Source organism: Coregonus lavaretus (genome assembly GCF_964263955.1).
Source record: "Coregonus lavaretus genome assembly, chromosome: 1".
NCBI classification, from domain to species: domain Eukaryota; kingdom Metazoa; phylum Chordata; class Actinopteri; order Salmoniformes; family Salmonidae; genus Coregonus; species Coregonus lavaretus.
The window spans coordinates 83657456-83729544 of record NC_139988.1 but is presented as its reverse complement, the minus strand read 5'-3'; the positions used below and the strand labels follow the sequence as shown (position 1 = coordinate 83729544).

At 42.5% G+C, this 72089-nt stretch overlaps 3 protein-coding genes across 3 annotated transcripts; 2 read left to right on the top strand and 1 right to left on the bottom strand.

The window, feature by feature from the left end:
• Positions 1-35516: 35516 nt before the first annotated feature.
• drd6b (dopamine receptor D6b) lies at positions 35517-36851 on the bottom strand (the record flags this gene model as incomplete). Its single annotated transcript, XM_084160814.1, has 1 exon — positions 35517-36851. The coding sequence occupies one exon, from the start codon at positions 36849-36851 to the stop codon at positions 35517-35519; it is 1335 nt and encodes a 444-aa protein (XP_084016940.1).
• Positions 36852-38191: 1340 nt separating this feature from the next.
• On the top strand, positions 38192-57277 carry LOC311127522 (TBC1 domain family member 12-like). The gene is made up of 14 exons (XM_084159344.1): positions 38192-39786; positions 41575-41698; positions 46364-46420; positions 47820-47962; positions 48458-48540; positions 48825-48942; positions 49540-49646; positions 53020-53100; positions 53347-53438; positions 53515-53586; positions 53683-53811; positions 54202-54311; positions 54540-54798; positions 55308-57277. The coding sequence occupies exons 1-14, from the start codon at positions 38450-38452 to the stop codon at positions 55377-55379; spliced, it is 2784 nt and encodes a 927-aa protein (XP_084015470.1). The 5' UTR covers positions 38192-38449; the 3' UTR covers positions 55380-57277.
• A 134-nt stretch (positions 57278-57411) lies between these two features.
• LOC311127024 (nucleolar complex protein 3 homolog) lies at positions 57412-68406 on the top strand. Its single transcript, XM_084158764.1, has 20 exons — positions 57412-57559; positions 57904-58108; positions 58323-58446; positions 59704-59867; positions 60012-60074; positions 60413-60543; positions 60740-60995; positions 61941-62116; positions 64691-64819; positions 64932-65063; positions 65599-65679; positions 65823-65923; positions 66014-66086; positions 66173-66236; positions 66342-66413; positions 66551-66732; positions 66831-66959; positions 67048-67145; positions 67699-67783; positions 68054-68406. Exons 1-20 carry the CDS (start codon positions 57551-57553, stop codon positions 68180-68182), a joined length of 2403 nt encoding a protein of 800 aa, XP_084014890.1. The 5' UTR covers positions 57412-57550; the 3' UTR covers positions 68183-68406.
• The last annotated feature ends 3683 nt before the right edge of the window (positions 68407-72089 follow it).

The window sequence follows — 72089 nt, the reverse complement described above, 5'->3', positions numbered from 1 at the left end:
TCCCTGTTCACCCATGACTGCGCGGCCACGCACGCCTCCAACTCAATCATCAAGTTTGCTGACGACACAACAGTGGTAGGCCTGATTACCAACAATGACGAGACAGCCTACAGGGAGGAGTTGAGGGCCCTGGCTGAGTGGTGCCAGGAAAATAACCTCTCCCTCAACGTAAAAGGGGTGGTGCGGTCAACCCAATGCATCACCGGGGGCACACTGCCTGCCTTCCAGGACATCTACAGCACCCGGTATCACAGGAAGGCCAAGAAGATCATCAAGGACCTCAGCCACCCACCCGAGCCATGGCCTGTTTACCCCACTACCATCTATATAGAAGGCTGAGACAGTACAGGTGCCTCAAAGCTGGGACCGAGAGACTGAAAAACAGCTTCTATCTCCAGGCCATCAGACTGTAAAATAGTCTGTCCATACTGTCTATACACTGTACACACCATCATATACAAACAGTAAGCTCCAACAGTATTGGGACAGTGACACATTTTGTTGTTGTTTTGGCTCTGTACTCCAGTACTTTGGATTTGAAATGATACAATGACTATGGGATTAAAGTGCAGACTGTCAGCTTTAATTAGAGGGTATTTTCATCCATATGGGGTGAACTGTTTAGAAATTACAGCACTTTGTGTACATAGTTCCCCCATTTTAGGGGACCAAAAGTATTGGGGCAAATTCACTTATATGTGTATTAAAGTAGTAGAAAGTTAAGTTTTTGGTCCTATATTCATAGCATGCAATGACTACATCAAGCTTGTGACTCTACAAATGTGTTGGATGCATTTGCTGTTTGTTTTGGTTGTGTTTCAGATTATTTTGCCCAATAGAAATTAATGGTAAATAATGTGGTGTCATTTTGGAGTCACTTTTATTGTAAATAAGAATAGAATATGTTTCTAAACACTTCTACATTCATGTGGATGCTACCATGATTATGAATAATATAATAATTACGCACAAATATCAAACCTCCCCCAAAATGCCAACCTTCCCTGTTATTGTAATGGTGAGAGGTTAGCATGTCTTGCGGGTATGATATCTGTGCATCTGTAACGTTCTCACTCATCATTATTCACAATTCATTCAGGATTATCCATAATCATGGTAGCATCCACATGAATGTAGAAGTGTTTAGAAACATATTTTATTCTTATTTACAATAAAAGTGACTCCAAATTAACTCCAAACTCTGTCCTTGGAAAACCCTGTCCTATAGGACCTATAAGCTGTTAGGAGAGTACTTTGATGTGGGAAGATCTGAACGTGGGAAGGACTCCATGTTCTATCATGTAATTTCAGATGGTAGTGTGAAGCAGCAGCTTATTGATTATTACTGTATATCAACCAACCAAGCCACATTCAAAAACAAACCCACATATAGCTCAGTATACTATACTTTTCAAAAGCTTGATGATGAGTTGGTTATTTGAATCAGTTGTGTAGTGCTAGGGGCAAAAACCTAAACGTGCACCCAGGGGAGGCCCCAGGACCGAGTTTGGGAAACCCTACTATAGGAGGTGCTGAAAAAGTATCCTCCTCAGTCAGTAATATGAATGGAGGGCAAAGACAGGGGCCCGGCTGCTACTGAGAGAAGTATTTTTAACACACCAAGTTCAGATGCCTTTGCCATGTCCTCACCACATAGGTCATTGGCAATTTCATTCGATTTTTTTGTGTGGAAAATGTAACCCTTCAACCGAAGGTATATTTATATTTGGTATATTTCCGTTTTGGAAAATGTTGGGGATATGGTATATTTCTAGTTGGTATATTTCGGTTTTGGAAAATGTTGGTGGTATGGTATATTTCTAGTTGTATAGTCAATATGAATAATCCAGAGTCTTGATATTGCATACATACTATAAATAGACAACATGTACAATACATTTCCATGTCTGTGAATTTGTAATAAGATACAAAATCTGTAATCATCTGAAAATGAAAAACGCGCATATCTATATGGTTATTTGGTTGAAGAGTTATCCTCCTTAAATATTTATCAGAGAGAACACTACAGATGAGACATTGAATAGCCATTCACAATTCATTTAATGTGCAAGTTTTGGGATGCACAACTGGCTACCAATGACCTGTGATAGACCTGACACTGCTCAGTTGTCCAGACCACTTGAAATGGAGCCAATGTCAATGATACACGGCATTTACAAAGCAAATTCAAGGTAAAGTTCACTTTTAAAAATAGACTTGGGAAAACTGGAGGTAAGCCATTTGACAGATGTATAGTTAACAGGCCCCGTGTAGCTCAGTTGGTAGAGCATGGCGCTTGCAATGCCAGGGTTGTGGGTTTGTTTCCAACGGGGGGCCAGTATGAAAAATGTATGCACTCACTAACTGTAAGTCGCTCTGGATAAGAGCGTCTGCTAATTGACTAAAATGTAAATGTACAAATCTACGAGTAGGCTCAGTCTACATGAAAAAATAAAATTATAAAATTATAATAAAAAAAATAATATAAATAAAAAATTATAAAAATAATAATAATAATACATGACACTAGCACAGACTTATCTTACATTAATTAGAGAGGACGGGTTATTAACGTGATAATATTGAATCAAAATATTTCCCATATTTTTTTCCCGCCTGAAACAGAAACAATTTTGAACCATTTTCTGTAGCTTTGTATATGTCGTATCAATGTAACAGGCATGGTCCTGCTGCTGCTAAAATGTGAGCAATAGCACCACCTAGTGATAACTGAGGAAGAAGACTGCAGTGAACAATTTACATTTTACATTTTAATCATTTAGCAGACGCTCTTATCGAGCGATTTACAGTTAGTGAGTGGATATATTCAACAATACCCACAATACATTGCCTGATAATATCAAGTTAGAGCTGAATAAATTGGACCTCTTGATCAAATCAAATCAAATCAAATTTTATTGGCCACATGCGCCGAATACAACAGGTGCAGACATTACAGTGAAATGCTTACTTACAGCCCTTAACCAACAGTGCATTTATTTTTAACAAAAAAGTAAAAATAAAACAACAACAAAAAAAAGTGTTGAGAAAAAAAGAGCAGAAGTAAAATAAAATAACAGTAGGGAGGCTATATATACAGGGGGGTACCGGTGCAGAGTCAATGTGCGGGGGCACCGGCTAGTTGAGGTAGTTGAAGTAATATGTACATGTGGGTATAGTTAAAGTGACTATGCATAAATAATTAACAGAGTAGCAGCAGCGTAAAAGGATGGGGTTGGGGGGGCAGTGCAAATAGTCCGGGTAGCCATGATTAGCTGTTCAGGAGTCTTATGGCTTGGGGGTAGAAGCTGTTGAGAAGTCTGTTGGACCTAGACTTGGCACTCCGGTACCGCTTGCCGTGCGGTAGCAGAGAGAACAGTCTATGACTAGGGTGGCTGGAGTCTTTGACAATTTTGAGGGCCTTCCTCTGACACCGCCTGGTATAGAGGTCCTGGATGGCAGGAAGCTTGGCCCCAGTGATGTACTGGGCCATACGCACTACCCTCTGTAGTGCCTTGCGGTCGGAGGCCAAGCAGTTGCCATACCAGGCGGTGATGCAACCAGTCAGGATGCTCTCGATGGTGCAGCTGTAGAATTTTTTGAGGATCTGAGGACCCATGCCAAATCTTTTCAGTCTCCTGAGGGGGAATAGGCTTTGTCGTGCCCTCTTCACGACTGTCTTCGTGTGTTTGGACCATGATATTTCGTTGGTGATGTGGACACCAAGGAACTTGAAGCTCTCAACCTGTTCCACTACAGCCCCGTCACCCATGACTGCATGACCAGGCCCGGCCAGGCCCGGCTCAGTCCTCTTTTTTTTCCTGTAGTCCACAATCATCTCCTTTGTCTTGGTCACATTGAGGGAGAGGTTGTTATCCTGGCACCACACGGCCAGGTCTCTGACCTCCTCCCTATAGGCTGTCTCATCGTTGTCGGTGATCAGGCCTACCACTGTTGTGTCGTCGGCAAACTTAATGATGGTGTTGGAGTCGTGCCTGGCCATGCAGTCATGGGTGAACAGGGAGTACAGGAGGGGACTGAGCACGCACCCCTGAGGGGCCCCCGTGTTGAGGATCAGTGTGGCAGATGTGTTGTTACCTACCCTTACCACCTGGGGGCGGCCCGTCAGGAAGTCCAGGATCCAGTTGCAGAGGGAGGTGTTTAGTCCCAGGATCCTTAGCTTAGTGATGAGCTTTGAGGGCACTATGGTGTTGAATGCTGAGCTGTAGTCAATGAATAGTATTCTCACGTAGGTGTTCCTCTTGTCCAGGTGGGAAAGGGCAGTGTGGAGTGCAATAGAGATTGCATCATCTGTGGATCTGTAGGGGCGGTATGCAAATTGGAGTGGGTCTAGGGTTTCTGGGATAATGCTGTTGATGTGAGCCATGACCAGCCTTTCAAATCACTTCATGGCTACAGACGTCAGTGCTACGGGTCGGTAGTCATTTAGGCAGGTTATCTTAGAGTCCTTGGGCACGGGGACTATGGTGGTCTGCTTGAAACATGTTGGTATTACAGACTCAGTCAGGGACATGTTGAAAATGTCAGTGAAGACACTTGCCAGTTGGTCAGCACATGCTCGGAGTACACGTCCTGGTAATCCGTCTGGCCCTGCGACCTGCTTAAAAGTCTTACTCACATCGGCTACGGAGAGCGTGATCACATAGTCATCCGGAACAGCTGGTGCTCTCATGCATGCTTCAGTGTTGCTTGCCTCGAGGCGAGCATAGAAGTGGTTTAGCTCGTCTGGAAGTCTTGTGTCACTGGGCAGCTCGCGGCTGTGCTTCCCTTTGTAGTCTGTAATAGTTTCCAAGCCCTGCCACATAAAGGATGTATAAAGGATGTATTGTTATTATTTTAATATCTTATATTACACCTGTTATTTTATTTATATATTTATTCATAAGCAGCAACACTAATTTTCCAATTTCAAATATGAATCCAAGCATAATCCTTGAATGGATCTACTTATGCCTCTCTGTGGGCCAAGTGTACCTATAAATCCATATCATCTCTCATCCTCAGGATTTGGCCGCAGGGATATGGTGGACTACCTACTACGGAATGGAGCCAACGTGCACTTCCGGGACGGCGGAGGCCTAGTATTCCTCCACAACGCCTGCTCCTTCGGCCACGCTGAGGTGGTCAACCGGCTCCTGCACCACAGGATTGATTCCAACCCCAGGGACAACTGGAACTACACCCTCAGGCTGCCATCAAGGGGAAGATCGATGTCTGCATAGGTACTGTTGGAGGCTGTCCCCTTGGAAAATATGTATTGTTTAAGCACAGTGACTGTCCTCTTGTGGCTTCAAGTATAATGGTCACATCTCCAGAAGACTTAGATTGATACACCCATCTGTAACATGCTTTAAGGCCCACTTTTGTAAGAGCCAAGTATGTCAACTTTGGTGTGCCCTATCCATATTGTTTCTGTATAACATAGGCTATTTGTTGATGTCTTGTAAATGGGTGAATTTGGTGTTGTATTGCTGCTGCAACATGGAGCAGAGACAAAGATTCATAACGCAGATGGGAGGACAGCGCTGGACCAGGCTGAAGCGTCCACTAAAGCAGTGCTGACCGGTGAGGGGGAGGACCATGTTCATGACAAGCATTTTATACGCACTAATTACATGATTGAGTTAGTTTACACTCATTGCATCTATTTTGGGCATGGGAACAGAATAGCACTGTTCCTCTGGGATCCAAGAGTTGCAGAACATGTAGTTGAATGAATCAAAACAATGAAACACAAAAGTTATCTTGGAATACATGGGCTAATATGTTTTCACACTTTCTTCAACACAGGTGAATATAGAAAAGATGACTTGCTTGAAAGTGCAAGGTGGAGTATATCTCAGATTCTTTAATGACCTCCATTCCTTGTTATCAACTGTGATCGTTCTTGTGCTCTTCATTCTAATACATGTGTTGCTTTCATAGGAGTGGGAATGAAGACAAGCTGATGGCCCTGCTAACACCATGTAATTAATGTAAACTGTCATGCCAGTGACGGTCGGAAGGTAATTAACTTGCTCTTGTAAACTGTTCATGAACAGACTATACATTTTTCATCACAGCTCTAAAATTCCAAATGCACTAAAATGAGGTAAAATACATTCCGGGCCGACTGGATGATAAAATATATTTTTGCCCAAAACATTTGACCTACAAAGAGTGTGTCAGTCTGGACAAACAAACAAACAAATCCATGTTTAAATGTTTATTTGTTGTGTTTCTTTCTTTCAGTCCTTCAGCATCTGGCTGTTGGCTACAACCGCATCACGACAGTGCAGCTTCTGGTACAGCATGGGGCGGACAAGCCTGACGACTTAGAACTAAATGATTCCACTGCTCTGTCGTTCCCTACATACTTTAGTCTGAGACTGCCATCGTTGAAGTTATTTGTGGTGACGAGGGGCGTTGTACAAAAAGTAATCAGCGATTGGATCGTCTCTAACCAATTAGATTATCAAATTCAAAGATGAATTTTCAAACCGCCGCTTTACCCACGTTTGTTCTGGCTCTGGCCCAACCCATTGTTTCTGGACCAACCCCCACCTCGCAGCTCAAATAACACCTGGCCTGTAAGCCATGTTTATTTTGTATTGTTCCTATATTTTTTTAAACCTTATTTTCCTTGTTTGGAGGTCACCTACAATACTTGAAACTAATTGAGTCCAAATTATTTTAGGCAGGGGGTAACTGCTAGATGAGCAGCCATGTTCTCCCTACTTAATAGTTGAAACTCTCTTAGCTGACCTCTTGTGTCTGTTACAGATGAGTTCAGACATCATGCATTGCTTCAGGTAGCACGTGAAGCTGACCTGGCCCGCCTGAAGAAGCACCTGTCACTGGAGACCATTACCTTCAAGAATCACCTTAACCATGAACCTGCTCTGGTAAGAAACTTCACTACTGTTACCAACATACCACAGATACTGTTGCTGCTGGTTAAATAGTCCTCTGTAGCTCAGCTGGTAGTAGAGCATGGCGCTTGTAAAGCCAGGGTAGTGGGTTCGATCCCTGGGACCACCCATACGTAAAAATGTATTCACACACGACTGTAAGTCGCTTTGGATAAAAGCATCTGCTAAATGGCATATTATTATTATTATAAGTGCTAGTATCAGATAGATTTCGCTGGGTTACGCTATGTTACTCTGTTCTTTCATCTAAGCAGAGCTTTTAACACCATCCCAAGAGAAAACAAGTACAGTGGGGAGAACAAGTATTTTATACACTGCCGATTTAGCAGGTTTTCCTACTTACAAAGCATGTAGAGGTCTTTCATTTTTATCATATGTACACTTCAACTTTGAGAGACAGAATCTAAAACAAAAATCCAGAAAATCACATTGTATGATTTTTAAGTAATTCATTTGCATTTTATTGCATGACATAAGTGTTTGAGCACCTACCAACCAGTATGAATTCCGGCTCTCACAGACCTGTTAGTTTTTCTTTAAGAAGCCCTCCTGTTCTCCACTCATTACCTGTATTAACTGCACCTGTTTGAACTCGTTACCTGTATAAAAGACACCTGTCCACACACTCAATCAAACAGACTCCAACCTCTCCACAATGGCCAAGACCAGAGAGCTGTGTAAGGACATCAGGTATAAAATTGTAGACCTGCACAAGGCTGGGATGGGCTACAGGACAATAGGCAAGGAGCTTGGTGAGAAGGCAACAACTGTTGCCGCAATTATTAGAAAATGGAAGAAGTTCAAGATGACGGTCAATCACCCTCGGTCTGGGGCTCCATGCAAGATCTCACCTCGTGGGGCATCAATGATCATGAGGAAGGTGAGGGATCAGCCCAGAACTACACGGCAGGACCTGGTCAATGACCTGAAGAGAACTGGGACCACAGTCTCAAAGAAAACCATTAGTAACACACTACGCCATCATTAATTAAAATCCTGCAGCGCACGCTGTCGTAGAAATATTTGACTCAAAAAGTAATCAACTTAAAAATATTTCTCGAGACTGGAACTTGTGAATTCAGAAATTAGACTTTTATTATTTGCATAACAAAGCCGAGCTTGCTCCATGGAGCAACAACTGCTTGCCCTGAACCGGAGCGCTCCTTTTATACAGTCACACTGATACAACTGATAGTTACTCCTCCCTATGTGAATTAATAACATCTTTCAGTATCACATGTTGGCTACTCACGAGGGCTACTTGCGCTTCTCTAAGTGGGGCCTCTGTATCTTATTAGTGGCATGACTCAAAAAATTATGTACATACGTACGTTAAAGAACAATCACACTCTGTATTGACTATATTCACTATCCAGGCATGCATCTGGAGTACAAAGTATCAATCATGTTCATTCTGTTTTACCTTTATAATTTCAAAACACATTATAAAACATATCAATTAATACTTAAACATGGTTTAAACATGTCATCCATAACCCATTCTCAACCACATACATTTAAGCATTTATCATTTACCATCCTCCCTGGCCCTTGAGATTATGTGCATGTGGCCATGTGTCAGGTCATAAGGTCATAAGCACAAACAAATGGTAACACTAGTTCCATTGTTACTCCAATCTCCACACAGCCATCACGAGGAGTTGTATCTCCATCACATGTCATTGACATACCCAGACCAGCTGCAGGGAGTTTATGAAAAACACATAAATGTCTCTGCTCTGTATTAACCCTTCAACTGGTTCTCAATCCATAAACATTTTAAGGCATATAGGTGTTTAATTCTACAACATATGTACTTGAAAATCATCCATAACGCAAGGTCCCCCTGCTCAAGCCAGCGCATGTCCAGGCCCATCTGAAGTTTGCCAATGACCATCTGGATGATCCAGATGAGGAATGGGAGAAGGTCATGTGGTTTGATGAGACAAAAAAAATAGCTTTTTGGTCTAAACTCCACTCGCCGTGTTTGGAGGAAGAAGAAGGATAAGTACAACCCCAAGAACACCATCCCAACCGTGAAGCATGGAGGTGGAAACATCATTCTTTGGGGATGCTTTTCTGCAAAGGGGACAGGACGACTGCACCGTATTGAGGGGAGGATGGATGGGGCCATGTATCGCGAGATCTTGGCCAACAACCTCCTTCCCTCAGTAAGAGCATTGAAGATGGGTCGTGGCTGGGTCTTCCAGCATGACAACGACCCGAAACACACAGCCAGGGCAACTAAGAAGTGGCTCCGTAAGATGCATCTCAAGGTCCTGGAGTGGCCTAGCCAGTCTCCAGACCTGAACCCAATAGAAAATCTTTGGAGGGAGCTGAAAGTCTGTATTGCCCAGCGACAGCCCCGAAACCTGAAGGATCTGGAGAAGGTCTGTATGGAGGAGTGGGCCAAAATCCCTGCTGCAGTGTGTGCAAACCTGGTCAAGACCTACAGGAAACGTATGATCTCTGTAATCGCAAACAAAGGTTTCTGTACCAAATATTAAAAGTTCTGCTTTTCTGATGTATCAAATACTTATGTCATGCAATAAAATGAAAATTAATTACTTAAAAATCATACAATGTGATTTTCTGGATTTTTGTTTTAGATTCCGTCTCTCACAGTTGAAGTGTACCTATGATAAAAAATTACAGACCTCTACATGCTTTGTAAGTAGGAAAACCTGCAAAATCGGCAGTGTATCAAATACTTGTTCTCCCCACTGTATGTGAGTTACTGCTGAGGAAAGGAGCCAATGGGAATGAGAAGACTAAAAAGTTGTGAGTACTGCAAAGTGTGTCAGTCAGTGACCGACCCTTATCCCACAAGCAATTAACAGTCACTTTACACTTACCATTGTTGATATGACAGATTTAACTGGGTGACTCTGAATGCTCCCATAAGACTCTGAACTAAAGGTTAATTTTGGTTCCATTGTGCAACCCATAAAAATTGAATCACAACCACTTTAACTTGTTTGATGTGTTTTGTCAAAGCTTCCTGACGCCCTTGAACCTGGCTTCTGAAAAATCCCACAACGACATAGTCGAGGTGCTGGTGAAACATGAGGCAAGGGTAAGTTCAGGTTTTATCATAGTGTTATCAATAGCATAAAGATCAAGCCAACGTGTGTATTTGCTCTAGGATTCAAATAAAATAAAATGTTATTCGTCACATGCTTGGTAAACAACAGATGTGGACTAATAGTGAAATGCTAACTCACGGGCCCTTACCCACAATGCAGAGAGAAAGAACATAGAGAAATAATAGAAAGTAAAACAGGTACTAATAGAGGTAATAATAAATACACAAGTAACGATAACTATATACCAGGGGTACCAGTACCGAGTCGATGTGCAGGGGTACGAGGTAGATATGTACATATACACAGGAGGCTGGTGAGGGGAGGACGGCTCATAATAGTGTCTGGAACGGAGTGAATGGAATGGCATCAAACACATTGATGTATTTGATACCATTCCACTTGATCCACTCCAGGCATTACCACGAGCCTGTCCTCCCCAATTAAGGTGCCACCAACCTCCTGTGACATATAACTAGGAATAAAGTGACAGAGAGTAAACAGTAGCAACAGCATATGTGATGAGTCAAAAAAGTTAGTGCAGAAAGGGTCAATGCAGAGAGTCCAGGGAGCTATTTGGTTAACTATTTGGTTAACTATTTAACTAACTACACTGAACAAAAAATGTAAACGCGACATGTAAAGTGTTGGTCCCAAAGATCCCAGAAATCTTCCATATGCACAAAATAATGATTCATCTCAAATTTTGTGCACAAATGTGTTTACATCCCTGTTAGTGAGCATTTCTCCTTTGCCAAGATAATCCATCCACCTGACAGGTGTGGCATATCAAGAAGCTGATTAAACAGCATGATCATTACACAGGTGCCCTTTGTGCTGGGGACAATAAAAGGCCATAAGCCGCCTCCAACATCGTTTTAGAGAAATTGGCAGTACGTCCAACTGGCCTCACAACCGTAAACCATGTGTACAGCATCGTGTGGGCGAGCGGTTTGCTGATGTCAACGTTGTGAACAGAGTGCCCCATGGTGGCAGTGGGGTTATGGTATGGGCAAGTATAAGCTATGGACAACGAACACAATTGCATTTTATCGATGGCAATTTAAATGCACAGAGATACCGTGATGAGATCCTGAGGCCCATTGTCGTGCCATTGATCAGTTTCAGCATGATAATGCACGGCCCCATGTCGCAAGCATCTGTACACAATTCCTGGAAGCTAAAAATGTCCCACTTTTTCCATGGCCTGCATACTCACCAGACATGTCACCTATTGAGAATGTTTGGGATGCTCTTGTACGACAGCGTGTTCCAGTTCCCGCCAATATCCAGCAACTTCGCACTGCCATTGAAGAGGAGTGGGACAACATTTCATAGGCCACAATCAACAGCCTGATCAACTCTATGCGAAGGAGAAGTGTTGCGCTGCATGAGGCAAGTGGTGGTCACACCAGATACTGACTGGTTATCTGATCCATGGCTATATATTTTTTAAGGTATCTTTGACCAACAGATGCATATCTGTATTCCCAGTCGTGAAATGCATAGAATAGGGCTTAATGAATTTATTTCAATTAACTGATTTCCTTATATGAACTAACTCAGTAAAATCTTTGAAATTGTTGCATGTTGCATTTATATTTTTGTTCAGTATACTGTATTTAGCAGTCTAATGGCTTGGAGATAGAAGCTGTTCAGGGTCCTGTTGGTTCCAGATTTGGTCCATCGCTTGCTGTGTAGTAGCAGAGAGAACAGTCTATGACTTGGGTGGCTGGAGTCTTTTCTTGGGCATTCCTCTGACACCGCCTGGTATAGAGGCCCTGTGTGGCAGGGAGCTCAGCCCCAGTGATGTACTGGGCCGTCCCCATTACCCTCTGTAGCGCCTTGCGGTCGGATGCCAAGCAGTTACCATACCAAGCGGTGATGCAGCCAGTCAAGATGCTCTCAATGGTGCAGCTGTATAACTTTTTTGAGGATCTGAGGGTCCATGCCAAATATTTTCAGCCTCCTGAGGGGAAGAGGTGCTGTCGTGCCCTCTTCACGATTGTATTGGTGTGTGTGGACCATGATAGATCCTTAGTGATGTGGACACCGAGGAACTTGAAGCGCTCGACCCGCTCCACTACAGCCCTGTCGATGTGAATGGGGACCCTCCGTTTCCTGTAGTCCACGATCAGCTCCTTTGTCTTGCTGATGTTGAGGCACCACACAGGGAATGTTGAGGCACCACACAGCCAGGTCTCTGACCTCCTCCCTATAGGATGTGTCATCGTCGTCGAGGATCAGGCCTACCACTGTTGTGTCGTCAGCAAACTTAATGATGGTGTTGGAGTCGTGCACGGCCAATCAGTCGTGGGTGAACAGGGAGTACAGGAGGGGACTAAGCACGCACCCCTGAGGGGCCCCCGTGTTGAGGGTCAGCATGGCGGATGTGTTGTTGCCTACATTCACCACCTGAGGGCGTCCCGTCAGGAAATCCAGGATGCAGTTGCAGAGGGAGGTGTTCACTCCCAGGGTCCTTAGCTAAGTGATGAGCTTTGAGGAAACAGTTGTGTTGAACGCTGAGCTGTAGTCAATGAACAGCATTCTCACGTAGGTGTTCCTTTTGTCCAAGTGGGAAAGTTCAGTGTGGAGTGCAATAGAGATTGCAGCATCTGTGGACCTGTTGGGGCGGTATGCGAATTGGAGTGGGTCCAGGGTGTCTGAGATGATGGTGTTGATGTGAGCCATGACCAGCCTTTCAAAGCATTTCAGATGTGAGTGCTACGGGGCAATGGTCATTTAGACAGGTTACCTTGGTGTTCTTGGGCACAGGGACTATGGTGGTTTGCTTAAAACATGTACACTCTTGGAAAAAAGGGTTCTGCGGCTGTCCTCATAGGAGAACCCTTTTCGGTTCCATGTAGAACCCTTTCCACAGAGGGTTCTACATGGAACCGAAAAGGGGTTCTTCAAAGGGTTCTCCTATGGGGACAGCCGAAAAATCATTTTTGGTTCTAGATGGCACCTTTTTTTCTAAGGGTGAAGGTACTACAGACTGGGTCAGGGAGAAGTTGAAAATGTCAGTGAAGACACTTGCCAGCTGGTCGGCGCATGCTCTGAGTACACGTCCTGGTAATCCGTCTGGCCCTGCGGCCTTGTGAATGTTAACCTGTTTAAAGGTCTTATGTTAAAAGTTTACCACAACAGGAATAAATGAAAATTACAATGCACAAAATACTAATAATTTCACAAATGTACCTTGTACGCACTGTACAAAATACATAAAACTTTACCCAGACACAGTGAATAACCAGCTAGCATTAGCTGAAATTATATTTGACAAAATGCACCACAATTATTCACAAAGGAAACACCACATCTCATGTACAATATTCCAGCAATGTTTACAAACAAATTGATCTGCACGTAGGAGTATAAAAATCACTTTTGATGTACAGTGCTTTGCAACAGGTAGCCCTTTCCTGCAGTCAAATGACCAAATGGGTGGAATGTTATTAATTATTTTCATAATTTCATAATTAATCAACATTATTTATTTACGCCGAAAATTCTGTGTTTCTATGCCAAACGGTTTGATATATTTCAATCTTCTGTGATGTATATAAAGTATAATATTGGGAAGCAAACTCAAAATTGACTACATTTCAACTCTATACCTGACATGGTACATGTCTTCTTTTTTTAAAGCCCATAACCATGTGTGTGAGGTGTATACTTTTGTTTCAAAATTGATTTGTTTAAGACTACCAAGTGTGACCCTAATTTAGCCCACTGCAGTAAAAGGTTATTAATTTACCGCTGGTTTGGCGCTTGTTGACTGGGACGAGCAGCCAGTAAATTTCCATGTTGAGTAGGTGAAAGCAAGACCAAACCCCAAAAACCCATTGGCTTACAATAGAGTGGCAAGAGGTATCATTCTCTGTTACACGAGAATAGAAGCTCATCTGGTAGGCTCGCGGCTGGTTTTCCCTTTGTGATAGTTTGCAAGCCGTGCCACATCCGACATCCGACGACTTTCAGAGGCGGTGTAGTAGGATTCAATCTCAGTCCTGTATTGACGCTTTGCCCATTTGATGGTTTTTCAGAGGGCGTAGCGGGATTTCTTATAAATTAGTGTCCTGCTCCTTGAAAGCCACAGCTCTAGCCTTTAGCTCAAAGCAGATGTTGCCTGTAATCCATGGCTTCTAGTTGGGATATGTACCTATGGTCATTGTGGGGATTACGTCGTCAAACCACTTATTAATGAAGCCGGTGACAGATGTGGTAAACTCCTCAATGCTATCGGATGAGTCCCGGAAGATATTCCAGTCTGTGCCAGCGAAACAGTCCTGTAGCTTAGCATCCACTTCAACGGTCCACTTCTGCATTGAGTGCTTGTAAGCGGGAATCAGGAGGATAGGGTTATGGTCAGATTTGCCAAATGGAGGGCGAGGGAGAGCATTGTACGCATATCTGTGTGTGGAGTAAAGGTGATCTCGAGTTTTTTAACCTTTAGTTGCACAGGTGACATGCTGGTAGAAATGAGTTAAAACGGATTCAGTGTGTGTAATCAGTGTGTGTGTGTGATATTAGTGCAATGCATGTGATTCTTGATAATACAAAGCGTCAATATTTTAATTGTATCTGTCCTTATCAAATAAATGAATAACTATTATCTCTAAATAGGCCAATGCCCTGGACAACCTGGGCCAGACAGCCCTGCACTGTGCAGCCCACCGTGACCACCTCCAGACCTTCCGCCTGCTGTGGCTTCTACATTTTTTAAAACCATGAATAGGTTTCAGAGATGACGCAGCCCTCTGTGCTTTGTATGGAAAAAGGAGTCTTCTGTGGCCTCTAAAACAAAAAAGGGCTTAGGTGGTGGGCGTGGCAGGGGGCGTGGTAATGGGCGCGGTCAGCCCGTAGCGTGGCATAAATTTTTAGACAATTTTAGAGGCCCCCATCTTGGTGGTGTAGAGACATTTTAGCATTTTTTTAAGTTTACACTGAAAACGTTTTTCCATCCCTTTTTTTACTGTTTGAACTCGGCGACCCAAGAAACACAGATTGATCTGGTGTTCAGTAGTAAACCAGAGAGAGTGACTAAATCATTCAAAATGGTTACTGGGCTGTCTGATCATAATCTGACACTTATAGCCAGAAAGCTTTCCAAGAACAGGTTTAACCTCTCTACTGTTAGAAAGCCTGATCAGCTCAGAATACCTAAAAGTGAATTAAATGATTTTGAAAACGCAATTAAGGGAATTAACTGGAATGATCTCTTATCCTATACAGATGTGGAAGCTGATAGTCAGGTTTTTCTATCCACAATCCAGATTACAATAAATGGCATCCTAAAGAAAATCAAATCCAAACCTGGCCAAAAGAATACTCTTCCTTGCCTAAATGGAGAAATCTGGAAACTGATTAAAGAATGAGATCATGCTCTAAAAATAGCCCTAATGTCCAGATTAGACCATGACAGACGTAGGTTTACCATGTTGACAAATAAGGTGATGAAAGAAATCGGATAGGCCAAGGCAAACTTTTTTATCAACATAATTGGTGAAGCAAAGGGCAATTCTAAATTGATCTGGGTGAATCTAAAAAAGTTTACAGGGAAAGACCATAGTAACACTGCAAAAAGACTAGAAATCAATGTGAATTACAGTCTAACACAGGATGCAGTCGAAATGGCAACAGCCTTCAATTCCTACTTTGTTGACTCTGTCAAGGAATTGACACAGAACCCCTCCACTGGTGTCTTGGGCTCAGCGCTAGTGAATGACACTCAACCTGTCTTCCTCATAAGGGAGGTTTCTGAGTCAGAGGTGAACAAGGTGATTATCTCACTAAAGAACTCTGAAGCCAAAGATGTGTTTAGGCTGGACTCTACCTTTCTTAAAAACTACAAAGAGTCACTAATTTGCCCCATTACTAAGGTCACCAACACATCTATTGGGCAGGGGGTGTTTCCAAGGGTCTGGAAGTCGGCCATAATAACGGCCATCTTTAAATCAGTTGACCCTGCTGACGTGAGTAACTACAGCCCATTAGTATACTACCTGTGGTGTCGAAGGTTGCTGAAAAGTGTGTAGCAGAGCAACTGATTGCCCACCTCAACAACAGCCCTTCACATTACACTCCATGCAGTTTGGCTTCAGAGCAAAATACTCCACAGAAACAGCCAACTGCTTTCATCTGGAGAATGTGAAGTCCAAGGTGGACAAAGGGGGCGTTGTTGGGGCTGTATTTATAGACCTAAGGAAAGCTTTTGATACTGTTAACCACAAGGTTCTCATCACAAAACTGGTCAAGTTCAACTTTTCCCCCGATGCCTTAAGATGGATGAAATCATACCTTGAAGACAGAACACAGTGTGTCAAAGTGATCAATGAGCTGTCGCCAACTCTCAGTTATGATGTGGGCGTGCCCAAGGGAAAACACAAAGATATGGCTAAAGGCCAATCAGACTTGTGAACATAATCCCTAGCTGTGTATTGCAGCTCTCCATGTTGTCTGTAGCTTGTGAGGTGTGGAAACACTTTGTTGCTTTTATGTATTTTGTTTTGTTGCTTTCTGTACTACTGCCCTGTCAACGTGCTACGTGTTGCTTGTCCTATGTTGCTCTGCATGTGCTCACTGCTCATTGTTTGTCTGTATTGTTATTGTAATATGTTTTTAATAACCTGCCCAGGGACTGCAGTTTAAAATTTGCCGGCTGGCTAAAACCGGCACTTTTACTGAAACGTTGATTAATGTGCACTGTCCTTATAAAAATTAACTCAAACTCAAAACCCTTATTTCAATGGCAGAAAAATCTCTGGCTCCTTTAAAAAATAATGTAATCTTGAATTGGTTTCAGTGATGAGGCGAGGGGTGAAGTATGTATATTGGCCAAATGATTAGCACTCATGTCTCTCTCAGACACAAAAGACTATCGGACACAAAAGGCCACTAGATTGCTTTGATCAGTGTGGCTCCTCTCCAAAGACCCTTGAGAAATGAGCTCATCACACCACAGTCCTCCCCTGCCTGGTGCCCGCTCTAACTCTGTCAAATAAAGAGGTTTCGTCTGGACAATGTCATGCATTACATTCAATTCACTGTGGTAGAGAGTGCAAAGTAGGATTGCAATACAGATAAGTGCTGCACTCAGAGAAAGCACGGCGGTTGAGATGTGTTTGTAGTGAATGGTATTGAGATTGTTCTATGAAAGACTGTTACAGTTACCCTTTCTCTCCCAATAGATGATTCCCCTTTGTCTTTGCTTTGTTTCCTGTCAAAAAAAAAGCGAGAGTGAATTGACTTGTAGAGGCCCAGTACAAGACCTAGTGTATAGCTGAGTCTGAGATACAGCGAGGGGAAAAAAGTATTTGATCCCCGGCTGATTTTGTACGTTTGCCCATTGACAAAGACATGATCAGTCTATAATTTTAATGGTAGGTTTATTTGAACAGTGAGAGACAGAATAACAACAACCAAAATCCAGAAAAACGCATGTCAATTTTTTTTAAATATAAATTGCTTTGCATTTTAATGAGGGAAATATGTATTTGACCCCATCTCAATCAGAAAGATTTCTGGCTCCCAGGTGTCTTTTAAACAGGTAACGAGCTGAGATTAGGAGCACACTCTTAAAGGGAGTGCTCCTAATCTCAGTTTGTTACCTGTATAAAAGACACCTGTCCACAGAAGCAATCAATCAATCAGATTCCAAACTCTCCACCATGGCCAAGACCAAAGAGCTCTCCAAGGATGTCAGGGACAAGATTGTAGACCTACACAAGGCTGGAATGGGCTACAAGACCATCGCTAAGCAGCTTGGTGAGAAGGTGACAACAGTTGGTGCGATTATTCTCAAATGGAAGAAACACAAAATAACTGTCAATCTCCCTCAGCCTGGGGCTCCATGTAAGATCTCACCTCGTGGAGTTGCAATGATCATGAGAACGGTGAGGAATCAGCCCAGAACTACACGGGAGGATCTTGTCAATGATCTCAAGGCAGCTGGGACCATAGTCACCAAGAAAACAATTGGTAACACACTACGCCGTGAAGGACTGAAATCCTGCAGCGCCCGCAAGGTCCCCCTGCTCAAGAAAGCACATATACAGGCCCGTCTGAAGTTTGCCAATGAACATCTGAATGATTCAGAGGAGAACTGGGTGAAAGTGTTGTGGTCAGATGAGACCAAAATCGAGCTCTTTGGCATCAACTCAATTCGCCGTGTTTGGAGGAGGAGGAATGCTGCCTATGACCCCAAGAACACCATCCCCACTGTCAAACATGGAGGTGGAAACATTATGCTTTGGGGGTGTTTTTCTGCTAAGGGGACAGGACAACTTCACCGCATCAAAGGGACGATGGACAGGGCCATGTACCGTCAAATCTTGGGTGAGAACCTCCTTCCCTCAGCCAGGGCATTGAAAATGGGTCGTGGATGGGTATTCCAGCATGACAATGACCTTAAACACACGGCCAAGGCAACAAAGGAGTGGCTCAAGAAGAAGCACATTAAGGTCCTGGAGTGGCCTAGCCAGTCTCCAGACCTTAATCCCATAGAAAATCTGTGGAGGGAGCTGAAGGTTCGAGTTGGAGAAGATCTGCAAGAGGAGTGGGACAAAATCCCTCCTGAGATGTGTGCAAACCTGGTGGCCAACTACAAGAAACGTCTGACCTCTGTGATTGCCAACAAGGGTTTTGCCACCAAGTACTAAGTCATGTTTTACAGAGGGGTCAAATACTTATTTACCTCATTATAATGCAAATCAATTTATAACATTTTTGACATGCGTTTTTCTGGATTTTTTTGTTGTTGTTCTGTCTCTCACTGTTCAAATAAACCTACCATTAAAATTATAGACTGATCATGTCTTTGTCAGTGGGCAAACTTACAAAATCAGCAGGTGATCAAATACTTTTTTCCCTCACTGTATGTCAACTTCTGACCCATTGGAATTGTGATACAGTGAATTATAAGTGAAATAATCTGTCTGTAAACAATTGTTGGAAAAATTACTTGTGTCATGCACAAAGTAGATGTCCTAACCGACTTGCCAAAACTATAGTTTGTTAACAAGAAATGTGTGGAGTGGTTGAAAAACAAGTTTTAATGACTCCAACCTAAGTGTTTGTAAACTTCCGACTTCAACTGTATATGTCTCCAGGCACCTGCTGTTCTGCAGGATGACTCTGGGTAAGTCCTTCCTGCAGTTCAGTGCCATGAAGTTGGCCCACTCCCCTCCAGGACACCACTCTGTCACAGGGAGGCCCAGTGTCAACGGACTGGCACTGGCAGAGTTTGTCATCTACAGAGGTGAGCAGGTATGGTAACTAGCGGCTTTGGCAACTGCTTTAGTGTGCGACTTTCATTTTGACACTTTGAGTCAACTACTGAAGTCGCAAGTGTCACTGGATTGTCATTTCCTGTCACCAGCCTTACACTACATGTGTTATACTGCTCCTCGTAGACCTAATGTGGTAGTTGGATGGTAGCATGCCCTTAGGACTACCAAGCAGTTCAAATTGGGTTGATCTGACACCTCTGTCATTCGCTCCTCTCTAGGCCTATTCAGAGTATTTGATCACCTATCAGATATTAAAGCCGGATGCCTCTGCGGATGGATAGAAGTGGTACGGAGGAGGGAAGCACAACAGGTGAATTGTAAAGAAGAACCTCTCAGCCTGTTTCTGTTATGTTCGGTGCAGCAACGGCTTTACTAAATGCATGCACAAACAATACTTTTTTGTTCGTTTTTTTATTTTTGTTTGACGCACTTTATTAACCATATGGGTGTTGTTGTGAGTGTTTGTCTTATTTTAATGGTACTGTATCCATTCTAACAAAGACTGTGTAGGTCAACTACAGCTAGTTCAAGTCGAACACTGTAATTTAAAAAGAAGTATGTGTTACATTAGAGCACATTTATTTTATGAAGACAATGTGTATATTTGTTTTACTAGACTAGAATCTATTGACATTTTTATGCCAACTAGTCCTAGGTCTGAGTTATTATAAATGAATGACCTATGTAATATCTCTTCCAGCTAAACCAGCAGTCAAAATCGGTGTTTTCAAAGTCTGCCTTGTGGGGATGTCTGAGTCGTATTCATTAGGGCACATCGTAGCAAAACGTTTAAAAAAAGTTGTGCAATGGAAAATGAAAATGAATGTTTCTTATTGGACAAGCCTAGGTGGGTTCAGTCGGTTTTCATCTGTTTGGTGCCTATTCCTAGTAAACACAACCCTGGCTTATTTATCCAGTATTGTAATCAGCAGCTGGACATGGTTTAGATTATTATCCAGTTAGAGGGTGAATTGTTTGGTCTCCATAGTGACAGTTAAAACATTAGGATCAGTGTCCTTTCATTCAGTAATGGTGGCCGCAGCAATTCTCAATTTGTCTTTGTCATTGTCTACAAAGGGCTTCATTCAAATTGTCATCATCTTTACAGAGGAGGATAATTAAAGTCTTTGTTGCTTTGAAAACGGTTTGTTTTATACAACACACAGGGGTGACTCAAGAGACTGTGCAGTGAAAACAACACGTGTAGTTTATGTACCTGTTTCCCTGTCCTTAGATTGTTTGTATGAACCCTGTCAGTCATTTGAAATAATGTGAAGTTAATTGACGCTAATATGCGGTTGTGTAATGTTCTCGCAGCATGTTGTTGGTTCTGCATGGTATTCCTGTCTGGTTACAGCACGTTGTTGGTTCTACATGGTATTCCTGTCTGGTTACAGCACGTTGTTGGTTCTACATGGTATTCCTGTCTGGTTACAGCACGTTGTTGGTTCTGCATGGTATTCCTGTCTGGTTACAGCACGTTGTTGGTTCTACATGGTATTCCTGTCTGGTTACAGCACGTTGTTGGTTCTACATGGTATTCCTGTCTGGTTACAGCACGTTGTTGGTTCTACATGGTATTCCAGTCTGGTTACAGCACGTTGTTGGTTCTACATGGTATTCTTGTCTGGTTACAGAACGTTGTTGGTTCTGCATGGTATTCCTGTCTGGTTACAGCACGTTGTTGGTTCTACATGGTATTCTTGTCTGGTTACAGCACATTGTTGGTTCTACATGGTATTCTTGTCTGGTTACAGAACGTTGTTGGTTCTGCATGGTATTCCTGTCTGGTTACAGCACGTTGTTGGTTCTACATGGTATTCTTGTCTGGTTACAGCACGTTGTTGGTTCTGCATGGTATTCCTGACTGGTTACAGAACGTTGTTGGTTCTGCAAGGTATTCCTGTCTGGTTACAGCACGTTGTTGGTTCTGCATGGTATTCCTGTCTGGTTACAGCACATTGTTGGTTCTACATGGTATTCCTGTCTGGTTAACTCTCATTACGGAGATGTCAGGTTTGAACAGTTGGCTTTAGTGCTTCTTGGATCTGGGTGGGAATCATCTTAACTCAAACAGCCACATCTAAAATAAATGAGCTATTTGTGAATCCTTGGATGTAAGTTATTTGATGTACTTTAAATAATTTGTTGTATAGTTACATATAGTCAATTCTGCAACAAACTATGCTGTGTCTGATATCCCAAGGTTTTTGTAGGTGGTGGAATAACTATCATTGTTAACTAATACGTTTTCGCTTGTCAGTGTGATGCCTCCAAAGGTTGTTTCTTCCTTCATACCTAATGCTTTCCTTCCAGTGTTTTCTTTAAAAGTTGTTGAGTATCCAATAGATTACACTGTATCACTCTTCAGTTCAATACGTTTTTACATGCAAGAGAATACATTTGGGCCATAGGAGTGGGCTTGTTGAAGTTTTATGTAGTGGAACCTATTGTCATATTGGAATTGATTGTCTGTCAGCTTTGGTTATCTGGGCCCTGATTCTGGTGTAGGTCCTGCATTCATTATATTTCACTTTACAGAGTATCCATCACTGTCTGGACTTTGGAGATAGATGTATTGTCCAATGATAAAGCGTGTATGTTGTGTGTTGGAGACAGATGTTGCGTTGGTGACATGTGATACAGGTATATGATAAAATGACAACATTCTCCTCTAACTATTCAGCCTTCAACCTTCATTAACAATTACACCTCCTACACAAAGAGGACATCTTAACAATAAAACATTCCACAATCCCACACAGCACAGAGGTGTACTTCAGCTCATTGCATACCACTTCCTCCATGTAGTGGTTGTGTCACTGTCTGCCATCCAAATGTTGCTTTTCAGGACTGGAAGAGGAGATGAAGTCAGGCTGTGTTTTGTTGCATTTCCCTTAGTCACAGTGTTTGGACGTTCACTTACTCATCACGTCTCTTCAGTGTGACTGTGCTTAGGGGTTAGCAGTCTAGTAGATGAATAAACCTTTTTCAATCTATCAAATGTATAAATGTATATATATAAATGTATAAAAAAATTAAAATGTATGCACTCACTAACTGTAAGTCGCTCTGGATAAGAGCACCTGCTAAATGACTAAAATGTAAATGTAAATAAAGCCTTTTTTACATTGGCAGCTGCCACAAAGTGCTTTTACAGTAACCTGGCCTAGACCCCAAACAGGAAAAATAAATAAATGCACAACAAAAGGATGATACTTTCCAGGTTTGTTGTGCAAACACTTTGAAGGCCTTTGTAGATCTTCAGATGTAAAAAAAAAAAAAAAAAAAAAAAAACTGAATAAATCTATCAAATCTATTTTTAGGATATTCTCATAATTATTAATGATTCATTCATAATTATCCATAATCATGGTAGCATCTGCATTCACATAGAAGTGTTCAGAAACATCTTCTATTCTTATTTACAATAAAAGTGACTCCAAAATGACACAATACATTCACTATTCACCATTCATTTCTATTGGGCACAACATCATCCGAAACACACTTTGTAGAGTAAGAAGCTTGATGTATTCATTGTGTGCTAGGAATACGGGACCAGAAACGACTTTAATTAAGATACTATAAGTGAATTTGTCCAAATACGTATGACTTCTTCAAATGGGGGGACCACTATAGATGCATAAAGTGCTTTCCTTTCTAAACGGTAAAACAGAGATGTATGAAAATACCCTCAAATAAAAGGTGACATTCCATACTGTCGCCTCATGTGAAACATTTGATCTCAAATCCAAAATGCTGGCGTATAGAGCTAAATAAAACTACAAAAATAGCTTCACTGTCTATAAACATAGGGGGGGGAGTGTATATGCAGGCAGCAGGGTGCTGACATGAATGAATGTGACTGTTAGAGTCTTTCTTGACCATCAAACCTCTAAGAGTAATGACCACAGAGCACTTGGTGCAATCAAGGAGCTCCATCAGGCCCCGTTCACCATGATTAGACAGAGATGGAGCGCTGGATACTGTCCCCAGAAAGCCCCTGCCCAATTCATTTCTGACCTTAAAGAGGTGTGTGTGTGTGTGTGTGTGATGGTCCCCTGTAGCTCAGTTGGTAGAGCATGGCGCTTGCAACACCAGGGTTGTGGGTTCGTTTCCCATGGGGGGCCAGTATGAAAATGTATGCACTCACTAACTGTAAGTTGCTCTGGATAAGAGTGTTTGCTAAATGACTAAAATGTAAATGTGTGTGTGTCTACCTGTGTGTAATGAAAATGGATTTTGATAATTTTTTTGCCGCTTGTCCAATGCAGGTGTTTCATAGCAACAATATCTAATCTAATCACTGTCTGTCTTCCCATTAATCTGATGGAAACACAGATGTCTCCTCTCACATCCTGTTCCCCGCTACTTTTCATCGTCTCACGTCTCTCCTCTCGCTCTCCTCTCTCTCTCTCCTCTCTCTCGCTCTCTCTTTCTGTCTCTCTCTCTCTCTCCTTCTCTTTCTCTCCTCTCTCTTTCTCTCCTCTTTCTTTCTCTTTCTCTCCTCTCTTTCTCTCTCTCTCTCTCTCTCTCTCTCTCTCTCTCTCTCTCTCTCTCTCTCTCTCTCTCTCTCTCTCTCTGTCTCTCTCTCAAATTAATTTGGTTGGAGGCATGTGATTCTCATTTGCTGAAGGGTAAAAAAAAGCCATTCAACCAGTTTTGGAAAGAGAAAACAGAACACTGTGCCATTGCACTCCATTGCAAAGTGCAAGGGTGCCAATACATTACAACATAACGTACATGGTACTTACATGGAGGGCTCAACACAAGACTGGGTGCAAGAAAAAGGCTTTTCAAGGTTTTCAACTGTACTGTGAAACGTGCATAAACATAGCAGAATTCAGATATGACGTCATTGTTTTAGCACTATCCATTGAGTTTTTAAATTACAGTGCGTTATATGGTTAAATTAATCAATAAATCAGCACAGTCTACATTTTCGGTTTTTATAATCGCATTTTAAAGCTAAAATTGCGATCATGTATACTCTGCTAATGACCATACAAAAAAAGACTAACGGAAAACATGTACAACACGGCAAACTTAGCAAAACGATTCCATAAAAAGGTTACCATGCCAACACACAATATAAATGGGTTGAAAATGTAATTTACTTGTTGGAGACTTTACCTGTAATATTTCACATTCAGAGGGGGATCTGTCTGTCAGATCACAATAGCTATCTTTTAAATCTCTCTGAATAATGTATGGTAACAGAGTAGAGTACTACGACTAGAGCCATTTTTCAAACTGACGTTTTGTCATTGATTGACAGCTATTACACAGGGCTAAAAAAAATGAGAGGGAGAGAGAGCGAGAGAGAGAGAGAGAGAGAGAGATAGAGAGAGAGAGAGAGAGAGAGAGAGAGAGAGAGAGAGAGAGAGAGAGAGAGAGAGAGATGAAACAAACACTTATTTTCAATCCAGCATCTAAACAAGGTCACTCAATAACAAAGCTACAGTAAAATAAACCACAAAAACAACCATGGTTTGAATTAATATCACATTTCTGTATTCAAAAGACCTTGAGAAGTTTTCGAAAGAAATCAAGAGAAAAAGCACAGATACGTTTTTTTCAGTTGTAAATCAAACAAATTCACATGTGAAGACCAAAGTTTTTTTCAATTTGAACTTATTTTTTAAACGTGCAAGGATGCAAATATATTACAATGCAACTGTACAAAGTATTTAGCAAAATCCATTGTTTTGCCTCTAGTTTTATTAATAAATGAAAACGTTAAAATAATGTACAAAATTCTGGCTTGATGTTGTTGCCCCAGGCTTGTCTATAGGCTATGTACCTGAGCTTACTGTATTAAGCCCTACCCCAAGTTAAAATATATATATATATATATATACAGTGAGGGAAAAAAGTATTTGATCCCCTGCTGATTTTGTACCTTTGCCCACTGACAAAGAAATTATCAGTCTATAATTTTAATGGTAGGTTTATTTGAACAGTGAGAGATAGAATAACAACAAATACATCCAGAAAAACGCATGTCAAAAATGTTATAAATTGATTTGCATTTTAATGAGGGAAATAAGTATTTGACCCCTCTGCAAAACGTGACTTAGTACTTGGTGGCAAAACCCTTGTTGGCAATCACAGAGGTCAGACGTTTCTTGTAGTTGGCCACCAGGTTTGCACACATCTCAGGAGGGATTTTGTCCCACTCCTCTTTGCAGATCTTCTCCAAGTCATTAAGGTTTTGAGGCTGACGTTTGGCAACTCGAACATTCAGCTCCCTCCACAGATTTTCTATGGGATTAAGGTCTGGAGACTGGCTAGGCCACTCCAGGACCTTAATGTGCTTCTTCTTGAGCCACTCCTTTGTTGCCTTGGCCGTGTGTTTTGGGTCCTTGTCATGCTGGAATACCCATCCACGACCCATTTTCAATGCCCTGGCTGAGGGAAGGAGGTTCTCACCCAAGATTTGACGGTACATGGCCCTGTCCATCGTCCCTTTGATGCGGTGAAGTTGTCCTGTCCCCTTAGCAGAAAAACACCCCCAAAGCATAATGTTTACACCTCCATGTTTGAGGGTGGGGATGGTGTTCTTGGGGTCATAGGCAGCATTTCTCCTCCTCCAAACACGGCGAGTTGAGTTGATGCCAAAGAGCTCCATTTTGGTCTCATCTGACCACAACACTTTCACCCAGTTCTCCTCTGAATCATTCAGATGTTCATTGGAAAACTTCAGACGGGCATGTATATGTGCTTTCTTGAGCAGGGGGACCTTGCGGGCGCTGCAGGATTTCAGTTCTTCACGGCGTAGTGTGTTACCAATTGTTTTCTTGGTGACTATGGTCCCAGCTGCCTTGAGATCATTGACAAGATCCTCCCGTGTAGTTCTGGGCTGATTCCTCACCGTTCTCATGATCATTGCAACTCCACGAGGTGAGATCTTGCATGGAGCCCCAGGCCGAGGGAGATTGACAGTCCTTTTGTGTTTCTTCCATTTGCGAATAATCACACCAACTGTTGTCACCTTCTCACCAAGCTGCTTGGCGATGGTCTTGTAGCCCATTCCAGCCTTGTGTAGGTCTACAATCTTGTCCCTGACATCCTTGGAGAGCTCTTTGGTCTTGGCCATGGTGGAGAGTCTGGAATCTGATTGATTGATTGCTTCTGTGGACAGGTGTCTTTTATACAGGTAACAAGCTGAGATTAGGAGCACTCCCTTTAAGAGTGGTGTGTTCCTAAAAGACACCTGGGAGACAGAAATCTTTCTGATTGAGAGGGGGTCAAATACTTATTTCCCCCATTAAAATGCAAATCAATTTATAACATTTTTGACATGCGTTTTTCTGGATTTATTTGTTGTTATTCTGTCTCTCACTGTTCAAATAAACCTACCATTAAAATTATAGACTGATCATTTCTTTGTCAGTGGGCAAACGTACAAAATCAGCAGGGGATCAAATACTTTTTTTCCTCACTGTATATACATGTAAAAATGGCCCCAAATCAAATTTAATCTTCATATATTCTCTTGCATTTTGTCTGCGTTTCAGTTTTCCAAAAATGATTCCGTCTAGGATTTTGTAATACTTCCTTATTATTTATATATTCATGGTGTAATTTGGTTTTCAGGGTAGGGTGCCTCATTGTTATCCTCTCAGCAGTATGTCTGTAGGATCTAATTGGCAAGTGTAGCAGCAGGTTCAGAGATGGGTATAGAGAAACTGGTGGAGCCCACATGGGGAGAGCTGTCAGTCATCAGCACTTCATCACTATTCCTCCTCAGACCTCTGCTACGGCGGAGAAGGCTCGTCCCTCTCTTTTCTCACTCCTCTTCTCTCATCTCTCTCCTCTTTCTCTTCTCCTTTTCACTCTCGTCTTTCTCTCTCTCTCTCTCTCTCTCTCTCTCTCTCTCTCTCTCTCTCTCTCTCTCTCTCTCTCTCTCTCTCTCCCCCTTCCTCTTCCCTCCCTTCCCCTCCATTCCTCCTCTCCTCTTTCCCCTGCCAGGAGATTAACCCCCCTGATGATGCAAGGCTACAGTGGATGAACAGATTGTGATGCTGATTTAAGATGGGTGTATGAGCTGTTGATTGGTGGCTATTAGAAAGAGGCACTCAAGTACACGTTTTTGACGTGTTTCCATGGAGACTTCCCCCTTTCACACAACCAGAATAAGATATTTACTATTATTGTAGGCACACTGTGGAGCCCAATACTACTTTGCTTTACCATTGAACCTTTCCCTTAAAACGATTAAAGCTTCACTTGTGACACATTGCCTCTGGCTGAATAAATGAATCATAGACATTTCTAAGTAACTCTGGGTGGTTGTCGTGCTTTAATAGAGACTCAGGACATGATGTTCACACTGTGCTCCAGTAAAACTGATTCCCGGATAAAGTCCAAACGAAGCCAACTATGGAAGGAGGAGAGGAAGGAGAGAATCCAATTATAATACTGTAACAACAACAACAAAAATCACAAATGCAATTGTCAAGAATGTACCATTTAGAGCAGGACTGCCCAACTCTGTTCCTGGAAAGCTACCGTTCTGTACGTTTTTGATCCAACCCTAATCTAGCACACCTGATTCTAATAATTAGCAGGTTGATAAGATGAATCAGGTTAGTAACACATGGGGTTGGAGCGAAAACCTACAGGAGGGTAGCTCTCCAGAAACAGGGTTGGGCAACCCTGCTTTAGAGTTTTCGAATATATCTTTCAACAAAGCCATGAACAGAAATGTATTCCAACAAACCGCTTGTGGAGAGCAACACTCAATTGAAATAGGTTCCATTCCGAAATTTACATTTTAGTCATTTAGCAGACGCTCGTATCAAGAGCGACTTACAGTTAGTGATTGCATAAATTTTTTCATACTGGCCCCCCGTGGGAATCGAACCCACAACCCTGGCGTTGCAAGCACCATGCTCTATCAACTGAGCTATAGGGCTATACTACATCTTCTGTGCAGTAAAACCTCTGGAGGAAATGTCATGGCCACCTTTAGAGAGCAATAAACTATTGGTTGACACTCTGACTATTATGGCAGTCTATACTTCAATTAAAAAGGATGCTTAATATCTGAGATGAAAAACTGAGTGTCATACTGTATGTAATTGAATTCCATTGGTTAGAAAAATGCATTTCACCACAGTTATTGGTCCTTAGGCTTTGTGTCCCCTGTTCATAGTCACGTAGAGTGCTTTAGAACAGCACTGTGCCTCAGCTGTGTGTGGGCAGTTACTTCTCCCAGACCATTTCTTTAGACCATGGATAGAATAAATCACTTTATCCCTAAAAAATGTTTTATCTGATCAGACAAAGGAGGAGGAAAAATACTTTGCCTATTGGTATGCATTTTTGTGTGGAACAGTATGGCGTAAACTGTATACAGGGCCTTCAGAAAGTATTCACACACCTTGACTTTTTGCATATTTTGTTGTGTTACAACCTACAGTGGGGGAAAAAGTATTTAGTCAGCCACCAATTGTGCAAGTTCTCCCACTTAAAAAGATGAGAGAGGCCTGTAATTTTCATCATAGGTACACGTCAACTATGACAGACAAATTGAGAAAAGAAATCAAGAAAATCACATTGTAGGATTTTTAATGAATTTATTTGCAAATTATGGTGGAAAATAAGTATTTGGTCACCTACAAACAAGCAAGATTTCTGGCTCTCACAGACCTGTAACTTCTTCATTAAGAGGCTCCTCTGTCCTCCACTCGTTACCTGTATTAATGGCACCTGGAAGACATACAAGACCACTGATAATCTCCCTCGATCTGGGGCTCCACGCAAGATCTCACCCCGTGGGGTCAAAATGATCACAAGAACGGTGAGCAAAAATCCCAGAACCACACGGGGGGACCTAGTGAATGACCTGCAGAGAGCTGGGACCAAAGTAACAAAGCCTAACATCAGTAACACACTACGCCGCCAGGGACTCAAATCCTGCAGTGCCAGACGTGTCCCCCTGCTTAAGCCAGTACATGTCCAGGCCCGTCTGAAGTTTGCTAGAGTGCATTTGGATGATCCAGAAGAGGATTGGGAGAATGTCATATGGTCAGATGAAACCAAAATAGAACTTTTTGGTAAAAACTCAACTCGTCGTGTTTGGAGGTCAAAGAATGCTGAGTTGCATCCAAAGAATACCATACCTACTGTGAAGCATGGGGGTGGAAACATCATGCTTTGGGGCTGTTTTTCTGCAAAGGGACCAGGACAAATGATCCGTGTAAAGGAAAGAATGAATGGGGCCATGTATCGTGAGATTTTGAGTGAAAACCTCCTTCTATCAGCAAGGGCATTGAAGATGAAACGTGGATGGGTCTTTCAGCATGACAATGATCCCAAACACACCGCCCGGGCAACGAAGGAGTGGCTTCGTAAGAAGCATTTCAAGGTCCTGGAGTGGCCTAGCCAGTCTCCAGATCTCAACCCCATAGAAAATCTTTGGAGGGAGTTGAAAGTCCGTGTTGCCCAGCGACAGCCCCAAAACATCACTGCTCTAGAGGAGATCTGCATGGAGGAATGGGCCAAAATACCAGCAACAGTGTGTGAAAACCTTGTGAAGACTTACAGAAAACGTTTGACCTGTGTCATTGCCAACAAAGGGTATATAACAAAGTATTGACAAACTTTTGTTATTGACCAAATACTTATTTTCCACCATAATTTGCAAATAAATACATAAAAAATCCTACAATGTGATTTTCTGGATTGTCTTTTCTCATTTTGTCTGTCATAGTTGACGTGTACCTATGATGAAAGTTACAGGCTTCTCTCATCTTTTTAAGTGAGAGAACTTGCACAATTGGTGGCTGACTAAATACTTTTTTTCCCCACTGTACATTTAAAATGGATTAAATTGAGATTTTATGTCACTGGCCTACACACAATACCCCATAATGTCAAGGTGGAATTATGTGTTTAGAAATTGTTACAAATTAATACAAAATGAAAAGCTGAAATGTCTTGAGTCAATAAGTATTCAACTCCTTTGTCATGGCAAGCCTAAATAAGTTTAGGCGTAAGAATGTGCTTAACAAGTCACATAATAAGTTGCATGGACTGTGTGCAATAATAGTGTTTAACATGATTTCTTTATGACTACCTCATCTACAGTGGGGAGAACAAGTATTTGATACACTGCCGATTTTTCTGGTTTTCCTACTTACAAAGCATGTAGAGGTCTGTAATTTTTATCATAGGTGCACTTCAACTGTGAGAGACGGAATCTAAAACAAAAATCCAGAAAATCACATTGTATGATTTTTAAGTAATTAATTTAAATGTTATTGCATGACATAAGTATTTGATCACCTACCAACCAGTAAGAATTCCGGCTCTCACAGACCTGTTAGTTTTTCTTTAAGAAGCCCTCCTGTTCTCCACTCATTACCTGTATTAACTGCACCTGTTTGAACTCGTTACCTGTATAAAAGACACCTGTCCACACACTCAATCAAACAGACTCCAACCTCTCCACAATGGCCAAGACCAGAGAGCTGTGTAAGAACATCAGGGATAAAATTGTAGACCTGCACAAGGCTGGGATGGGCTACAGGACAATAGGCAAGGAGCTTGGTGAGAAGGCAACAACTGTTGGCGCAATTATTAGAAAATGGAAGAAGTTCAAGATGACGGTCAATCACCCTCGGTCTGGGGCTCCATGCAAGATCTCACCTCGTGGGGCATCAATGATCATGAGGAAGGTGAGGGATCAGCCCAGAACTACACGGCAGGACCTGGTCAATGACCCGAAGAGAGCTGGGACCACAGTCTCAAAGAAAACCATTAGTAACACACTACTCCGTCATGGATTAAAATCCTGCAGCGCACGCAAGGTCCCCCTGCTCAAGCCAGCGCATTTCCAGGCCCGTCTGAAGTTTGCCAATGACCATCTGGATGATCCAGAGGAGGAATGGGAGAAGGTAATGTGGTCTGATGAGACAAAAATAGAGCTTTTTGGTCTAAACTCCACTCGCCGTGTTTGGAGGAAGAAGAAGAATGAGTACAACCCCAAGAACACCATCCCAACCGTGAAGCATGGAGGTGGAAACATCATTCTTTGGGGATGCTTTTCTGCAAAGGGGACAGGACGACTGCACCGTATTGAGGGGAGGATGGATGAGGCCATGTATCGCGAGATCTTGGCAAACAACCTCCTTCCCTCAGTAAGAGCATTGAAGATGGGTCGTGGCTGGGTCTTCCAGCATGACAACGACCCGAAACACACAGCCAGGGCAACTAAGGAGTGGCTCCGTAAGAAGCATCTCAAGGTCCTGGAGTGGCCTAGCCAGTCTCCAGACCTGAACCCAATAGAAAATCTTTGGAGGGAGCTGAAAGTCCGTATTGCCCAGCAACAGCCCCGAAACCTGAAGGATCTGGAGGTCTGTATGGAGCAGTGGGCCAAATATCCCTGCTGCAGTGTGTGCAAACCTGGTCAAGACCTACAGGAAACGTATGATCTCTGTAATTGCAAACAAAGGTTTCTGTACCAAATATTAAGTTCTGCTTTTCTGATGTATCAAATACTTATGTCATGCAATAAAATGCAAATTAATTACTTAAAAATCATACAATGTGATTTTCTGGATTTTTGTTTAAGATTCCGTCTCTCACAGTTGAAGTGCACCTATGAAAAAAAATTACAGACCTCTACATGCTTTGTAAGTAGGAAAACCTACAAAATCGGCAGTGTATCAAATACTTGTTCTCCCCACTGTATGTACCCCACACATTGAAATATCTGTAATGTCTCTTAGTTAAGCAAGAAGGAAACTGCTCTGGAATTTCACCATGAGGCCAATGGTGACTTCAAAACAATTACAGAGTTTAATGGCTGTGAAAACTGAGGATGGATCAACAACATTGTAGTTACTCGACCACAATACTAACGTAAATGACAGAGTGAAAAAAAGGAAGCCTGTACAGAATAAAAAATATTCCAAATCATGCATCTTATTTACATAACGCACTTAAGTAAAACTGAAAAGAATGTGGCAAAGAAAGGAACGTTATGTCTTGAATACAAAGCGTCATGTTTGGGGCAAATCCAACACAACACATCACTGAGTTCCACACTTCATATTTTCAAGCATGGTGGTGGCTGCATTATGTTATGGGTATGCTTGTCATCGGCAAGGACCAGTGTTTTAGGATAAAAATTAATGGAATAGAGCTAAGCACAGGCAAAATCCTAGAGGAAAACTTGGTTCAGTCTGCTTTCCAACAGACACAGGGAGACAAATTCACCTTTCAGCAGGCCAATAACCTAAAACACAAGGCCAAATATACACTGGAGTTGCTTACCAAGACAACATTGAATGTTCCTGTGTGGCCTAATTACAGTTTTGACTTAAATTGTCTTGAAAATCTATGACAAGACTTAAAAATGGCTGTATAGCAATGATCAAAAACCAACTTGACAGAGCTAGAAGAATTTAAAAATAAGAATGTCCAAGTATTGTACAATCCAGGTGTGCAAAGATCTTAGAGACTTACCCAGAGAGACTCACAGCTGTAGTAGCTGCCGAAGGTGATTCTAACATGTATTGACTCAGGGGTGTGAATGAGATATTTCTGTATTTAATTTTCAATAACTTTGCACACATTTCTAAAAACATGTTTTCACTTTGTCATTATGGGGTATTGTGTGTAGATATGTGAGGGGGGAAAATCGATTTAATCGATTTTGAATTCAGGCTGTAACACAACAAAATGTGGAATAAGTCAAGGGGTATGAATACTTGCTGAAGGCACTTTACATGCAGATGCAAAGTATTTAGGACTGTGTGTTGGATCAAGAATCACACTGGATTTTTAATACTTCTTATAATAAAATCCTGTAACACTACTGTGTTTGAAGATGCTACTATTTCAATGTTTATGCATTTTCATTCTCATTGCTTTAATAACTCGGCTACCATGTTTAACACAATGGCTTACTCAAGCTGACATGAGAAAACAGAATATCACTTCGAGTAGACTTCTCTTGTGAATATTAGCAGATCTTTACAACATTTGTCAGCTTAAATCATGTTTCACACAAGTAGGTGCTTCTCCAGAACACACATCTGGTTTATCCTTGTACTATAATGACATAACAAGGGGAAATGTGAATACTTGAGGGTATGTGTGTGTTCTGTCTGTAATGTAAGGGTTAAAAAATTCACCTCACTGGAATCCAATTTATTGTCCAGTGTTACTGCCAACATTATATCCTTTAGATTTTCTCTGAATCACCATGGTAACTACAAGAGTCACTTAACTGAAAAGAACTGCCCATAAGGATCCATGTATATATATTGACTTCACCCTCTTGACCGCTCATTTAGTTTTTTTCACATTATAATCTTCTCTGTGAATTTTTTTGCAAGAGGCGGAAACATATTATCGAGGTGAAATCTATTCTTTGAGCAACAGGTGGCAATGAGAAAAGGCATGTTGTGAATCAAACAGCTGTCATATTTTTGCCACCACAGCTCCTGTACAGAGTGATAATGCATCTGCAGGCATTCATCATCACATCATCCCTGCAATTTCACTCACTTCATCACAGCTCAGCCCAGCCAGCTGACAGACAGAGAAGCTTTCAGACAGTCCCCGTTTCTGAAAAAATAAAGCAGCTTCTGTGCTTTGTTCCATAGAGATGAAAGCAGTAAAATAGCTTTCAGGGACAGTTTTGTTTGTTCTATGTCTTGAAATGTTCACTCTCAACTGACACCCTGTCGATTAAGTGTGCTTCTGAACATCCAAAAATGCTTCAAAGGTTTGCTGAACCACAGCAACAGTGACAGACAAAAAGGAATAAAATAACATTAAAAGCCCTTGAAGTGTAGTTTAATATCTCACCAGTGGAGATTTTGAGGGATGGAAACTTAGCATGAGGAATACTGATCAGTTTATTAGAGATTCAGGAAATGAGTTTGGAAAGGTAATGTATGTGAGGGTAATGCAAAATAAAGAGCAGCTAATAAAAACGTTTCGCTTTACGAAGTGGCACACTGGCAGTCCTTGTTCACTGAAGCGTCTCAGAGAAGGAGTGCTGATCTAGGATCACATCCTGCCCCCTCTTATTCATTATGATATAAAAGGCAGAACTCCTACTTTGATACGGTTTGTGAGTACAGGCCAAGTTGTACTCCCACTGACACAGATTAAGCCTGGTCTTGGACTAAAAAGCACACTCTCCATTGCCCGGGAAACTGGCCCTTAAGTGTTTACCTTGGCTACCTTGACAAAATTATGGTCATCAGATTACAGACACTTTTGAAAAACTAAATGATTATATCTTGGATTACTTTTAGATTCAGAAAGGATGTTTACGAGAGAAAAAAATACATGACAACTTTCTGTTTTCTCAATGACATTCAAATCAGTATTGAAAAAAGGTGCAAGTTGAAGTTTGTTCCACCTGAGAGAGTCCGACCACAAGTCAGAGACCACTATGATGACACACCTAATGATGACCACCAATCAGAGACCACTGTGATGACACACCAAATGCTTTTGATGGATCCTTTTTGTCTTCTTCTAATGCCGCTTAAAGGGAAAGTAATCCCAAAGTAACTGAGTAATCAGATTACTTTACTGAGTTTGGGTAATCCAAAAGTTATGTTGCTGATTACAATTTTAAACAGGTAACTAGTAACTGTAACAGATTACATTTAGAAAGTAACCTACCCAACCTTTGATTGTTTTTAATCCATCTGTTTTGCAAACCTGTGCTCTTTACTCTCTACCTCTTTCCTGGAGTGGGTATGCTTTCATAGTTAAACCTGCTGCTACATTCCCAAGAGAACTACCTCAGAATTGCCACTGCAATGAAACAGGCAATTATCTGTAATTATACTACTTGGTTCCTGTATCTTACCATATCAAAGACTCACTCACCCAGACATGATGTCTCTTTAATTTCATTTGAGTGGCATGGTATTAACATACACAATTTATTGTACTAACGTAATTACATTTTGTTATAAATTGTAAAAATAACAGAAAAAAAGAAAAAAAGCAATTTATTGATCAGTTTTTTTTTTTTTTCATCTTCAACTCAATCACCTGAGGTTTGTACCAATGCTTTTATATACACTGATAGACAGAATATTGTACACTATAGAACCATGTGGAGATCCGAAAATAGGTATAACAGTGTACTGTATATCAAATATAAAAAAGACACAAAGTTATCAAAAGGTGAAATGCCTGTCAGTGTCAGTAGACTAGTTTCACATATCCTCAATTTGACCTGGAATCACGCAACACTCACTGGGCCCAGTTGAGGGGAAAGGTATCATATCTAAGGATATTTCTTCTTCACATTCAAACTGCAGTATTTCAGGCAGGATAAGGTTTCTTTGGTTATGTGAAGTATCGGAGATAATGGAGACTTTGTCAAACGGTACGTCCAAGTCTTCACCGTGTGAGACCGTGGGCTGGCGTTGTGCACAGTGCGCAGAGGCAGTGATATTTGTGTCTCTCTGGAGCGTAGTGTCGTGGTGGTAAGACACCAACTCATTGCTGAAATTGACAGCTTCTACAGTAGAACTGGAACAGTATCTATTGCAGCCTAGAATGGTGGAGAATGCTTTTCTGAAATCAGCATTAAATGCGTATATGACTGGGTTTAACGATGAGTTGGCCCATCCAAACCACACAAAAATGTTAAAAGTGGCGTTACTTACACACAGGCGGTCACCAACATTGTTAATGTCACAAAAAGGAACTATGCAGTTGACCACGAAAAAAGGCAACCAGCAAAATACAAACACTCCCATAATGATAGAGAGTGTCTTTAAAACTTTCGTTTCTTTTTTGAAAGTTGTTTTTAAGGAGTTTGTTTGCTCGGTTGCTTGCTGATTGTTCTGTGCGTGTTCCACGGCTCTCTCCAACGATGATATTCTCCGGATCTGGGTTTGCGCAATCCGGTAGATCCGTGTGTAAGTGCCAACCATAATAACGACTGGAATGTAAAAACTTATCAAAGAGGAAGATATGGCATATGTGCTATTCAAGCTTGCGTTGCAGTCCACGATTTCATTAGTGTCGTTCACTGTTACATTTTCCTCCTCTGCTTTGTGCCAATTGAGCTGAACGGGAATGAAGGAGATCAGAATGGAGAGGGTCCATGCCACTCCGATCATAACGAAGGCAAACCTCTGGGTCATTTTACGTTCATATCGAAAAGGGCTCGAAATTGCCCAGTATCTGTCCATACTTATTATACAAAGATTGAGAATCGACGCGGTGGAGCACATGATGTCAAAAGCTATCCAGGTATCACAGAAGCTGCCGAAGATCCAGCATCCGGCCACCTCAGACATAGCTTTCCACGGCATCACAAGAACCGCCACGAATAGATCTGATACCGCCAAGGAGATTACAAAAAAGTTGGTGACTTTAGATCGAAGGTGTCTAAATTTGATCACCGCGGCGCACACGAGTGTATTCCCAAGAAGCGTTGAAACGATCAGGATGAACAGGACGCACCCGGTGAGCGCGCGGACGCTGCGCCCGGAGCTGTCCGTTTCAGCACCTGCGGTTTCCTTGTCAGATTTCTCCATTGACAACTAATTTCTGCACATATAAAAGTTTGCGTCTTCTACAGTTGGCGTTCAGCACACAGTGTTGGAGACCCCACTTGCGGATTTGGGCACTCACGCAGTAGCTATTTCTTAAGTTGCTTAATGTTTCTTTAAATATAGCATAGCTACATCATAAACAGTATGTGGGCCAATTTAAGAGGCTCAGTTATAAGAATCGCAGTTATTTTTCTTACTCTGATCCAGTAAAACATTGTCCATGGTCGTGAATAGGCGCACTGCACATAACCTATTGTGCACGATCGCGCCTTTTTTTGACAGTGAATGAGTGAATAGTCTCCCTCAGTGCTTGATGATAGCAATTAAGACCCTCCTCTTAACAATGAGGTATGACGAAAACATTTGAATGTTTTTTGATCAGGGGTAATACCATCAACAGTAGTAAATGCAGTTAATGACGGCCCATGATAGGGATTTACATGACATTTTAGTCATTTAACAGACGCTCTTATCCAGAGCGACTTACAGTTAGTGCATACATTATTATATTTTTTTTTCATACCGGCCCCCCGTGGGAATCGAACCCACATCCCTGCCGGCCATTCCCTCCCCTACCCTGGACGACGCTGGGCCAAATGTGCGCAGCCCCATGGGTCTCCAGGTCGCGGCCGGCTACAACAGAGCCTGGATTCGAACCAGGATCTCTAGTGGCACAGCTAGCACTGCAATGCAGTGCCTTAGACCACTGCGCCACTCGGGCGATAATATCAGTAGTCTCACGTCTAGGCAATTTCAGAGAAATTCGGAAATCAGACAAGAGAAACATCTATAGAATATATATATATTGATTATAGAAAATCTAAACAAAATCTATAATCAATCAGTTAGCTATTGAATGAATGCGGACATAATCTGCACTTTCAGTAGCCTATGGCATAGCCTCTTACTTAGATGCCTCTAAGCATCTAAATACAACGAATCAGTGCCCAAGGGGGTATTTCATTGGCGCTGTCCATGGTGCTGAAACTAAACGGGGCACTACAGGTACCCTGTGAAGTGAACTAAATTAAACTGTACTGTGTGATCAACTCTTTCCAGGTCTTAGCCTGCCACCATTGTTGTGAGTCCCTTTACAAAATACCTACGGGATACTTCATCCAAAAAACGTATGCTGAACGAACGAATCCTGAATACCTGCGCATTGTGCTGTTTAAAAAAAAACTAGTGTCGGATAAACCAGGCGTGTTATAGCCCCGTACCGACAGCAGGTGTCACCTCATCCCAGATTTTCAGTCTGCGTGCTGGGGGATTTGCGCTCCCCCCTACGTCATTGGAATCTCAAAATGGCTCCTGCTCCTGTTCACGGTCCAAGTGGGGACGGCTGCCGGTTTTTCTAACAGAAATTATACACGACCATACGACTGACATTCTCCCTTTTTCTGCCGCTGTCTCTCGAAATAGAAACCGTATTTTGATTGCGTCATCATCATGTAATTAGGGATACGCTGAGATCATGATAGGCATAGCCTACAAGGAACGACCGGGACCGAGCAATTGTAGCTGATCCAGCCACCACAGCGTTTTTGTTGTGGAGCAGTGGTGTGGGGAATGTGAATGACATGGAAAAGGCAGAGAATGGCTCTTTTCCACCGGCTTTGTCTGTGAACGAAAAGGAGACCAGTAGCACATCTCTCACCCAGCCACTGTCTGACGGTACCGCCGACGCCGCAGGTCCTCTCTCTAAACATGTCAACAGGGATGAAACGTGTTGGACTGACAGCGGGGAGTCGGGTGAAGCAGGAGAGGATGCCCGTTCCACAGTAGCGTGTGTACGTATAGGGAGTACGAAAATGCTCGATTTAATTACTGACAGCCCATCCGGTGGCACTGTAAGCAACTGTGTCATTCCAGAGCCAGGTAGCGACTCTGCTACAAACGGGTTTACTGGGTCAATAATGGTAGGCTCCAAGGCAGGGAGCTGCTCTACTATCACTGCAGTGAATCGAGAGGAAATGGACGGAAATGCTCTCCGGGGGATCTCACTGGCTGAGAAGAACAATGGTTGCTCTGCAGAAAGACGAGATGCCTGTGTGACAGCAGCTGAGGCAGTACAGTCATTGGCACACTCCTGGAATGGACAGCTTGAACAGAGGTGCACAGCAGCCTCCCGGACTGGTCCCGAGGGGCTCTCGAATGGGGACACAGTCTGTGTTAAACAGAGTCCTGTTAGCAGTGATGCTGTTATTAGACCACATATTAACCGAAGCACAACCCCTGACAAGGAGGTCAAAATGGCAAACGGGGGAGTATTGATAGGATACAGCAGCGCCAAGTTACACACAGAGACCGCAGGAGCAATTCTTTCTGATGGAGCTGCAACCTGTCTCTCTAACCCACAATGTGAAAAACTCTCCTCATCTGCAGTGAGTGCAAGGGAGGGCCATCACGAATCCTGCAATATCAGAGAGGAACCTGACAGAGCCGGGGCCCAGCCTAGAACACAAGCTAACGTGGCAGGAGAGCTATCTGATGGCGCTACTTCCAGTCTCACCTCTCAGGGTTTACCATCAAGCCCAGCACCAACGAAAGACCCCTGCGGTGTCAAACCAGACACCAGGCAGGTAGTCGAACCATCATCATCACCATCTGGTCACCCAGGAGGTGATCCATCCTCCAGACCCCATCCTCAGGCCCACAAGACCACCAGTCTGAGCTATGACTCCTCCAACATTCTCAGCCCAGGGGATGAGGATGAGGATGAGGATGGGGAGACCTTCATGGAGCTGGGGGTCCAAGGCCCCAGTGACCTCAGGTTCATGGACATCAGTCTGAGCTCCGGGAACACCTATGAGTCCAACAGACGTCAGTCCGCCCCAGGACATATAGGACTGAGTGTGGACTCCTCCGAACTGGCCTTACAGTCAAAAAGACCCGGCATCGCTGAGTATTTCGGCAGGTACATTTGTTGTTTTATTTGTGGTCTGAGGTTATTTGCAGGGTGACGAGATGATTTCTTGCAAGGACAAGAGCGGTACAAACTTTGTCACAGTCTGCTTACATCTTCACATTATGTTTGCATTAATACTGTGGATAGCCGCATTATTGCTGCAATATACACCTGTTACAACAGCAGTCACTGCCATTAACCATGCTCTCCTAGGGCGGCAGGTAGCTTAGTGGTTAAAAGTGTTCTGCCAGTAACCGAACGGTTGCTGGTTCTAATCTCCGAGCCGACTAGGTGAAAAATCTGCCGATGTGCCCTTGAGCAAGGCACTTAACCCAAAATTGCTCATGTAAGTCACTCTGGATAAGAGTGTCTGCTAAATGACAAAAAAAAAAAAAAAAAAAGTATTGTAATAGCACACCAGGACATAATGAACAAAACCGGAACTAGAACTAGGTCTCATTCAACATTTAGCGCACCTGGTGGAAACGGAGCCAGCTGCAGTGAATGCTGTAATATTGGTGTTCCCACAAGGACATCCCCTAGGTGGTTACACTTTACATTAAAGGGATACTTCTGGATTTTGGCAATGAAGCCCTTTATCTACTTCCCCGGAGTCAGATTAACCAGTGGATACCATTTTTATGTCTCTGCGTGCAGTTTGAAAACCTACAGTAGGTTATCTCTCCAGGAACAGGGTTGGAGAACCCTTCTTTAAGGTATAAACGATTTAGAAACAGTTCATTATTAGTTCATAGATCGTTTATAAATCTGTAATAAATACTTATAACATGATTGGTATCTATCATTTAGTAATGAACAGTTGTTAAACTACGTATAATTCCTTTATAAACCCTTTTGAGTACACCTTAATGTAAAGTGTTAACCCCTAGGCTTATAATCCCACATAGGATCAGGTGAAATTGATTCAATTGATGAAATAAGAGTGCCAGCAAATCACTCACTCAATATCAGTATGACTTATTAGTATGAATTATTGGCACCCTTGATAAAGATGAGAAAAACTCACTGTATAAAATAAACATATATTATCTGCCATTAAAAAAATAAAAATAAAAATATATATATATATATTATTTTATACTAATACAATTGCTCAGAGAAAGAGATTTGTTTAACAAGTAAGATTTATTTTTTATAAAAAAGATAGGGGTCAAAATTATTGGCACCCCTGTTTTCGATACTTTTCAATACCTCACTTTGTGAGGATAACGTCACTTAGCCTTTTTCTAAAATGTTTTAAGAGGGCAGTCCATAAACGCAGATGAAAGACCAAGGATCTGGAAATATTCTGTATGGAGAAATGGTTTAAGATCCCTCCCAATGTGTTTCTTCAATCTCATAAAACATTTTAGAAAAAGACTCAGTGCTGTTATCCTCACAAGGTGATCTATTGAAAGGGATTGAAAACAGCGGTGCCAATAATTCTGCTCCCTATCTAAAAAAATAAAATAAGTATTACTTGTTAAACAAAATCCCTTTCCCTGAGCAAATGTATAAAATAATATTAATTTATTATTAGGATACAATATAGCTCAGTATTTGTATTATTTATTTTATACAGTCTTATTGCTCCTCTTTATCAAGAGTGCCAATCATTTTGGACCTGACTCTATGTCAGATCTAAGAAATGATTCAGAGACTCAGAGAAACCTTAATTTCCCTGTTTTCTCAGTATGTCGACTCATCAAAACTGTTTCGCTGACCGGAGGAACAAAATAAAAGTGTGTCATCATTAATAATCGCCCACACATTGTTCTGTCTTTTCTGTCTGTTCAGGGGTATATTTTCCAAGAAACATATAGAGCCGAAGGGTCCGTCCCAGAATGTCCCTGGGTGGAAGCTGTTTGGAAAGGTCCCTGCCAGAGAGAGCCCTCCCAAGGACTCCAGGACCATACAGCAGGTTGGTACCCCGGGCCCGTATTCTTAAAGCATGTCAGATTAGGAGTGCTGATCTAGGATCCGTTTTGTCTTTTAAATCATAATAACTAGGATTTCATTGACATGGAGGACCTGGGTCCGTATACATCAAGCATCTCAGCGTTGGAGTGGTGATCTAGGATCAGGTCATCCCTGTCCATACAATCTTATTTGTTATTATTTGAAAGACAAAACTGATCCTAGAGGGGGACAAAAATAAACGTTGTTTTTACAGCTTTTAATTTGGAATATTCTACACACATTTTATATACATGGCACTTTTATTTATTATCATTGTAAAGCATGAAGTACGGTGAGGGAAAAAAGTATTTGATCCCCTGCTGATTTTGTAAATTTGCCCACTGACAAAGTCTATAGTTTGAATGGTAGGTTTATTTGAACAGTGAGAGACAGAATAACAACAAAAAAATCCAGAAAAACGCATGTCAAAAATGTTATAAATTGATTTGCATTTTAATGAGGGAAATAAGTATTTGACCCCTCTGCAAAACATTACTTAGGACTTGGTGGCAAAACCCTTGTTGGCAATCACAGAGGTCAGACATTTCTTATAGTTGGCCACCAGGTTTGCACACATCTCAGGAGGGATTTTGTCCCACTCCTCTTTGCAGATCTTCTCCAAGTCATTAAGGTTTCGAGCCTGACGTTTGGCAACTCGAACCTTCAGCTCCCTCCACAGATTTTCTATGGGATTAAGGTCTGGAGACTGGCTATGCCACTCCAGGATCTTAATGTGCTTCTTCTTGAGCCACTCCTTGCCTTGGCCGTGTGTTTTAAGTCATTGTCATGCTGGAATACCCATCCACAACCCATTTTCAATGCCCTGGCTGAGGGAAGGAGGTTCTCACCCAAGATTTGACGGTACATGGCCCCGTCCATCGTCCCTTTGATGCGGTGATGTTGTCCTGTCCCCTTAGCAGAAAAACACTCCCAAAGCATAATGTTTCCACCTCCATGTTTGACGGTGGGGATGGTGTTCTTGGCGTCATAGGCAGCATTCCTCCTCCTCCAAACACGGCGAGTTCAGTTGATGCCAAAGAGCTCGATTTTGGTCTCATCTGACCACAACACTTTCACCCAGTTCTCCTCTGAATCATTCAGATGTTCATTGGCAAACTTCAGACAGGCCTGTATATGTGCTTTCTTGAGCAGGGGGACCTTGCGGCCGCTGCAGGATTTCAGTCCTTCACGGCGTAGTGTGTTACCAATTGTTTTCTTGGTGACTATGGTCCCAGCTGCCTTGAGATCATTGACAAGATCCTCCCGTGTAGTTCTGGGCTGATTCCTCACCGTTCTCATGATCATTGCAACTCCACAAGGTGAGATCTTGCATGGAGCCCCAGGCCGAAGGAGATTGACAGTTATTTTGTTTTTCTTCCATTTGTGAATAATCGCACCAACTGTTGTCACCTTCTCACCAAGCTGCTTGGCGATGGTCTTGTAGCCCATTACAGCCTTGTTTAGGTCTACAATCTTGTCCCTGACATCCTTGGAGAGCTCTTTGGTCTTGGCCATGGTGGAGAGTTTGGAATCTGATTGATTGATTGCTTCTGTGGACAGGTGTCTTTTATACAGGTAACAAGCTGAGATTAGGAGCACTCCCTTTAAGAGTGTGCTCTAATCTCAGCTCGTTACCTGTATAAAAGACACCTGGGAGCCAGAAATCTTTCTGATTGAGAGGGGGTCAAATACTTATGTCCCTCATTAAAATGCAAATCAATTTATTACATTTTAGTCATTTAGCAGACGCTCTTATCCAGAGCAACTTACAGTTAGTGAATACATTTTTTATACTAGCCCCCCGTGGGAAACGAACCCACAACCCTGGCGTTGCAAACGCCATGCTCTATCAACTGAGCTACATGCCTGCCGGCCATTCCCTCCCCTACCCTGGACGACGCTGGGCCAATTGTGCGCCGCCCATGAGTCTCCCGGTCATGGCCGGCTGCGACAGAGCCTGGATTCGAACCAGGATCTCTAGTGGCACAGTTAGCACTGCGATGTGGCGCCTTAGACCACTGCGCCACTCAGGAGACATGAGTGAGATTAGGAGCACTCCCTTTAAGAGTGTGTTCCTAAAAGACACCTGGGAGCCAGAAATCTTTCTGATTGAGAGGGGGTCAAATACTTATTTCCCCCATTAAAATGCAAATCAATTTATAACATTTTTGACATGCGTTTTTCTGGATTTTTTTGTTGTTATTCTGTCTCTCACTGTTCAAATAAACCTACCATTAAAATTATAGACTGATCATGTCTTTGTCAGTGGGCAAACGTACAAAATCAGCAGGGGATCAAATACTTTTTTCCCTCACTGTAGTTACATAGCAAGAATAAAGTAATTTGATATTTTGATATACATTACATCTAGATAGATGGTACTTATACATGATACATTGTGTTTTCAGTCACAACTATTATAGAACATTAGCTTTTAAACCCACCCCTCAGCTACTCTCAGTCCATCCCACCTATCTCTGTAAACTGCCCTCTTATGATTTCCATGTGCCATATATATTTCAACTGTGCTGTGACGTTTCACATAAATTCTGAAACTGTCTAATCGCATAGTATCTACAGATTGTAAGTTAAAGATAAATATTTTTACTAAAAGTATTATTATATTGTTGATTGATTGACTATGGTTTTCCAAATCTCCCAACAGTGCTATTTGTAGGGTTAATTTTAGATAAATGTTTAGATTTTTCAGCTATTCCTGAACCTGTGACCAGAAACAAGCTTCATAGTGATCTAATGATTCTGTCTCTTTGTAGCTAAACCTGCAGAGCTGAGAGGGTTGTATGCCCCATATACATAACATTCTGTTTGTGGCAAGAATTTTGTATAATAATTTAAATGGAAAAACTCTTAAATTTTGAATCAATCGTTGTGCTCTGAGAAGCTTTTTGAATGCAGGCTCTGATGTCACTGTGCTCCTACATCTACAGTAGTGATTCACTAACCTATTAACTGACCGTATAACTTCCTGGACAGTATTGTGTACCGGAGAGAACACTGTTGAATGCAATGAGCTCAATATTTAGCTTAGATCATTTTCCCCACGTACTTCATCCCTATTCATCAGGGTTATGTCAGCCTTACATACCTAACCTCACTTTGTTAACATACATCGTTTAAAGCTTTAAAGAAAGTCAAGAACTACCGCTATTTAATCTAAAATCAAGTAATTTACACCCCTTCTGTTCAACTCCTTCACCAACGATACATTGCAGCCCTTTGTTTTGTTGTATCACATGAATCATTAGTTTAATTGCAGCCTTGTACAATATGTAACGCCACAGCATAACAATCACTCCCTAGGCTCTATTCTCACAATACCAATCTGACCAGGTTGCAAACTGATAGCAACTCACTCTCACAGCTCAAGTCAATTCTTTATATCGTTCCATCTGTGAATCCTGTAATAGAGCATCTTGTAATGATGACATCAGAGCTTATAGATAAGTGTGGCAAAGGCTGTAGTCAGTCTGTACTTGGCCTACTCCTTCCCAACACTTGACAAGAGAGAGTAGGGCGTGGTAGGAGTAGGGTTCAGGTCCTCCATGTTGGAGGCTGGCAGGCCACTACAGCTGTTGAGTGTGTATGCTCCAGCTGGCGCTGTGCCTGGGGCTGGCAGGCTGCCTGGCTGGGTAAGGAGCTGGTCTTACTCAAGTGGTATGCCTCTTGCCTGCTGCCTGCTGTGTTGAGCCTCGGCTGGGCTTGAATTATGCCCATCTCCTAGCCTCAACCGTGAGGCTTGTCTCCTGCCCTTAGCCCCTAGCTCTGTCATTCCTCTCCCTCTCTCTCCCTCTCTACCTCCCCCACTCTACCCTGCAGGTACTGATCTGTCTCCACACTCGTCGGAGGCAATAATGCATGTTTTCATGCCTGGATGGAAACAGACACTAAAGCCAATTTTTCCCTTCACTGGATTAGTTGTGCACTCAACTCTAGGACTGTATAACTGCAGACAAGGATGAGAGCATTTATATGCCTCACTACTGAGATTATGACTAGACAAGAGTGATCTCATCTAGAGTAAGCTACAGAGGTTGGAGCAGGGATCTACACTCTTAGAAAAAAGGGTTCCAAAAGGGTTCTTCGGCTGTCACCATAGGATAACCCTTTTTGGTTCCAAGTAGAACTCTTTTGGGTTCCATGTAGAACCATCTGTGGAAAGGGTTCTACATGGAACTCAAAAGGGTTCTACCTGGAACAAAAAGGGTTCTACCTGGAACCAAAAAGGGTTCTTTAAAGGGTTCTCCTATGGGGACAGCCGAAGAACCGTTTTAGGTTCTAGATAGCATCTTTTTTTCTAAGAGTGTAAATGTCAGAAGGTCCATCCGTAATGTGTTCCACAAATGTGCAGTACAAAAACTCGGAAGATGGGAAGATTATTCATGCAGTTATCCTACATGCAGGGGGAGGGAGGGACTGAGTTGGATCTCCAACAGAGGCATTTTCAATAAAGTTGACTATCTTCTTAACCATAGCCAAAGGCCAAAGATGCTTATGTGGATTGGAAGTGTACTGAAGTACTTGAAGAAAAAAAAAAATCTTTTGGAGTTGTTTTTGGAGGGATTGAGCTATTTAACTCTGAGTGCAAACTCTGTTCTTCTTTCATCAGGAGAGTATTCCTGGTGGTCTCACGTCTGTGTCCGCACCCAATCTCTTAAGCGAAGGGGTATGGACTTTCTCAAGTTTCCTTTTCAGTCATCTTCTCAATCTCCTATCTGCATGGGGCTGCCAAGCAACCATTTCCATTGAACATCCAACTCATGTCCATGCCAACCCTAGCACTGACAGGGGAGGGGAAATGCATTTTAGAAAAAGAAAAAAAAAGGAATCATTCATCGCAGATTCTTCAACAATACCAAGGTCTCTGAGACTCTTGCCATAGGTCCAGCAGCTCAGTCTCTGTGGCTCAAAATGTTGTAATCCAAAGTATGACTGTATTTTTTCCAGTTGTCCTAACATACAGTACGTGCGACCACATGTTTCTCTAGTGTAATAGATCTATTCGGTATCGATTGTATTCCTTGTATTCCTTATCTGGGAATGTTAGGAATTTTGGTTTACCTTACACTGGTATATTTTACTTCAGGATTATGAATACACAGTTGATTACGTGATTGTATATACACTTTGACATTACAAGTGGTCCCAGAGTTCTATCTGCTTCTCTGCTATACCATTTGGGATTATATAGCGGTAGCCTTACGCTAAAAATGCATGGGTGTTGGTTATACACAGTTCATCTCTGACTTTTCTTAGAACTATAGGACAGCAGCAATACATTTGGAGAAAGAGCTGTGACTATTTCTAAATTTGTACTATGGGGGGCTGTTCTTCTTCACTGGTGTTGGTAAATCTCACTCTCCTTAGATGGCACTCCCCTCCCCTGTCCCTACCAGACATTTCCTCTGATAGCCCCCGGTGTAACTGCACCAATAAATTCCTTGAAGGAGCCACAGCCACAACACAAGACAATGTAGCCATTGACATCCATACAGAAGCAGTTTCATGCATCGTGAAAGGTCAAAGGTGAGACTTTGTGTAGTGGAGGTGAGGGCTGTATTGTATTGTGTAGTGGAGGTGAGGGCTGTATGGTCACTAAGTCTACTAGATACTCAATGTATCAACTCGCACGAAACAAACCCATTGGATATCAGTGGCGTCATGTACAGCAACTGAACATAAAGTAATTCATTCAACAGGCTCTGATGCATTAGGCATGGCTAGGTGTTTATTGACCCCCTCTAGAAATGAGTTATATGATGAACACCCTGAGGATGCTCTCTCTCTCTCCACAGTCATCAACAACCATCACACTCCTCAGTCCCCCCATTTTTTTCTCTCTCTCTCTTTCTCTCTCTCTCGCTCTCTCTGCCTGCCTGCCAGTATGGGCTTTGTGATGTCCATCATCCGGTCAGATGATCCTGTCACCCCTCGCGACTAACCCCACTCTATCTTTCCTTCCTTTCAAATGGAAACCCGGAAGTCTAGTTGGGCTAGTTGACATGCATGTATTAGGGCTGTGTTTCCTAGTTGCTATGGAGATTCAGGTTTTGATGTATCTGCAGGAGTACGAGGCCAGGGCGGGCAAGGCGGGGTCTGGGGGAACGTCAGCTGGGACGTCCCCTACTCAGCCTCAACATGGCCGGAGGAAGAACCTGGACTTTGAGCCACTGTCCACCACAGCTCTTATACTGGAGGACAGGCCTTCGTAAGTCCACACTATCTCTCCTCTTTTCTCTCTCTACTTCTATTTCTTTCTGTTCCTCTATTCCTCTCTTCTAGTGTATTATGCCCCCCAGTTCTTATGCCCCCAAGGGCAGAATTTGTTGTTTTGAGATCTGGAGCCAAATTACTAACACACATTACATTCTTTGCAACTAGGCTCAGGCCAGGGTGTGGTGTCTATTAAGAACACAGTAAGAAACACAGCGTCCAGAGACGAGTGGTGTTGTGTTTTTCCTAGTGGGTCTCCTTGGTCACCTCAGCTGCTCTCTCTGATCCAAGACCTCAGGCCCTCATTAACAATAGATACAGTGTATGAAATATGAGTGTGTTGTCTGAACCATGACAAACACACTGTCTGCAAGGCAATGTGTTAAACTTGACTAAAAGTAGCCATTTTGTGTCCTCAGTTGCTGTGATATGCACGGATTATGGTGAAACTGACTGACACTGTGTCGCCTCTCCTCTTGTCTTTCTGCAGGAACCTTCCTGCCAAGTCTGTGGAGGAGGCCCAGCGTCACCGCCAGGAGTATGACGAGATGGTGGCCGAGGCCAAGAAGAGAGGTACTGTTACTGCACTGTCTGCCTCCTCAGAGCTGTGGAATGGCGGTCAGCAGCATCTGGCCTGTCCACTGTACAGATCTCCAGATGGCACTAAGCTCAATCTGTCTGTTGTAGCTGTTGCACATACTTTGTAACTTTACATCATGATACAAATTGTAAAGCATTATACAAATTATTATAAAGCATTTATAAGCATCTGTTAACATCTATAAGCATGTATAATGGCTTATTCATTGAAGTTATTGTAAAGTGTAACCAAAGGATTTGTGCCCCACTCCCCACAGAGTTAAAGGAGGCCCAGAGGAAGAGGAAAGAGGTGAAGGAGAGGTTTAAGCAGGAGGACAGCATCGCCAACGCCATGGTGGTCTGGAACAACGACATCCTGCCCAACTGGGACAACATGTGAGTTAGCTAGCTAGCCACTTCCTGCTAAACAACTCTCCACTGGCACGGAGCAGCCATGGACACTATCCAGTCAGGCAGGCAGTCAGTCAGTCAGTACAATATTCATTCAGTTACTCAGTTAGTCAGTTATTCTGCCAGTCAGCCAGCCAGACAGTCAGTCAGTGAGCCAGTCAGTAACTCGGTCAGTCAGTCTGTGAACCAGTCAGTCAGTAGTCAGTCAGTCAGTCAGTAAACCAGTCAGTCAGTCAGTAGTCTGTCAGTCAGTCAGTAAACCAGTCAGTCAGTCAGTAGTCAGTCAGTCAGTCAGTAAACCAGTCAGTCAGTCAGTAGTCTGTCAGTCAGTCAGTAGTCTGTCAGTCAGTCAGTAGTCAGTCAGTCAGTCAGTAGTCAGTCAGTCAGTCAGTAGCCAGTCAGTAACTCGGTCAGTCAGTCTGTGAACCAGTCAGTCAGTCTGTGAACCAGTCAGTCAGTAAACCAGTCAGTCAATCAGTAGTCAGTCAGTCAGTCAGTAAACCAGTCAGTCAGTCAGTAGTCAGTCAGTCAGGGCTCCCATGTGCAGTAGGCCCATGCCAGTCTGTTTGTGTCCCCATGTAGGTGTAACACTCGGCGGGTGAGAGAGCTGTGGTGGCAGGGCTTGCCCCCCAACGTCAGAGGAAAGGTCTGGAGCCTGGCCATCGGCAACGAGCTCAACATCACCCCAGGTATGTATCGTGTTTCAATAGTCAGAACTCATAGAACTCCCATCATACAGTGCCTTGCAAAAGTATTCATCCCCCTTGGCGTTTTTCCTATTTTGTTGCATTACAACCTGTAATTTAAATTGATTTTTATTTGGATTTCATGTAATGGACATACACAAAATAGTCCAAATTGGTGAAGTGAAATTTAAAAAATAACTTGTTTCAAAAAATTCTTTAAAATAAATAATGGAAAAGTGGTGCGTGCATATGTATTCACCCCCTTTGCTATGAAGCGCCTAAATAAGAGGTGGTGCAACCAATTACCTTCAGAAGTCACATAATTAGTTAAATAAAGTCCACCTGTGTGCAATCTAAGCGTCACATGATCTCAGTATATATACACCTGTTCTGAAAGGCCCCAGAGTCTGCAACACCACTAAGCAAGGGGCACCACCAAGCAAGCGGCACCATGAAGACCAAGGAGCTCTCCAAACAGGTCAGGGACAAAGTTGTGGAGAAGTACGGATCAGGGTTATAAAAAAATATCAGAAACTTTGAACATCTCACGGAGCACCATTAAATCCATTATTAAAAAATGGAAAGAATATGGCACCACAACAAACCTGACAAGAGAGGGCCGCCCACCAAAACTCACGGACCAGGCATGGAGGGCATTAATCAGAGAGGCAACAAAGAGACCAAAGAGAACCCTGAAGGAGCTGCAAAGTTCCACAGCGGAGATTGGAGTATCTGTCCATAGGACCACTTTAAGCCGTACACTCCACAGAGCTGGGCTTTACGGAAGAGTGGCCAGAAAAAAAGCCATTGCTTAAAGAAAAAAATAAGCAAACACGTTTGGTGTTCGCCAAAAGCCATGTGGGAGACTCCCCAAACATATGGAAGAAGGTACTCTGGTCAGATGAGACTAAAATTGAGCTTTTTGGCCATCAAGGATAACGCTATTTCTGGCGCAAACCCAACACCTCTCATCACCCCAAGAACACCATCCCCACAGTGAAGCATGGAGGTGGCAGCATCATGCGGTGGGGATGTTTTCCATCGGCAGGGACTGGGAAACTGGTCAGAATTGAAGGAATGATGGATGGCGCTAAATACAGAGAAATTCTTGAGGGAAACCTGTTTCAGTCTTCCAGAGATTTGAGACTGGGACGGAGGTTCACCTTCCAGCAGGACAATGGACGCTCCAGTTTTCTGTTTTTTTGTCTTATTTCTTGTAGGTTTCACAATAAAAAATATTTAGCATCTTCAAAGTGGTAGGCATGTTGTTTATATCAAATGATACAAACCCCCAAAAAATGCATTTTAATTCCAGGTTGTAAGGCAAAAAATAGGAAAAATGCCAAGGGGGGTGAATAATTTCGCAAGCCACTGTAATTGTGTATTCCAATTGGCATGCCAAAATATGATTTGCCTTCAGAATAAGATATACAACGTGAAGGATGTCATGTACAGTTGAAGTCGGAAGTTTACATACACTTAGATTGGCGTCATTAAAACTTGTTTTTCAACCACTCCACAAATGTCTTGTTAACAAACTATAGTTTTGGCAAGTTGGTTAGGACATCTACTTTGTGCATGACACAAGTCATTTTTCCAACAATTGTTTACAGACAGATTATTTCACTTATAATTTCACTTTATCACAATTCCAGTGCGTCAGAAGTTTACATACAGTAAATTGACTGTGCCTTTAAACAGCTTGGAAAATTCCAGAAAATGATGTCATGGCTTTAGAAGCTTCTGATAGGCTAATTTACATAATTTGAGTCAATTGGAGGTGTACCTGTGGATGTATTTCAAGGCCTACCTTCAAACTCAGTGCCTCTTTGCTTGACATCATGGGAAAATCAAAAGAAATCAGCCAAGACCTCAGAAAAAAAATTGTAGACCTCCACAAGTCTGGTTCATCATTGGGAGCAATTTCCAAACGCCTGAAGGTACCACGTTCATCTGTACAAACAATAGTACGCAAGTATAAACACCATGGGACCACGCAGCCGTCATACCGCTCAGGAAGGAGACGTGCTCTGTCTCCTAGAGATAAACGTACTTTGGTGCGAAAAGTGCAAATCAATCCCAGAACAACAGCAAAGGACCTTGTGAAGATGCTGGAGGAAACAGGTACAAAGGTATCTATATCTACAGTAAAACAAGTCCTATATCGACATAACCTGAAAGGCCGCTCAGCAAGGAAGAAGCCACTGCTCCAAAACAGTCATAAAAAAGCCAGACTACGGTTTGCAACTGCACATGGGGACAAAGATCGTACTTTTTGGAGAAATGTCCTCTGGTCTGATGAAACAAAAATAGAACTGTTTGGCCATAATGACCATCGTTATGTTTGGAGGAAAAAGGGGGGCGCTTGCAAGCAGAAGAACAACATCCCAACCTTGAAGCATGGGGGTGGCAGCATCATGCTGTGGGGGTGCTTTGCTGCAGGAGGGACTGGTGCACTTCACAAAATAGATGGCATCATGAGGAAGGAAAATTATGTGGATATATTGAAGCAACATCTCAAGACATCAGTCAGGAAGTTAAAGCTTGGTGGCAAATGGGTCTTCCAAATGGACAATGACCCCAAGCATACTTCCAAAGTTGTGGCAAAATGACTTAAGGACAACAAAGTCAAGGTATTGGAGTGGCCATCACAAAGCCCTGACGTCAATCCTATAGAACATTTGTGGGCAGAACTGAAAAAGCGTGTGCGAGCAAGGAGGCCTACAAACCTGACTCAGTTACACCAGCTCTGTCAGGAGGAATGGGCCAAAATTCATCCAACTTATTGTGGGAATTTGTGGAAGGCTACCCGAAACGTTTGACCCAAGTTAAACAATTTAAAGACAATGCTACTGAATACTAATTGAGTGTATGTAAACGTCTGACCCACTGGGAATGTGATGAAAGAAATAAAAGCTGATAAAAATCATTCTCTCTACTATTATTCTGACATTTCACATTCTTAAAATAAAGTGGTGATCCTAACTGACCTAAGACAGGGAATTTTTACTAGGATTAAATGTCAGGAATTGTGAAAAACTGAGTTTAAATGTATTTGGCTAAGGTGTATGTAAACTTCCGACTTCAACTGTACAGACATTAAAATGTATACTTGTAAAAATGTAGTGCCATATTGTTTGTTTTCTAACGAAGCAACACTTGCACCTCTTTCAGTTGGAATAGATTTACCAGCCTGTTGTGTATGTAGTGGAAGGAATTTGTGTATGTCAAGGCCGACTGGTTTTACTGCCAGGAAGTGCCTTTGTGGTTGACACAAAAATGCATAATAGACGTCTCAGCTGGAGGACCCACCGCCTGACTCATTTTGAGAGATCTTCTTTAATTTCCCCCATTTATTTTCCTCCCTTCTCTACAGAGCTGTACGACATCTTCCTCTCCAGAGCCAAGGAGAGATGGAGGAGTTTCAGTGAGACGGGTTCAGAGACAGAGGCTGACGGTACGTCTGAGATGGGGGGTGAAGGGAGTGGGGAGGGAGGTCCTCACGGGGCAACACTGTGAATTTCAGACACACACACCATATTGAGGACTGTCAGACCCTAGACTCATCCATTATCCCCTCTTCCTATCATGGCACAAACAACGTTACAGAGAGGTCGAACCAGTAGGAGATCAGTTTATTTTAGTAAACTGAAATGATAAAGTTGGTCCTTTCGTTAATAATCTGTTTGTATTTCGATTCTAGATGGGGCATCGCTGGCAGACAGAGAGTCCAGTCTGGACCTGATCAAGCTGGACATATCCCGCACATTCCCCCCTCTTTTTATCTTCCAGAAGGTACAGTACATCTCTTACCCCACTACTGTGTATGTGTGTGTGCTCAATGTCATCCTCTGATTGTCTTCTACCACAGGGTGGGCCATATCATGATCTCCTCCACAGTGTGCTGGGGGCCTACACCTGTTACAGACCTGACGTGGGATATGTGAGTAACACTTCAAAACAGCAGTCTAGGTCCTTATTTTATGCCATACTGTACATGCGGTGATTGTGAACTAAAATGGTGGTTCTGTTCTCTCAGGTCCAGGGCATGTCCTTCATAGCTGCAGTATTAATCCTCAACCTGGAGGAAGCTGATGCCTTCATTGCCTTCGCTAACCTGCTCAACAAGCCCTGCCAGCTGGCCTTCTTCAGAGTGGACCATGATCTGGTGAGGCCTACTTCCACAGTGAAAAACTGTCCTCTCTAAAACTAATTTAAAGGGATAGTTCACCCAAATGACAAAATGACATATTGGTTTCATTACCCTGTAAGCAGTCTATGGACAAGGTATGGCAGCAATCCATGCTTTGGTTTAGTTTCCCTGGCACTGTTTCCACATGCTAACGTTTTAGCATTTGTGGCACAAATCCCATTCAAGTCATGGGACTGATATTAGCATTTTTCGCACATCATGTTCATATCATCTATAAGTGACTTTGTTGAGTTTCACAATCCATTTTAGAAACTTTTGGATAATTTGGGCATGATGCACGATTATCCCGTTAACAGTACTGAATTAGTGGTCCCTGAATCTCTCTCTGCCCATTTTCCCCTCTAGATGCTGAAATACTTTGCTGCGTTCGAGGTGTTCTTTGAAGAGAACCTCCCAAGACTGTTTAACCACTTCCAGAGCTCCAACCTCACCCCAGATCTCTATCTCATAGACTGGTGAGCAACTATGGGATCTCTATGAAAATGTGAAAGCATGTAGCAGTTCTGTGTTAGTGTGGCCTTCAAGCTGTTATCTCATAGTTTTAACCCCAGCCATGCTGTCAGTTCATTATTCACAGTTATCAGAGCACAGCTGCTGCATGCTGTAAGATTAACTTATCTGCTTTCCCCATTCCGCTAACTGCCATTTTTGACCTGTGTGTGTCTGTCTGTGTCTGTTTACAGGATCTTCACTCTGTACAGTAAGTCGTTGCCGTTGGACGTGGCATGTCGTGTGTGGGACGTGTTCTGTCGTGACGGCGAGGAGTTCCTGTTCCGGACGGGCCTAGGGATCCTGCGTCTCTATGAGGACGTGCTCCTACAGATGGATTTCATCCACAGCGCACAGTTCCTGACACGCCTCCCAGAGGATATAGGCTCTGATAGGCTGTTCGCCTGCATCGCAGCCACGCCCATGCTCAACGGAAACAGGAAATGGTTCCAGGTCAGTTCCTCTAAACATAAGAAGACAGGGAAGTGAGAAAATGGACACGTTTGCACCAAGTGACAATACATATGTAAGAATATTATTATGTGGTTAGGTTGAAGGCATTTCTAGAGTCTATTGTGTGAACTGGGACATGCTCCCAGAATTCCTCACAAATATCCTGTAATTATGTCCAGTCTCTGGTGTGCCCCGTCATGTGTGACACTGGTGTGACCAGGAGCGGTTTGGGAATGACACGTCACTCAAGACACTGCAATGTAAAATAATTCAGGTTATATTTGCCACCTTTATCATAGATTCACACTTGTTGGTTCCTACAATTCATATACCACAGCACCTGCAGAGGTGAATGTATGTCAGTTAAAGAAATACATAAGAAAGAACCCATATGATAGTCTGCCTTTTTGTGGAAATGCAGCACCACCTACAGGTATGTATTGTGGATGCCTAAAAAGAACGATCAGTTGCAGTTTTATATTGAGATTTGTTCTTCCTCTCCTCTCCAGGTTTTTAATGCATTGATAAAGGAGAACAAGGACATGGACAGGAATTGCAGCCAAGCACTGAAGAGTTCATGATTCAGCCGTGGAACATTTTAATGATCACGTTCCTCTCTTTAATTGAGAGGCTTTGATCACATTAGAGTCATCATGGTAAATGGACTTTAAAGAATGACGTCATACTTGAAGATGGAGGCCTCGGACACCATTGCCAGTTTGATTGAATTGAGAGTATTTATGGTAGTATACCATGAACATATGATGACATACTGTAGGTAGATGTGATATATTGGGTCTGTCTAATTGCTCCTGTAAGTCGCTCTGGATAAGAGCGTCTGCTAAATGACTAAAATGTAAATGTAAATGTCTAGTCCTATCAGAAAGGTATGGAGTTTCTTAGATTGAGTGAGGCCCTTTGTTACACCTGTGGATTGTATCTCACTAACATTACAAGATATTTAATGAAAGTGCACCTCCAAGCATAGATATATTTATATGACTTAATTCATCCAAGCCAATATTACAACATAGAAGGAAAATTAGGAAATAATTAAAACAGTGACAGAGCCCTTCCGTTTCTTAAGTGTCTGAAGCTTGACATCGAATAGTTTAACTAAACTACCAGTAATAGGTTTTCATTAGTGAGCAGTGAGCAATTGTTTCCGAAAGACTCATAGGAATTGCAATAGAGAAAATGTGTGACGTGTGGCACTAGCCCATTATTAGACTAAAGGAGCCTACTGTTACTCCTTAGTCCAAGGACCTTAAATGTTCTGTTTAAAGGGCGAATTGACTCTGGAAGACAAAACAGCCAAATACTCGGCATCTAAACATGAATCGATTCTCAATTGCGGTACGGTTCTAGAAACATAAATCCCTCTCCTTTCATATCACATCAAAAGAATTTTACAAATGCAAAAAACACACTGGGTTTAACACAGTTGCAGCCGACAGTATTTTTCAGTGACAACACGTTTGTGGCCTCTGTCTTCCGTTTACACACAGGTGTTCGGAGACGCAGAGAGATAATTAACACAGGTGGTCCACTCTGTCTTCCGTCTGTTTTCTGTAAACAAGCACTGTAACGTGGAAATATGGCCGTGTGGGAACCCTAACCCTATAAAGGTGTATATCAATTTAACCTTTTGTTTTTGTTTAATTCAAAAGGCACTCGCACATCTGAGCTATCTTTGTTGCAGGTGCATGGTAACAGTCGAATAAGATGAGAAAAAATAAGAAACCCGCATACTGCTCTTGCTAGGATCACTGCTCTTTATTAAGTTAGATTTACAAAGGCCTTGAGGCCGATACGTAAAGCTAGATTAATAAAGAGCAGTGATACTAGCAAGAGCAGTGTTCGGGTTTCTTCTTTTTTCTCAACCTTTTGTTTTTTGAAAATTAGGTCCTTATGCTTCCAAAATCGTACCATAAGCGATGCGTGTTAATGTTCAGACCGAACGTTGCGTCTCTTAACAAAACCCCCTACAGAAGACGCCTTCGTCCAATGACCCTGTGTAATGTAATGGAACTGAGAGTCATGATCAAGGGCTTGTGTGCCACATGAGGTTTCAGTGTTTTGCTTTTGGGCTGGATGAATCCACAGTGAAGCTATTATATTGTTGTGAATTAAACAGAAATGAGACACCTTTTCACCTATTCATGAAACATAATTCACTTTTAAAACTTGGTCTTGTTGGTGATGTTGCTCACATCTATTTTTACTTTACATTTGACCAAACACTTATGTTGAGGTCCAACATATTTTATCATCAATGCTGTAGTTCATGGTGCTACAGTACATTTTTCACATCTGATTATGTATATTGTTTCTTATGCTCTCTCTATTGTACAGTTTTCATACTGCGTACTAAGAACAATTGTAAATATATTTTAAATGAATTCAAAAGTGCCTCTGTGATACTGTATCAGACCAGAAGTTATGAATTATGTAAATAAACCAAAGAGATGATTATTCCAAGATGGTCAACAGTTTTTCCTGACCACCACACCTAAGCACACCAGTCCTCCCAACCAGTACGTGGCGGTGTTTTCAAATCAATATGAAGAGATCACCGTTTACTTCAATGATCTTCACCGACGCCTAGCTAGTAGAAAATAAATACTTCCGGTAAAGGAAAGAAACACGTGTGGCAATATTTTACAGTTTATATTATAATAATCAACGTTATACTAGTTATTTTATATCGATTCAAACAGGCACTCCATCTTTTTAAAATAAGTCCTTTACGATGGCTCCGGTAAGTAAATATTGTTATAGATGGATAGCTAAATAGTAGCTAACGCTAGCTGAATTGCTTGCCGTAACTAGCTAGCTAAGTAGCTATCTAGAACGTCTGTGCAGTTTCTCATTTTGTCAGCATTCAATGGCTTTAATTTACGCTGAACATTTTGTGTACTAATGTAATGTTACTCACCATTATTATAATGCAAACTATAACATCCACATCAATATCAAACGTCACATTGCTAGACATGCATTCACTAGACATGCATTCAGCTAGCTAGTGACTGTTAAATCCCAGTTCAACACCCAAGTTGTTCATATGAATACAAAGCACTGACGACCTTTTGTCATCAACAGCCAAGGAGCAAGAAGAGGAAGCCGAGCTTTCGCAGGCTGCTGAAGACGAGCAACGTGAAGCTTGACAACAAGCTGAAGAACCGTCAGTTCAAGAAGGAGAGCACCGACAAGAAACACCGCAAGGAGCAGAAGAAGCTCCGGGCAGCTATCAAAGATGCGGTGTTGAAGACCCCCCTCCCCCTGGAGCGCTACAAGAAGAGGCCAGGTGTGTGCAGCATGACTACCCATCCATACAGTAGTATAGCCTAACATCTAGACCCTGCCATCTTGCGCTCAAGCTGAATGATGCACTGTTTACAATGCACTGTTCCACACTATGGCACCAACATAATTCCCTAACCTATATAAAGTGATATTTTGTTTTTGAGAGTCCTGTTTGGTGGCGTTGATTACATGTCCCTGTCTTGTGTCTGTTACAGAGGATGAAGAGGAGGAGGAGTTTGTAGAGTCCCTGCCAATAGACATGATGGATGAAGATGACCTGGAGCAGATTAAGGCCATGGCTCAGAAAGCCTCCTTCCTCACCAGAGACCTGTCATCGAGGTAATGACAAGCGATGGGGGAAATTACACAGTCCATACTGTATTTTCACCCACATACAGCCAGTCAGGATTTCTTTATAGTGTGATGTACCATCTGTCTATTCATTTCATGTACATCCCATCACCAGTAGATCATAGCAAAGTGCACACATGGTGAAATGTATAGCTATAGGTAACTGCCAAAATAAAGGAAACAGGGCATTGGGCCACCGTGAGCCAGAAAAGCTTTAATGCACCTTGGTATAGATTCTACAAGTGTCTGGAACTCTATTGGAGGGATGCCATACCATTTTCCCATGAGAAATTCCATTGTTTGGTGTTTTGTTGATGGTGGTGGAAACCGTTGTCTCAGGCGCCGCTCCAGAATCTCCCATAAGTGTTCAATTGAGTTGAGATCTGGTGACTGAGACGGCCATGGCATATGGTTTACATCGTTTTCATGCTCATCAACCATTCAGTGACCACTCGTGCCCTTTGGATAGGGGAAATGACATCCTATGGGGGCATAGCCATGGTATCCAAAATAATGGCCTGCCCAGCATTTTTATACATGTACCTAACCATGATATCCGTATAGTCTAAATATGTTTGAAAGCAAAACATTTTTGGGGACACTTCAATAGAGAGAGAGAGAGAGAGACCAACTTGGGCAAGTTAAACAAACTTGTTGCTGCCATAGGTTATCTATCATACCATCTGGTAGTGCCTGTCTTGACTGCATCATATCATTGTAAAGAAGCTAGCTAGCTAAAATGGCAAAGCTAATTGAGGCTATTTTGAGGCGTCCTTGTCTACAACAACTCCATGAAACATCAGCCTACCTGTTGGTTGATCATTGTAGCCTACTCCTTCTCATTTAGCCAATTTAATTCTGTAATTTTAATTCCATTTTGCAGCTACAGCTGTGAAATATGTAGGCTACCGGTGTGTCTTTTTTATGGGGCTCACTCATAAAAACTCATAACTGTTGTTTTATTAACATTTAAAATGTAATGGTCAATCGATGTAGAATATGTAGCAATGTCACACAGATAATTTAATTAATTTTAATTAAAATGAATACTCTTCCCAAGTAATCGAATACTAACGGCCGTTCTGATATTCAATTGCTTAATTAACTCAGGAACTACACCTGTGTGGAAGCACCTGCTTTCAATATACTTTGTATCCCTCATTTACTGAAGAGTTTCCATTATTTTGGCAGTCTGTAACTTATCTTCTCACTTAACCTTACTTGTTTCTACTTGAATACCTGCAGTGGTCCAGTGCATGCCAAAAAGCGCAAGGGGGAGCAGCAGGGTCCAGAGAGTTATGAGAAGATGCCCAGAAAGATGCAGCTAACAGAGGAGAAGGAGGTCATTCACCTCCTGCCAATCAAAGACAAGATCAGAGGCCTTATCCCACAGAGCATGGAGAAACCTGGTAGGATCTTCACCTGAAAATGTCAATTTTTACCTTAGTCATAAGTCGCTCTGGATAAGAGCGTCTGCTAAATGACTCAAATGTAAATATTGTTAAAACGTTTTAGAATTTATAACTCTGGTTATGTGGTTTTGTCTTTTTCAGTTGAACCAAAAAAAGCTGAGGAGGAAGCAGATGCCCCGACTGGCTTGGAGCAATTTGAAAACGGTACCAGCATCATGAACCACTTCTTGACTTGAGTCAGCCATCCTCTCTGTGTAGAATGTGTTGTTAGACCAACTATTGGTGGCCGAGTCCTGGTCAGTAGATGAGGTGCTTCTCTGATGTTGCTGGGGTGTATTCATTACGCCGTTTCTGTTGCAAAACGTTTAGTCTGTCGAAAAACATTTTACAACAGAAACGGTTTACGGCAAAAACGGAAACGAGAGTTTCTATTAGACAAATTCAGGTAGGTCCCGCCCCGTTTCATTTTCTTCCGTTTGGTTCTTAAACGCTAAACTGTTTCCGTTACAAGACGTAATGAAATCACCCCTGTTTGTCCACAGAGGATGAGGCTGTGACTGGGCCGGCTCTGACCCCTCAAGAGCAGCTGAAGCTCCGCACACAGAAGCTGACAGACAGGAAACTACGCATCGCCAGTCTAGGATCAGACATCCTCTCAGACCCCACCATCAACGTATGGCTGCTCAGGCTACTGTTGCTTCCTTGTCCCCATGGCAACATTTCAAGTATTATCTTATGTCACATAGACCAATAATGTCATAGCAGATAGAAGGGGATTTGGGAAATGTTTTGTTTGGTTCTCCTTGATGGTTTCTGTATGAAACCACTGTGTCTGAACTCTGAAGAATGAACTGTCTGTCTGTGTTCAGATCAAGAAGCTGAAAGAGCTGCGATCCATGCTGATGGAGACAGACCCCTACGTGGCCGTGACGGTCAGAAAGCTGGTCATGGTCTCTCTGATGGAGGTCTTCAAGGACATCGTCCCCTCCTACAGGATAAGACCCCTGACAGAGACAGAGAAAGCTTCAAAGGTGAAGAAAGAGACCCAGCAGTTGAGGGAGTTTGAGGAGGGCTTGGTGAGCCAATACAAGTTCTACCTGGAGAACCTGGAGCAGACAGTCAAAGGTACATGGACACACTCTCACACTGAACCCACTTTTCTCTTTATTTGTTGTTATTAATGACTTGTTGTGACTGGTTGTTGTGCTTGTTATGACTGGTTCATATTAATGACTTGTTGTGACTGGTTGTTGTGCTTGTTATGACTGGTTCATATTAATGACTTGTTGTGACTGGTTGTTGTGCTTGTTATGACTGGTTCATATTAATGACTTGTTGTGACTGGTTGTTGTGCTTGTTATGACTGGTTCATATTAATGACTTGTTGTGACTGGTTGTTGTGCTTGTTATGACTGGTTCATATTAATGACTTGTTGTGACTGGTTGGTGTGCTTGTTATGACTGGTTCATATTAATGACTTGTTGTGACTGGTTCGTTGTGCTTGTTATGACTGGTTCATATTAATGACTTGTTGTGACTGGTTGTTGTGCTTGTTATGACTGGTTCATATTAATGACTTGTTGTGACTGGTTGTTGTGCTTGTTATGACTGGTTCATATTAATGACTTGTTGTGACTGGTTCGTTGTGCTTGTTATGACTGGTTCATATTAATGACTTGTTGTGACTGGTTGTTGTGCTTGTTATGACTGGTTCATATTAATGACTTGTTGTGACTGGTTGTTGTGCTTGTTATGACTGGTTCATATTAATGACTTGTTGTGACTGGTTCGTTGTGCTTGTTATGACTGGTTCATATTAATGACTTGTTGTGACTGGTTGTTGTGCTTGTTATGACTGGTTCATATTAATGACTTGTTGTGACTGGTTCGTTGTGCTTGTTATGACTGGTTCATATTAATGACTTGTGACTGGTTCGTTGTGCTTGTTATGACTGGTTCATATTAATGACTTGTTGTGACTGGTTGTTGTGCTTGTTATGACTGGTTCATATTAATGACTGGCTGCTGTTGGTTGTAACGATTTGCTGTGTGAACGCCCTGCCCTGTAGACTGGAAGCAGAAGAAGAGAAAGCGCAGTGAGGCGGTATCCCTGCAGTCCTATAAGGGCCTGGCTGAGGTGGCCATCCGCTGCATCTGTGAGCTGCTGGTGGCCCTGCCACATTTCAACTTCCACAACAACATCATCGTCATGGTGGTGCCTTTGATGAACGACTCCATCAAAAGGGTGAGTCTGGAGTAAGGGTTGGATGGGTCCCCAGAACCCCATATTAGGACATTCGAAAATCTTGTCGCATGAAGTTCACTATAACATTATTTTGTAATTTCATACAAATAAACTCAGCAAAAAATTTGATTTGATCTTATGATGTGTTGGATGGTTTTGCTTGTCTGTATTAGGTGTGTTAATCTCGGAAACCCAGAACTGAAATCTTGCATAAATGTCCTCTCACTGTCAACTGTGTTTATTTTCAGTAAACTTAACATGTGTAAATATTTGTATGAACATAACAAGATTCAACAACTGAGACATAAACTGAACAAGTTCCACAGACATGTGACTAACATAAATGGAATAATTTGTCCCTGAACAAAGGGGAGTCAAAATCAAAAGTAACAGTCAGTATCTGGTGTGGCCATAAGCTGCATTAAGTACTGCAGTGCATCTCCTCCTCATGGACTGCACCAAATTTGCCAGTTCTTTCTGTGAGATGCTACCCCACTCTTCCACCAAGGCACCTGCAAGTTCCCGTACATTTCTGGGGGGAATGGCCCTAGCCCTCACCTTCCGATCCAGCAGGTTCCAGACGTGCTCAATGGGATTGAGATCCGGGCTCTTCGCTGGCCATTGCAGAACACTGACATTCCTGTCTTGCAAGAAATCGCTCACAGAACGAGCAGTATGGCTGGTGTCATTGTCATGCTGGAGGATCATGTCAGGATGAGCTTGCAGGAAGGTTACCACATGAGGGAGGAGGATGTCTTCCCTGTAACGCACAGCGTTGAGATTGCCTGCAATGACAACAAGCTCAGTCCAATGATGCTGTGACACACCGCCCCAGACCATGACGGACCCTCCACCAACAAATCGATCCCGTTCCAGAGTACAGGCATCGGTGTAACGCTCATTCCTTCGACGATAACCACGAATCCGACCATCACCCCTGGTGAGACAAAACCACAACTCGTCAGTGAAGAGCACTTTTTGCCAGTCCTCTGGTCCAGCGACGGTGGGTTTGTGCCCATAGGCGACGTTGTTGCCGGTGATGTCTGGTGAGGACCTGCCTTACAACAGGCCTACAAGCCCTCAGTCCAGCCTCTCTCAGCCTATTGCGGACAGTCTGAGCACTGATGGAGGGATTGTGCGTTCCTGGTGTAACTCTGGCAGTTGTTGTTGCCATCCTGTACCTGTCCTGCAGGTGTGATGTTCGAATGTACCGATCCTGTGCAGGTGTTGTTACACGTGGTCTGCCACTGCGAGGAAGATCAGCTGTCCGTCCTGTCTCCCTGTAGCGCTGTCTTAGGCGTCTCACAGTACGGACATTGCAATTTATTGCCCTTTCCACATCTGCAGTCCTCATGCCTCCTTGCAGCATGCCTAAGGCACGTTCACGCAGATGAGCAGGGATCCTGGGCATCTTTCTTTTGGTGTTTTTCAGAGTCAGTAGAAAGGCCTCTTTAGTGTCCTAAGTTTTCATAACTGACCTTAATTGCCTGCCGTCTGTAAGCTGTTAGTGTCTTAGCGACCGTTCCACAGGTGCATGTTCATTAATTGTTTATGGTTCATTGAACAAGCATGGGAAACAGTGTTTAAACCCTTTACAATGAAGATCTGTGAAGTTATTTGGATTTTTACTAATTATCTTTGAAAGACAGGGTCCTGAAAAAGGGATGTTTCTTTTTTTGCTGAGTTTAGATGTGGTTTTGCAGAGACATGGAGATGGCTATGTGGAGTTGTAGCTTTAGTTAACCCTATAGGCTAAATTGGCCTATATGGATAGGGCTAAATTGGCCTATGTGGATTGGGCTAAATTGGCCTATATCAGGGTTCCCCAACTGGCGGCCAAATCGCGGGTGGTTTAAGTTGGCCCCCCATAAAAGACTGTAAAAACACCAGGAAATCCGCTCCCAAGTATTCCCACGCATAATGGAGAGACGTGTGAGCGTATAAAAATTATAATAGTTGATTCGATTTATATAGCAATTTTCTACCAACTGAGGTACTCAAAACGCTTTACATAGTAGGGGGAAACTCACCTCATCCATCATCAATGAGCTGCACCCATCTCAGTGCCAGAACTCTCACCACACATCAGCTCATTGATACGGGTACGAGGGTAAAGGGCTACGTCCTATGAAATTAAACAGGGATATGATTTTATCTCGTGATGTGTTGGATGGTTTTGTCTTGTCTGTATTAGGGGTGTGTTAATCTCGGAAACCCAGAACTGAAATCTGGCGTAATTGCCTCAGATGCTCGATTAAAGTTCTGAGATGTTAGGAGAAAGGTGCTAACGCGACTTATGAAGTCTCCACCCCCCTAAACGGAAACTCTCCAAGTTTCTGGCAAGTATATTGGCCGAATGACCCCTTCCCATCTGAAATTTGAAAGATGCGAAATCGTGGTTTGTCCAAATAATCAGTGACGAAAAAGCAGTGGACTGGAACAAAGTTCCTCGTTAGTCGCTGCATCCCACAGTCTGTTGACAGACGCTACTACCATTTATGTTACGTGCTTCTGTCTACGAGTGATTAGGGGTGTGCTTGTCTCTTGACTACTGAGTTTGTCTTGGTTGTGCAGGTGTCTGATATGTGCTGTGAAGCTGTCAAGAAGCTGTTGAAACAGGACAAACAGGGCCAGGCATCACTAGGGACAGTCAAAGTGATCTCCGGACTGGTCAAGAGCAGGAACTACGACGTCAGACCTGAGGTACTTTTCACCTACTATTTCCCGGCAAAACGTTGAGTTTGAAGAGTTTTTGACGGCATGTCTCTTGTCGAAATGCATCTGACGTTTTCTCAATGTTGACTTTTCCCTACAGCTGCTGAAGGTTCTCCTCTGTCTGAGGATAAAGGAAGTAGAGGTGAAGAAGGACACAGACGACACGGCTCCCAAAAAGAAGTTCATGAACTACAAAGACAAAAAGAAGAATCTGTCCAGGATGCAGAGAAAGGTCAGTAGCCCTTAACGGGGGCAAGCAAACATGTGGAATTGTTTTAAGATGCTCATACCAAGGGTCATTTAGCTATTTGCTTTTGAATTTGAGGACCCCTTAAGGTATCCCATTTTTTGATGAAACGTTGCATTTGGCCTTCCTACTATTAGCCCATATAAACAAATTGAATAACAACTTCAACTTCATAGATGGATAAACAGATAGTCCCAAAATAAATCTAAAGGAAGTTTGTTCTGAAGTGTCTGTCCTATATCTGAGATAGTAGTAGGATCAGGAAACTGTATTTATTATTGTATTTAACCCCATATTTTAGTGCCTAAAATATCTCCATATATACTTCCATTAATCTTTTAAACTGGTACACGGCTACCTTCAGACATTACATTACATTTACATTACATTTAAGTCATTTAGCAGACGCTCTTATCCAGAGCGACTTACATGTCTTCCTGTGTTTAACTAGCATTCTGTGAGTTTAAATGTTTTATGTGTCTGTGAAAAGTGTAATGGAAGTGTCCTGTCATCCTTACAGTGGAAAAAGGCTGAAGAGAAACTAGAGAAAGAGCTACTAGAGGCTGAGGCATCAGAGAACAAAGACAAGAAGCTCAAATTGGTGAGTTTAATTAAATACTTTTAACTGTCTCAAATGGGTAGGAAGGAATGTTTTTTAATATAGAGCTGAAAAGCTCAACGTTTTGAGAAAGTGATTTTAAACTTCTCATGACCCAAATTCCAATTATCGGTTCTTTCTCCTAGCACACGGAGACCTTGAACATAGTGTTCCTGATTTACTTCAGAATCCTGAAGAAAGCTCAGAAGTCCATCCTGCTTCCCTCCGTTTTAGAAGGGTTAGCAAAGTAAGAGACGGATACATTAATAACTTACGCAAATGTAAATATATTTGATAGAATGTGGACATTGTTTTCTGACAAATTTCTTCTCCGAAGGTTTGCTCATCTAATTAACCTGGAGTTCTTTGATGACTTGTTGAACGTTCTCCAACATCTTATCCAATCAGGGGTGGGTAGTACAAATCCTTTACCAGTCACATCCAAATACTATTCACATCATCTGATATGATTGGCTAATGGCTTTTCTCCCTTTAGGATCTGACCTATCGGGAAAGCCTTCACTGCATTCAGACAGCCTTCAACATCCTTTCTGGTCAAGGTCAGTGATTGGTTTATGATGACATCATTGAGCATTATTAAACACCTCACAGAAATATATGTACAGGACATGCACATTTAATGAGTTCCTTTCTTTTGCGAACAGGTGATGTCCTCAATATTGACCCTCTGAAATTCTACACCCACCTGTACAAAACACTGCTCAAACTCAATGCTGGTAAGTCAAACTGTCTAGAGCTTATTGAAGCCCATGTCTGGCTCACCGTCACCGAATGTGTTCTGCTCTGATCTGACCCGTTCCTTCATTAAAACGATCAAAACAAGTTTTAATACTGTGGCTGTTGTTTTCCCCAGGTGCGTCTAATGATGACATCAGCATCGTACTGCGTTGTCTCGACGTGATGCTGACCAAGCGTAGGAAACAGGTGACCCTGCAGCGCGCCTTGGCTTTCGTCAAGAGACTGAGCACGCTCAGTCTGCACACACTGCCCAACGCCACCGTGGGCATCCTGGCATCCAACAGGATGTTGATACATGTAAGTGTTTACCGTCTGTGTGCATGATGGGGAGGGAGAGATTGTGTGAGAGCATACGTTTGTGATTAAGAAAGCTGTGCTCCCCCTCTCTCTCCCAGACCTTCCCCAAGTGTGACATCCTCCTGGACAATGAGGCTCAGGGTAGTGGGGTGTTCCTGCCTGAGCTGGACGAGCCAGAGTACTGCAACCCTCAGAACACTGCCCTGTGGGAGCTACACACACTCAGGGTAAACACACACACACATACACACACACACACACAGAAAAACACACACACACACAGAGGTATAGCTGATGGCGTTGTTGTTGTTGCAGAAACACTACCACCCAGTTGTCAGGAGGTTTGCCGTTCACCTCTGTGCAGGGGCTCCTAGTGAAGGATCTGGAGCGCTGACCGTTCAACTCACCAGAAGGTAACAACAGTGTGTGCAGACTGTACTCCTGAGTGGCGCAGTGGTCTAAGGCACTGCATCGCAGTGCTAACTGTGCCACTAGAGCCGCGACCGGGAGACTCATGGGCGGCGCACAATTGGCCCAGCGTCGTCCAGGGTAGGGGAGGGAATGGCCGGCAGGGATGTAGCTCAGTTGATAGAGCATGGCGTTTGCAACGCCAGGGTTGTGGGTTCGATTCCCACGGGGGGCCAGTATATGTAAAAATATATATATATATATATATATATATATATAAAAAAATGTATTCACTAACTGTAAGTCACTCTGGATACGAGCGTCTGCTAAATGACTAAAATGTAAATGTAAGAGGATGCCGTCACTTTTCAATCTCACATTTAATTCATCCTCTAAAAAAGGCCCTTTGCTGCTCCTCCAGCTCTTTTACAAATACTCATACAAGACCCAAGTCTTTCTCAACAGTGCTGAGATATGAGATCCTAACCAAAGATGTGTGCATGTGCATTATATTTAAAAAATGATTGAAAGGTGTACATTACTTTTGACCTGTCTCAGGCACCCAGTGGAGCTGTTTGAAGACTACAGAGCTAAAGACATGACCTTCAACCCTCCAGTGGCAGCGCCTTCCACAAAGAAGAAGGTACATCCCGTCCCTCCCTGTCCATGTATATTCCACAATGTTATTAGGCCCCACTTAAAGGAAAACCACCCAAAAAAGTATATTTTGGTATTTGTTTCATTAGTCCATTGTTGACATAGTCCCAAAAGGTTTTGCTTGTCAGCAATCAAGTTTTCAAGATGTGTAACTTTCAAAATACAGAAATCATCCCCGTATGATGCTGCATTTTCCGTTAAGCGAGTTGTCTTTGTGATATCTTTGGCTCCTACCTCTGCATTGTGTCTGTCGCAGGATTATTTCACGATAGGCGAAGCCCTGTTGGATGATAAATTGAAGCAGCAGATTGATCGTGTTCTCTCAGCGGAGGAAGAGGATCCTACGTCGCTGGATTTCTCTGCAGTTCAGAAAAGCAGCACATAACACTTCACACCCAACCGGAACCCCCCCCCCCCCTCTTTTCCTTTGCCTGTATTTTATCTAAATGGACTGTAAAATAACAATCAACCATAAACTGGTTTCTGTTGGTGACATTTCTTTTTAATCATTCTCTTTGCTGGTGTTCAGACATTTTTGACACATGAGAATGCACAAAAATCTTGGATACAGTTAGCTGTTGAAGAACATTAAAGTAATGTTTAGTTAAACCACCTGCCTCGTTGATTACTCATGTCCCGGACCTACAGTCCTGTACATCCCTTTATAAATCTCATGGAGTAATGTATTCACAGCATACAACAGCCCACCATTGCATTAATCTGTAATTTTACTGTAAGTAATCCATATAAATAGTTGCACACTAATTATGCTCCCAAACATTTCCTGGGTATACAGTGCCTTCAGGAAGTATTCATACCCCTTGATTTATTCCACATTTTGTGTTACAGCCTGAATTCAAAATTGATTAAAGAAAAACAAAATTCTCACCCATCTACACACAATACCCCATAATGACAAAGTGAAAACATATTTTTAGAAATGAAATAGTCTCATTTACAGAAGTATTCACACCCCTGAGTCAATACATGTTAGAATCAGCTGCAGCGATTACAGCTGTGAGTCTTTCTGGGTGAGTCTCAAAGAGCTTTGCACAACTGGATTGTACAATATTTGCCCATTATTCTTTTGAAAATTCTTCAAGCTCTGGTTGTTGATCAATGCTAGAGAACCATTTAAGTCAAAACTAACTTGGCCACTTCGGAACATTCACTGTCTTCTTGGTAAGCAACTCTAGTGTATATTTGGCCTCGTGTTTTAGGTTATTGGCCTGCTGAAAGGTAAATTAATCTCCCAGTGTCTGTTGGAAAGCAGACTGAACCAGGTTTTCCTCTAGGATTTTGCCTGTGCTTAGCTCCATTCCGTTTCTTTTTTATCCTGAAACTCTCCAGTCCTTAACGATTACAAGCATTCCCATAACATGATGCAACCACCACTATGCTAGAAAATATGGAGAGCTGTACTCAGTAATGTATTGGATTCGCCCCAAACAAAACACTTTGTATCCAGGAGAAAAATTGCTTTGGCACATTTTTTGCAATGCCTTGTTGCAAACAGGATGTTTTGGAATATTTTCATTCTTTACAGGCTTTTCACTCTGTCAATTAGGTTAGTATTGTGGAGTAACTACAATGTTGATTCATGCACAGTTTTCTGCAATCACATCCATCCATTAAACTCAAACTGTTTTAATAGTTATCTTTGTAGTGACTGCATGAATTGATACACCATCCAAAGTGTAATTAATAACTTCACCATACTCAAAGGGATATTCAATGTCTGCTCTTTTTTTGACCCATCTACCAATATGTGCCCTTTATGAGGCATTGGAAAACCTCTGGTCTTTGTGGTTGAATCTGTGTTTGAAATTCACTCCTTGACTGAGGGACCTTACAGATAATTGTATGCGTGAGGTACAGAGATGAGATGGTCATTCAAAAATCATGTTAACCGCTATTATTGGAGACGAAAGAAACGCACACCTATTTAGGCGAGGTTCTGGCTAACAGTGTAGAACACTTGATAAAGAAAAGGAGAGCCGCACACTAGGAGCTCAGATGCAATAATTTAATAACCAACGTTTCGACAGACAAGCTGTCTTCATCCGGGTTTAATGGCAAACACTGCGGGTCACTAGTTTATATAGTGTCAAAGGACACACACAGGTGTCTGTAAGTACAGTGAGGGAAAAAAGCATTTGATCCCCTGCTGATTTTGTACGTTTGCCCACTGACAAAGACATGATCAGTCTATAATTTTAATGGTAGGTTTATTTGAACAGTGAGAGACAGAATAACGCATGTCAAAAATGTTATAAATTGATTTGCATTTTAATGAGGGAAATAAGTATTTGACCCCCTCTCAATCAGAAAGATATCTGGCTCCCAGGTGTCTTTTATACAGGTAACGAGCTGAGATTAGGAGCACACTCTTAAAGGGAGTGCTCCTAATCTCAGTTTGTTACCTGTAAAAAAGACAGCTGTCCACAGAAGCAATCAATCAATCAGATTCCAAACTCTTCACCATGGCCAAGACCAAAGAGCTCTGTCAGGGACAAGATTGTAGACCTACAAAGGCTGGAATGGGCTACAAGACCATCGCCAAGCAGCTTGGTGAGAAGGTGACAACAGTTGGTGCGTTTATTCGCAAATGGAAGAAACACAAAAGAACTGTCAATCTCCCTCGGCCTGGGGCTCCATGCAAGATCTCACCTCGTGGAGTTGCAATGATCATGAGAACGGTGAGGAATCAGCCCAGAACTACACTGGAGGATCTTGTCAATGAGCTCAAGGCAGCTGGGACCATAGTCACCAAGAAAACAATTGGTAACACACTACGCCGTGAAGGACTGAAATCCTGCAGCACCCGCAAGGTCCCCCTGCTCAAGAAAGCACATATACAGGCCCGTCTGAAGTTTGCCAATGAACATCTGGATGATTCAGAGGAGAACTGGGTGAAAGTGTTGTGGTCAGATGAGACCAAAATCGAGCTCTTTGGCATCAACTCAACTCGCCGTGTTTGGAGGAGGAGGAATGCTGCCTATGACCCCAAGAACACCATCCCCACCGTCAAACATGGAGGTGGAAACATTATGCTTTGGGGGTGTTTTTCTGCTAAGGGGACAGGACGACAACACCGCATCAAAGGGACGATGGACGGGGCCATGTACCGTCAAATCTTGGGTGAGAACCTCCTTCCCTCAGCCAGGGCATTGAAAATGGGTCGTGGATGGATATTCCAGCATGACAATGCCCCAAAACACACGGCCAAGGCAACAAAGGAGTGGCTCAAGAAGAAGCACATTAAGGTCCTGGAGTGGCCTAGCCAGTCTCTAGACCTTAATCCCATAGAACATCTGTGAAGGGAGCTGAAGGTTCGAGTTGCCAAACGTCAGCCTCGAAACCTTAATGACGTGGAGAAGATCTGCAAAGAGGAGTGGGACAAAATCCCTCCTGAGATGTGTGCAAACTTGGTGGCCAACAACAAGAAACGTCTGACCTCTGTGATTGCCACCAAGGGTTTTTACCACCAAGTATTAAGTCATGTTTTGCAGAGGGGTCAAATACTTATTTCCCTCATTAAAATGCAAATTGTTAAGTTGCGTCAATTCAAATCTGGTATTGGGAACAAAAAGAGGTCAATACACGTCTTCTAAAATAGACTAGTATTTTAATTAATGCAAAACACTTCAATGGTAAATATGATGTTCGTATATACGGGTCCACTGAAATACCACACAGGGCACTCAGAGAACTGATCCATTGTTACAGGCTCTTCTTTAAATACCCTGACAGTGATAGTTCCCGCTCCTTGCTGGGCCTATCAGGGTAGAGGCTGAGTGTGGTTTAGACTTACTCAGCCTATCGTTGGCGCACAGGCTGGTCCCAGCCCCTTGGCGCTTCACTGTTGCCAGGTATAAGTTGTTATCATCACAACTTGTCCAGAGAGTCGGCACTTTTTGCAGTACACGTCCTTGAGCGCGGTTTAACAAAGAGGCAGTGTTTGTGTATGTGAGACACAAGTTCTTATCTCTCCCTACTCCCTAACAGCTCCTCACATGAATCACAGCTTGTTATGTTAAACAGTCTATATCAGTACAGCACAAACCTATTATGTTTAATCATTAATGTATTCTTTCTAAGCTAGGCATCACATCTAGTTATAAGAAAATAGATCCCCACAAAATCAATTTATAATATTTTTGACATGCGCTTTTCTAGATTTCTTTGTTGTTATTCTGTCTCTCACTGTTCAAATAAACCTACCATTAAAATTATAGACTGATCATGTCTTTGTCAGTGGGCAAACGTACAAAATCAGCAGGGGATCAACT

Bases quoted from the DNA above. Each gene is read 5' to 3' on its own strand.
- LOC311127522 (XM_084159344.1), top strand. From the start codon at position 38,450: ATGGAAAAGGCAGAGAATGGCTCTTTTCCACCGGCTTTGTCTGTGAAC. The intron at 48,541-48,824 runs GTACTGTTACTG...CACTCCCCACAG, and splicing joins GGCCGAGGCCAAGAAGAGAG to AGTTAAAGGAGGCCCAGAGG. The intron at 54,312-54,539 runs GTGAGCAACTAT...GTCTGTTTACAG, and splicing joins GATCTCTATCTCATAGACTG to GATCTTCACTCTGTACAGTA.
- LOC311127024 (XM_084158764.1), top strand. The intron at 60,075-60,412 runs GTACCAGCATCA...GTTTGTCCACAG, and splicing joins CTTGGAGCAATTTGAAAACG to AGGATGAGGCTGTGACTGGG. The intron at 67,784-68,053 runs GTACATCCCGTC...TGTCTGTCGCAG, and splicing joins CGCCTTCCACAAAGAAGAAG to GATTATTTCACGATAGGCGA.